The sequence below is a fragment of the Notolepis coatsorum genome (genome assembly GCF_963971535.1).
Source record: "Notolepis coatsorum genome assembly, contig: SCAFFOLD_101, whole genome shotgun sequence".
Taxonomy (NCBI): Eukaryota; Metazoa; Chordata; class Actinopteri; order Aulopiformes; family Paralepididae; genus Notolepis; species Notolepis coatsorum.
Window position 1 is genome coordinate 545442 of NW_028174323.1, and position 59643 is coordinate 605084.

The window sequence follows — 59643 nt, forward strand, 5'->3', positions numbered from 1 at the left end:
GGAGAGCCTCGGCTTCTTCTTGAGTCGAAACGCTTTGTAAACAGTTGTCCACGTAGAAACTGTTCTTCACACTGTGTTGGACCTCTTCATCTGCTGCTGGGTCCTCTGCGACGTGTGGGTTGAGGTTGCGCAATACTGGGGGGTCGCTGCTGGCAATGTATGACGCCGTGGATGGCTGATACATCGGCGAGCGTTGGGGGAGAGACCTCCTGGGCGAGTCCCCTCTTGCGCCTCGCTGTGGGCTGGTACTGACAGGGTACCATGGCCAGCTGGTCCAGGTGCTATTCCTCGGGGCTGGTCGTGCGTCGTGCTCACCCGTGAATAGAGTCGGGGGTCTGTAGCGCAGCGCCGCGGGGGTATAGCCTGGGCTGTATTGGACCTCCTGGTCCGGTGGAGTACTGTGCTGTCGTCGGGCTTGGTTCTCCTCCTCTCCCTCTTCTTCCTCTATCAGGTCTCCCAGATCCTGTAGTCGTTTATCTTGCTTCTCCGCAGTGTATGCCGCTCCTTCCTTGTAGCTGGGTCTCGCTTGGACCGGTCTGGGAAGGGGGTCTGCGGGGGGTATAGGCTTGGTCTGTTGGTCAAGTTCAGGGTCGCTTGCTCGGTTAGGAGGCGCTGCCCTTGACTGTTGTCTCGACGAGTTCCTTGAGCCCCTGGTGGAGGGAGAGGGTGTTGCCCTGGGGATCATCAGCCGCTTCCTTAGCTGCGCCATTAACTTGTCGCGCTCGGCTTGTATGCTGTCGCGCTCGGCTTGGCGCTGGATGAGATCGATGTTGCGCTCTGCTTCTCTTTGGGTATAGTCAGCGGCGCGCTGGGCTTCGGCGGCGGCGCGCTCTGCTTCTCTTTGGGCATAGTCAGCGACGCGCTGGGCTCCGGCGGCGGCGCGCTCTGCTGCGGCGGCGGCGCGGTCTGCTGCGGCCCGGTCTCTTACCATATTAATTTCCGTCTGAAGGCGTCTCATCTCCCGGCGTCTCATCTCCCGGTGTATGAGCTCTTCTTCGCTCCGTCGCTGCGCCTGGAGGCGTTCTCCCTCAATAGTAAAATGTTCGTGCTCGCTAAGCGCCTGTGCTTGGAGACGGTCGCGTTCACCCTGAAGTCGATCGCGTTCGGTAGAGGCTGTCAGGCGGACGAGGAACGCCTGTTGTAGCATCCTCGCCGCTTCTCTGGGGGAAGGCGGTTGTGGAGGTGAGCCGCTCCTGCGTGAGCCGCTCCTGGGGGTACTCGTTGGGGAGTCCTGGAGCTCTAGTTCCTCGGCGCTCTCCTCCTCTTCTTCCGTGCAGAGTTCTCTCTCTGTAGGGTTGTCTTCCTCCCGGGGCTGGTCGGGGACTACTTCTTGGGTAGTGGCGGGGGGTAAAGGCATGTCAATTCCCTCCTGGTCCCCACCGTGAGCTTGGTCAGTTACATTAGGACCTACTAGGGCCTCTGTGGTCGGGGAAACCTGGTCATTAAGGTCAGACATAATTTTACTTTCTACTTTTACCGCGTTTACCGTTTGTCGAAGGCTAGGTAGTTGACTGATAGTGTAAGCCTCTAAGTACTGAGGTGTCTGTCGTCTGCGCCGCGGGCGTTCTAGGTTAGGAGGATCGTTTCGTGGAGTGTTCATCATAGGCCATTTCGATATTAATAACACTATACTAATATTACACTAGTTACCCTCCGGCTCGAAGGACCAATTGTAACTGAGGGGTACAATTCCCTGACTGTATTGTTAGATATGATATTTAATACCACTACCTCATGTACTTTAACTTCTGGCCACCCAGTACAAGATATAAGTATGATGAACACTTTCCCACCTGATGAAACGAATCCACACAAATGTACCAAATCGAAGGTTTAATACAGCAAAAGGTGTATACAACGATCACTTAATTACATTTATGATTTGAAATATGAAATATGCACTTTTATGGCAAATGAGTATTCGTAGGCAAATCAACATTGAATGTCCAATCTCTGGTTACGCAGGGAGTAAGTATACAACCTGGAATATTTAGGAAAACGATAGCGATGGTACTTAGATGATTATAGCTGGATACACTAAGGGGGGGGGGGGTCCCGCTGGTTGTAAGACAGTAGGAGGGGGGGGTTAGAGAAGCCGCTGGCGGTATCCCATCTGGCCGACGGTGTCTTGGGAGAATCCAAAGTCTTGGACACGGTGCCCACAGAACCTCGGGCCGCAGACGAATACAGCTGGACCCTCTGTGGACGGTAGCTGCCGGTCCACAACGGAGAGACGTGAGGCGACCTCACTGGTGTCGAGCGCCGTCTCACCTGGAGTCCTCTCCGGGGGGTAGTTCCAACACTCCGCAGTGTTGGCCTTTATCCATGGAATAATCAAAGCACACAAAGCATAATCCAAGCGGTGGAAGGCTCGCCGTCGTCCGGGTAGAGTAATCCAATATACAGGTCCAGTCGCTCTTGGCCCGGAGCTCCTCGGATGCAATCACCACTAGGGGTCTGCTCAGCCTGGTTAAGCGTCCAGATAACGTCAGGAACGATGGGGGTACTGATAACTTTAGAACTCTAACCGAACGATGCACCATACATAAATAGACTATTATTAGCTTAATAGAATACGTCCAACTCGACGGTATAGTGCCAAACTATGACTATTCAACTATTAATCTACACGATATCTCAATGCCTATTCTGGGACAAGTAGGCCTTACTACACCACACGTGCGTCGTGGGGAGGCTTTGCGTCTGTCACTCTGTTGGAGGGTAAAGAACTGGACTAAAAGAAAGTTCTACTTTACTTGCGCCATATATATATGCGCTATGAACAAATAGTACCATTCGTATTTCGCCCGACATATTCCTGCGCGGAACCGGGGCTTGCCACGACATGTTAGGCGGCACGATTGAACTTGGACCTAGGGGTATGGCAACCTGGCGCCAGGTTCTCGTCCAATGGTAGAATGAAACTATTATGGGCTGTTTAGTAGACTAAAGGGATATTCAATGCATATTGTACAAGGAATATACAGGGGATATCAAACGATATACAAATACAATTAAATATATATATATAAATAAATATACATATTCGGTTTAATCTGATCCTTCACAACACTGACGCTATGTTAGCTATCCAACCAGGGAGAGAAAATAATCAGAAAACAAAATGGAAATGTTTTGACACCAGGAGCTAAAAGAAAAGCTGACGCAGCCATGACATGACACATTACTATCACTCAGGCTAAAAAAAAAGACAGTATGACAAGGCACGCCTCTCCCTTAGCTTCACATCTACTGAGGTCGGCGTGGTTTTGCCTTAAAAATAAAAGCGTTATTAAAATAAAAAAAAAAAAATTAAGTTGCTATCTTACTATGAGACCCAATAAATGCACATCAGAAGTTGGGCGGATTTAGGATTGTAGGAGATCCGGGGCTTAGCCCAGATAGATTTCTTTACTTCGACACCACAACCTTTAACTTATACCACCACCTTAAAGTGGACAAAAGGCACTAGAGAACACTTAAATTCACACCCTTTAATTAATGAAGCAAACAATAATAATAATTAATAATAATAATAATAATAATAATAATAATAATAATAATAATAATAATAATAATAATAATAATAATAATAATAATAATAATAATAATAATAATAATAATAATAATAATAATAATAATAATAATAATAATAATAATAATAATAATAATAATAATAATAATAATAATAATAATAATAATAATAATAATAATAATAATAATAATAATAATAATAATAATAAAAATAATAAAAATAATAATAATAATAATAATAATAATAATAATAATAATAATAATAATAATAATAATAATAATAATAATAATAATAATAATAATAATAATAATAATAATAATAATAATAATAATAATAATAATAATAATAATAATAATAATAATAATAATTTCATACAAGAATTGCAGCTCAAAGTGCTTCACAGCAGTACAAAAAGACAGGCATAAAATGAGCACAACATTGGCAGTCAAGAGCAATGCATAAAGTGCAGACATAAAGCATAAAATAGATAGCAGCAAAATAGACAAAGTCAAGGTAAGACATAGAACATTAAATCGCCGAACAATGAGCGCCAGGACCCCCGAAAACCAGAGTATAGTCGGGTTTTCATCGTTGTTTCTTTTATTCGATATTTCCATTCATAAAGACATGCCGGCAGCCTGTGTTATCACTGGGGATGGGTCTGAGATCTCAAAAGTCCAATACCGCCGCCTAACGCCTTGCGGCCGCTATTGCACTCCATTTGGAACGATGTGGCTTGGTGTCTGGGCCGAGCTGCGGCCTGCGGGCGGGGTCTAACTACTCGGTCAAGCCAACCGCTTATAACGCATGCATCGACGAGGGTCGGGTTCATGTTCAATGCTGGATTACGTTGGCACCTTGATCGACATCAGTACTTGGAATGGCGATCAGATAATTGGAATATTCTTTTCGGGACAGATCCTGGTCAAGGTAAAATTCCTTCATGCTGATCGGGGCGTGTGTGTGTGGCGTGTTCCGTTGGTTGCGATCAAAGCACGGAGGGGCGCCCCCAACCCCCCCTCATGCATCCATGATGAAACATAATACCGATAATCTAAATTTTATTTGAGAACAGTAGCTAGTCCAGGGAAACTACAATACACGTTGTCGGCCATTACGAAGCATTTTGGAAATGACACCAGACCACCCTGAAACTACACTCATATTCACGACGGTATAAAACGGAAATGATCTGTTTTTTGCATCTTGACCGGAAGAAACTCAATGACAATCGACTATATTATTAGATCCATAGCTATAATATATAATATAGCTTTAGGCCTGCAAACACAGCCACGTATCCCCATGTTAAAAGGCGCTGGCCTTTCAACAGTAACAGTAAACAGCGCCATCTGGCGCTGAAAGTGTTAATAGGCGTCTTTGTTTACGGTGTGATTATCACTGATACAAAGTAAAATAGTGCAGTGCAATAAAATAGTTAGTAAAATAGAATAAAATAATGCAATAGTGCATTGCAATAAAATAGTTATCATCGTATTTTTTCGGGAGGCCGGTAAGGAGTGCATTACAGTAGTCGAGTCGGCTTGAGATAAAGGCTTTATTTTAATAATAATAATAATAATAATAATAATAATAATAATAATAATAATAATAATAATAATAATAATAATAATAATAATAATAATAATAATAATAATAATAATAATAATAATAATAATAATAATAATAATAATAATAATAATAATAATAATAATAATAATAATAATAATAATAATAATAATAATAATAATAATAATAATAATAATAATAATAATAATAACAATAATGGCAAGACAATTAAATTAAGTCAAATTAAATTAAATTTATTAGTTGAAGAAAATAATGCATGTTCTTGGTATCTAGAGACATCTATGGATCTCAGGAAATGTATTTCGAGTGTCAGAAATATTGTGTCTTTTATTAGGCTTGAGTAAATTGTAATGAACCAAATGCAATTCATTAACAAGCGAATATAGACGCTAAAAGCTCCGTGGCGCCACTTTATTTGTAGTCATAATGATGAAGGACAGACAGGGCTTTCAATGAGCGTTGAAATTTCGAAAAACGACACTACCCAGGTAACCCAGCTCAAGCCAGCTTCTGTCAATCAAATGACTTGTCACTTGTGGAATAACTCTTTTTATTTCTCTTATTTTCCGGGATTATCTACCACAAAACTGAACGTTATTGGCATAAATTAGAACGGAGTTCGTTTATCTACCTTTCTGTGAACGTTTAGCAAAAATCCGCGTTGAAATCTGATTCAAAATGGCGGATCAGTTTCCATAATAAAAAAGTAACTGTATTTACAGTAGATTTCTGGTGATACTAAATCCAGATTGAACTCTGCCATTGGAATGAGTAGATTTGGCCCGATCCATAGATGTGCAACTTGGCTATAATAAGGTAATTTATAGGCAAAATATTCTATATTCTATAATAATATTTCAAATTGCATGTGTCCGGATGGCAGAATTCAGTACTGTATCAACAAAACCTTCTGTTTAATCATCTTCCCTTCATGAATTTGCTTAGATTTGTTGTACACGTGATGCAAAGAAAAATCACAATTTATATTCTCCTTTGTTTCATCACAATTTACTCAAGCCTAGTAACAGACACATGTGAATACATTCCCTGAGATCCATAGATGTCCCTAGATACAGATATTTTTATTTTTTATTTTTTTTAAACAAACACATAAACAAAAATGACAACATAAAATTAGATATACAAGCATTAATAAACAGTGCACATCCAATGAAATCACCATTTAGATAAATGTCTTATACAAGATATACACCTAATACCTGGGCCCTGTTTCATGTACGTGGTTCAACTAAGTCGATCAAGATGTCCATTATCCAGCTTCAGTTAACCCGATGTTCGAAGCCGGGATTTTCCTGTTTCACAAAGGTGGATTCAGTCTCGTTAACTCAAGCCAGACTTGCGAGTCAGGCTAAATGCGCGCGGCCGTTTTAGGTGAAAAGCCAGCACGTATCGATGGCAGAGACCCTGATTCTCAACGGCATTGATTGATTAATTGATTTAAGACTTTATTGACAGATTGCAATACGGCTCAATCGCCTCGCCGACAAGTTAAATGCGTTATCTATAGGCTAATTCTAAGTCCCTCATTACCTCAATCAATCAGATTATATTTCTTTAAACTTGCCTGCTGGATTGAATAATCAAATGAGATCTTGCTAGCGACAATAATAAGTTAACTGTTATACAGAATTACGATACGGCCCTCTTGCCCATTGATTGATGTATAGTCAATCTTTAACTTATCTCCAATGTGGTCTAACGGGTTGTTCTTTTGACTTTCACACGGACGACCGGGGTTCAAGACCCTAGTCGTCTCCTTTTTTTTGCAATATAGGAATAATTCAATTTGGTGCACGTTGAGAGCTATATAAAGAATGACATCCTCAATGCATGTAGATTTATAATATTTTAACTTAAAACCAGGCTACTTTGGCGTATAATCATTAATATTATATTCAAAAAAATCATATTGGAAACACCAGGATTTGAACCCGGGTCGCAAGGTTGGCAGGCTTGAGCACTACCGCTGGGCCACTGTGCCAGATGGGATAAATTCATTGTTTATACATTAATGAACGAGAGACCCGTGTTTAGAATATTCCTTATTTTGAATGAAGTTTTATTTCTTTATCCTCATTCATTCATGTGACGTCAACGGCTCATTCAATTTCTCAAATCCGTCAAACAGCGCATCTCATCAGACATCTTAATCCCAGTTACAATTAAAATAACCACATTTTTGTGTACATCGCACGAGCAAGCGCCACCGTCGCCACGGTATATATAACGTGCATTATTTAGGACAAAGTGAATTTAATATCAGCATTTTGGGTCTATTTTACATTTCAAAAGCCCCCTCTGGAAGAATGGAGCACAAAAACGTAATTCAGAATGGTATAATGCAGATCGTAGACTGTGGGAATAGTTTCAGGAAACGAGCTGTCACTTCTTTGCGGGGGCGTGGCTCTGCGTGATCGGGCTAACTTGAACTTGAACTCTGCTTTCGAGCAGGCTCAAACTTTTGGATCTGTTGGCATGGTGATCTGGAAAATCCACGTACATGAAACCGGAAAGTCCGGCTAACCCAGTTATCCAGCTAAAGTTATCCGGCTAACTCAGTTATCCAGGTACATGGAACGGGGCCCTGCTATCTAATACCCTACATACATATGCTCCTGCTCGCTACCCCCCCCCCCTCCCCCCCCCGGACCCCCCATTGGATAATCCATCCATTATCATTCGCTCCTAACCAGGCATTACCATTATATGCTAGCTTTTATTCTCTCCACCACTTCTAACCACATTGTCATTTTGGATTCATTGAAATCCAAAGCGTTTTTCGCTTTTTTTAAATTTATATTATTATTATTATTTTTGTTGGTGTTAAAGAGGCTGATGCTTTGATCATGGGGCACCGGACTCGGGGTCTTCGAGGGTTGGGGATCGTGGTTGATGGGGGGGGGGGCTCGGGTTGGTCACTGTGCAATCTGTCTCAATTATTGTCTTGTCATGTTGTGTTAAGTTGTTGCATTGGGATGTCTTTTATGTATTATCATTATTGTATTGTGATATGTCTTTGTTTCATGTATCATGGCATCCAATGTAATCAAAAAAGTCAACCAAGTCAACCGGATCTCCTCTCTGGTAAACAAGAATACCCTGAAGACTCTGGCAGGAGCACTCATTCAAGGCGCCCAGTTGATTTCAGGAACGCACCACTGACTGCGACTATGCTTGCACCTCATGGTACCAAAGCACCTCAAAGGCGCTAAAAACTAAATTACAAACATCTCAAAACAAACTGGTCAGACTACTGCTTGACCTTACTCCTACTGTAGAACCCACCTCACCCCTGCCCACTTTGACAACCTAGGATGGCTTAGAGTAGACGACAGAGTACAGCAACTTGCAATGGGCCTGGTCTACAAGATACACTACACAACCAAGGTACCCATGTACATGTCAAAATACTTCCCAAAGGTCAGTGAATACCATGATCACAACACCAGAGGGAGCTCCACAAATCATGTTAAACCCAGATTCGGCTCAAACAAGGGACTAAACACGTTTAGCAATTATGCCACATCAATGTGGAACGCCATACCCAAAGCTGTAAAGGAATGTGAATCACTACCCACTTTCAAAACCACTCTCAAAGAACACCTACGGGAGACTGCAATTCGAAACTGACCCCTGTAAATGTCCTAACCCAACCCCCTCCAATGTACAGTAAATGACCAAGTACAGTTTTGCTTGTACAGTTGTACAGTGTTCCCTACCCGCCCCTCCTACCCAACCCACCCAACCACGTCCAATGTACAGCCCCCCTCCCCCCACCCCACCTACCCAACCTCCTCCAATGTACAGTTTCTACGTCAAATGTATATACTCTCTTTTTTAGACCCTATTTGTATCACAAACAGTACTCAAATTTGAACATCTGGTATGTCATAAATGTATAGATGTAGCAGTACTGTCTATCTGTATGTCATGTATTGTCATATATGTCATTATGAATTGAAAATGGGGGACCCTGATGTAAACAAGACGAAAGTCTTTCTCTGGTCTGCATCCCCTTAACAATTGTGTGTATTGAGCTGTACTGTATTGTACCCATTCTGCAATCTGTTAATAAAGTTTTCAATCAATCAATCAATCAATCAATCAATCAATCAATGTTTGAAAAAATAAAATAAAAAGATTTGATCACAAAAAAAGAGGTCCCTAGATACCTAAGAACATGCAAATGGACCTTGTAGAGAAGTGGAGACATCTTCCATTTACTTAGGTCTGTATTGTTAGGCGGGTTTTCAGAAAATAGGGCTAGGGCTTAACAGGTTAAGAGGTTAAGGTCTTCTTAATTTTCAACAAAAATAAATTGTGGCTTTTCTCTGTGGTACACATTTTGTCCCAGTTCTCAAGAATCTGTGATAATAACTTAAATTGTAGCAAGCGTGTGTGACACCTGAGATGGCCACAGTAATCGTTTTATTAGCTGTAAATCAATTTTCATTGCTACCCAATTTGATTTACATGTTTGAATGCATAAAAGTCAGGTTAACCCTATGAAACCGGCTGCTTCGCTGATGATGCATCGGTCGACATTGCCGTCTTTTGGAGCTTGAGTGAAGATAGAGGTATCACCTGAAACCAGAGAACGTGTGGAATCCATAGATACAGCCTATTCATGCTACCGGGAAAGCAGTGCTACAGTATATGGTTGCCATTTTGGAAGATAGCTGTCCGTGGACGGTGGCCCTCTGGGGCCAAATCTGTATTGCCTCCATATTTCAATCTTCTTGTTTAATGCAAAGCCACCTCTGTGCCAAATTCAACGTGCACAATTCTTCACTATATGACAGCTAAACAGACCCAGTAGTATTACTGTAAGAACATGTTGTACCACAGGACTAACCCCCCCCCCCCATAAAGGTAGATGCTGTAATGTCATCAAACAGCGACCTTTAGGCAAAAGACGCGTTTTGTTTAAATCTTTTGTTTTCATCTGTATAGGGGGGGTTGTTACTGCTGGCCACATCTCAGGCTTTACCAAGAAGAGGGCTCTGGAGAAATTCACAGTATAGCAAGTTACTAAACTCTAACAACCCATACTTCAGACCAAAACAAAAAAGTAAACAATGTACAATACTAAACGGGGCTCTTTTGTCTAGACTCTAGAGGTCGCTGTTTGACAGCATTACAGATTCCAATCAACCAAAATGGGGCCTTTAGGGGCCTTTAGGGTGGGCCCTCGGCCGTCACACGTCACAACACACGTCACAACACACGTCACAACACACTTCACAACACACTTCACAACACACTTCACAACACACTTCACAACACACTTCACAACACACTTCACAACACACTTCACAACACACGTCACAACACACTTCACAACACACGTCACAACACACTTCACAACACACTTCACAACACACTTCACAACACACTTCACAACACACTTCACACAACACACGTCACAACACACTTCACAACACACTTCACAACACACTTCACAACACACTTCACAACACACTTCACAACACACTTCACAACACACTTCACAACACACTTCACAACACACGTCACAACACACTTCACAACACACTTCACAACACACTTCACAACACACTTCACAACACACTTCACAACACACTTCACAACACACTTCACAACACACTTCACAACACACTTCACAACACACGTCACAACACACTTCACAACACACTTCACAACACACGTCACAACACACTTCACAACACACTTCACAACACACGTCACAACATACGTCACAACACACTTCACAACACACTTCACAACACACTTCACAACACACGTCACAACACACTTCACAACACACTTCACAACACACTTCACAACACACTTCACAACACAACACACTTCACAACACACTTCACAACACACTTCACAACACACTTCACAACACACTTCACAACACACTTCACAACACACGTCACAACACACTTCACAACACAACACACTTCACAACACACGTCACAACACACTTCACAACACACTTCACAACACACTTCACAACACACTTCACAACACACTTCACAACACACGTCACAACACACTTCACAACACAACACACTTCACAACACACGTCACAACACACGTCACAACACACGTCACAACACACGTCACAACACACTTCACAACACACTTCACAACACACTTCACAACACACTTCACAACACACTTCAAAACACACTTCACAACACACTTCACAACACACGTCACAACACACTTCACAACACACTTCACAACACACTTCACAACACACGTCACAACACACGTCACAACACACGTCACAACATACGTCACAACACACTTCACAACACACGTCACAACACACTTCACAACACACGTCACAACACACTTCACAACACACTTCACAACACACGTCACAACACACTTCACAACACACTTCACAACACACTTCACAACACACGTCACAACACACTTCACAACACACTTCACAACACACTTCACAACACACTTCACAACACACGTCACAACACACGTCACAACACACTTCACAACACACTTCACAACACACGTCACAACACACTTCACAACACACTTCACAACACACTTCACAACACACGTCACAACACACGTCACAACACACTTCACAACACACTTCACAACACACGTCACAACACACGTCACAACACACGTCACAACACACTTCACAACACACTTCACAACACACTTCACAGCCGTCTGTCGGCGTCATGCTGTGTCATCGCCAATCAACCAACACATCAGTTAAAAGCCAAAATGGCCACCGTTTGATTGACACACCGCTTGACCTGTCACGTGCTTCCAATCTCGGGTCATAAGACCAAACAGCCAACGAGCGTCAGTTTCGAAAAAGTTACCACTTCCGGTTTCGCCTCTCATCAATGACCAGACAAATCACCACTCATGGCGCTGAAAACCATTGACCATTTGTGTAGCCAATGAAGTTCTGAAAAGAATTACATCTTAATTTAGTTGTGTTTTCTGAGACCGAGACGCATGCAGTGAAAGCAGTAAAGAGTACAGTATGTCAGAGCATGAACGTGCACCTCCGTCCCCTGTTGTAGCGCTGATCTGTTGTTGTGTGAGAAGGGGGTGAGAAGGGGTGGGGGGGGGGGGGGTGATGTATGTGACAAGAGATTAGTGGGGGAGGGGGAAAGGGGACTGAGGTAGTGTGACTCATCTCACTCATTTTTGGGAAGAAAAACTCCTAAACATACCATTGATTACATAAAGATATGTAAAACACGAATTTATTTTTATATATTGTTATCAAATTTGGACATGTTCTATAGGTATAGGACTTCGGGCTATATGGCCCCAGCAGTGTTTTCAACTAATAGAGTAGATAGATCTGCAGGCATCTGTTGTTATTATTATATTAATTTAAATTTATAATAATAATAATAATAATAATAATAATAATAATAATAATAATAATAATAATAATAATAATAATAATAATAATAATAATAATAATAATAATAATAATAATAATAATAATAATAATAATAATAATAATAATAATAATAATAATAATAATAATAATAATAATAATAATTCAGACGAAAATGTTTAAAACCTTTATTTCAGTGTGTTCAAACCTCTGTAAACTCTATGATAATAGCACTCTTGTGGAAGAAAATCCAGAGTGGTTCCTTTCCAAAGAGGCCAGACTATAGTGCATCTGCTACAAATGGTTCCAGAATATAATAGTGTCCAATTTACTTGCAGTGTGCAATCGACAGGCGTTTTATGCTAAATGTGCAGGATGAAGGGGGGGGGGGGGGGGGGGGGCCTTAAGCCCCAAATGTGGTCACTTTCTTTTATTACAAAGCTGTTGTGATTTTATTTTCTGACTAAGTGGATTGTTGTTCCTCCTATATAGGCCTTTATTCATAATCATTTCAGAGCTACAACGTTATCACATTACTGCTGCAATCTTTTTTTAAATGACAAACTATTAGATTGATTTAGGGGGAAAATCTTCATATATAGTTTGAGATGTGTCAGCAAAATAATCTTGGTGATATATATTGTCAGTCATACTGGGCAATGGGGGACCCTGATGTAAACAAGACAAACGCCTTTCTCTGGTCTGCATCCCCTTAACAATTGTGTGTATTGAGCCGTACTGTATTGTACCCATTCTGCAATCTGTTAAATAAAGTTTTCATTCATTCATTCATTCATTGCAATTACATTTGGTGGTGCCATATGGTGTTTTGGGATATAAATAACAGTCAGGGGGGCTTTTAGCCCTCCTATGCATAATGACTCATTAATACTGTACACTTTGCACCCTGTGTATAGCAATGAGGACACGATATCACTGTATAGCCTACAATGCAAACCATGTGAACCACCTCTGTTTGTTGTTGTTGTTGTCGTATTTCTTGTATTTGCATTATACCATGGGATTAGGTTAATTCAAAGTAAAAACATTGACCAAAACTAGGACTGAAAACTAATTTTCGTAAAAACTGTAATGGAATAAAAACCTGAAGCGTGAAACGGAACCTATAATAATAGCCCATATCTCTGACATTATCTGTCAGATACCGCCCCCCCCCCCCCCCCCCCCCACCCCACCACCTCCAATGTACAGTTTCTCCCCCCCCCCCTCCACCCCTCCCACCAACCTCCTATACCAACCTCCTCCAATGTACAGTTTCTTTGTCAAATGTATATGAAAAGTGCTATACAAATAAAGTTATTATTATATACTCTCTTTTTTAGACTCTTCTTGTATCACACACAGTACTGTATTTGTAAATCTGGTATGTCATAAATGTATAGATGTAACAGTACTATCTGTATGTCATGTATGTCATATATGTTATGATGAATTGAAAATGGGGGACCCTGATGTAAACAAGACGAAAGTCTTTCTCTGGTCTGCATCCCCTTAAGTTAACAATTGTGTGTATTGAGCTGTACTGTATTGTACTCATTCTGCAATCTGTTAATAACATTTTCAATCAATCAATCAATCATCTTTTATAGTTAGTCCTGTATTTACTATATGAGCACCGTCAATTCGTCCAATGTGTAGAAAACATTGATTACACATTTAAAATAGCTGGGCTACTACTTCGGACTTAAATCTGTGTGTGTGTCCACTTTGGACACAATCTTGGCCGACCCATCAAAATAAGCCCATCACAGAAACATCAAAAGCGAAATATAACCTATATAGACTACGACATTCTGCACATAATCAAAGTGTTGAACCAATCTCCCGCATTGTATCCTATAGCAGGCAGAGAGCAATAATAACTTTGTCAAACAAATCCGTGGGCATATCGGGCAATTATGATGGTACAATACTGTACACGCATATCGTTTCACATCTGATCTCCATCATGCAAAAGCGTGTGTGACTGTGCGTGCAGTGCGTGAGCAGACACCACGTGCATTTAGTTATAAATCACATTACTGTCTCTTACCTTATGGGAGGAAAAATCCATTATCCTGTCGAATATGGCTTTAGCATCCTTTCATCTGGAGGAGAGAACTCTAACACTCCACACACGCACACGCACACACTGTCTGACTGTCACACACACTCGCACCGTCACACACACTCGCGCACACACTCGCTCAACACTCCTGATGTGCGATGGGAAATGGTACACGCGCAACGGCGTGCGTGTACAGAGAAGAGGTGTGGGGGGGGGGGGGGGGTCCCTTCTGTATACAAAATGAATTGTGCGCCTATTGTCATATATTATGTTATATTATAGACCAGCCAGAGGCGTTATTATGGCTCGGTAACTCTATATCCTGCACAAAACGAATGCTATGTGAGTATATGTGTTAATCAATTTAATTAATACATGATATAGTGTACATTAAAAAGGAAAGAAAGAATGAAAAAAAGAAAAGCAACGTTTAGAAGAAGCGGTGTCGGTCGGTTATTATTGCCGAACAGTGTGTCTAAAGTCTATGCAAGACTGAAACGTAACTATTATGGTCCCTTGGAGTGAGTGGACACACAGGACCAAAAGGGATGTGATGTCTGTACAGTAACTTCCAGTTAGATCGGAGCCGGAGTCGGACTGTCGGAGCCAGAAAAGTATAGTCTTTTCCCCTCATGGTCGCGGTCTCTATATCCTCCAAACTCCGCATCCTTAAAATAGTGAACTATTGGTCTGCCGCAGGGCAGCCAGGCATGCGTTGCTCATGGGACGACTGGTTGCACAGTGTTTTAATGACGCGCTCCCGCGCATGCGCATAACTGTTCCCTCGCGTAAGCACAGACTAAAGACAGTGCCTAATTGCCTATACGAATGGAATGTAACACATTTCATTCACAAAGTTTTGTGTGAATGTATCTGAGAACGTATTTGAACACACCTGACGACCGGCGTATTGTTATGCAAAGTAGTACTTAGCGAGTTGGCTCATCAGTCGAGTGCAGCACATTCCTCGCGTGCACATCCGTGCATGTGCGCAGTGGTGCAGTCGTAATATGGGAACTGGTAACACGCCACGGCACGTGCATGCGCACAGAACAGATTTTTTTTTTTTTTTTTTTTCTTTTTAAATAGAGAAGCTGAAAAAGGTAGCAGGATGTAGCCTTCAATATATAAAGAAATTATATTGTCAACAGATATGGTTGAAAAAAAGTAGTTACAATTTCTTTAATTGAATCAACTTAAACTAGAAAAGTAAATACAAACTAAATTAACAATGTAACTTACATTGTTAATTTAGTTTGTATTTACTTTTAGTTTAAGTTAATTCAATTAAAGAAATAGTTTTACACACAAACACAAGAGCAAACTTAAAATAATCAGACAACTTGTGTTTACTTGAAGTTTGTGTGTGCATGACTCCTAGTGCACAGCAAGGGAGGTTTGGTGATGAACCTGTGGTGCGCTCACACCCACTCGCGCGCGCAGTTATACACACACACACGCACGCACACACGCACACACACACACACACAAGCGCATATACGCAAGTGCAATCTTTCTATCATACACGCTGTTCTTGCTCTCTATTTGTGTGAATGTGCGCGCGCGAGAGCAATTGGAAAGCTGGCGCGCAGCACAGCAGACGCTTGATTCAATCATAAGCAGGTAGACCCCCATCACGAATTCCGAGCCACATTAGTATTCACCTCATGGGCGGAGTTTATGGGGGTGCAGTGGCCGGGGGTGAAATTGCTTTAAAAAAAAAAAAGAAAAAAAAAATCAAGATTATTTTTATTTTAATAAAATTATAATAATTGTGAGAAACAAATCTGAATTCTATTATGTTTTGTTTTACAATACATTCATTTTATAGTAGTAATCATGTCACATTATAAGGCGAACCTTCTGTAGTGTGGCAGTGAAAGGGTTAACGCGCGGCCAAGCACCACCATTCGCAGCAGCAGCAGCAGAATGCCCAGCGCAATAGTACATTGTAACACTTGTACAAAGCCACTTATTCTGAGATGATAATTAATGTATCTGGATAACCAATGCACGGATTTTGTCGAGGCAGGTAGCGTTATTTCGGGAAAATTGATATCTATAGTCTGGTATATTTTTCGTCCACGAAAAATGGAGGCTGTAATAATTATTATTGCTCGAGAGTCTCTATGAATAATAATAATTAGAGCCTCCATTTTTCATGGACGAAAAATATACCAGACTATAGATATCAATTTCCCCGAAATAACGCTACCTGCCCCGACAGAATCCGTTCATTGGTTATCCAGATACAGATGAATTAGCATCTTAGAATAACAAATAACACGTAAAAGACAAACGCAACATCTTTTTCTTTTCTTTTCTCCAGCGCGACCAGCACATCTTTCGTTGGATTGGCATGTCTAATAATGCTGTTATTAGAAAATGTGAACTTTTGTTTGTACAGCCTTTGACAACCTACTGTATGCATACGTGTGCGCGGCTGTGCGCTTGGCAGAGTGTTGCACAGTATTTTGTTATTTTTGTATGTCATGTTTGGTACAGTAAAGTGGTCTAGTGGAGCAGCAATATACTTGTTGTGGTCTTTTTATTTGAGTATTTCCTTCTTTATCTTTGTCACTTTGTCAATGATTAAGAGTAAGTCAGTTAAAAATGATCCCTGTAGTGCTGTGTGTGTGAGTGTGTGTGTGTGCTGCTGTACTACCTAAATAAAATAAAAAATTAGGGGTTAGGGCATTGTAAAAATGCTAAAATAATAAAATAAAGGTCAAAAAAATTGCGCCAAGCAGTCGCACCCCCTGGCGACAAGTTCAAACTCCGCCTATGATTCACCTCCACTGCCGTCACACAGAATGAAGGGGGAGATGCATTCAGATAGCCAACACCCAGACACCTTCTACCTGCGCTTTTTGTTATGTAAAACGGTGGCCGCCGGGTACTTAGTCACAACGAATGGATACAGCGCATTTTTGTGTGCGCGTACACGCGAGTACACATCCGTGCGCGATCGCGCGTACTTAGTTCTGCCTCAGTAATCTAATAACACGGCGTGTAACCGCGTGTGTGCACGACTGCACCCCTAAATGTGCGTGCGCGTGCTTCTGCTCACAGACTGGTTGTGCGGCGTGCAACCCTGTCCCATGAGCGACGCATACCTGCTTAAAATAGTGAACTATTGGTGTGCCGCAGCCCGCAGGGTGTATGGCTGCAGCTCGAGTTGTTCCGATATTTTCCAAGTGTACTGCTGTGTTGATACCAGTGATGCCAGTAACTAGTTACTAAGTAACTAGTTACTCTAATCTGATTACTTTTTTCAGTAAATAGTCATCTAACTTGTTACTTTTTCCAAGTGGCTGTGCGTTACTATTTAGTTACTATCTCATAATGCTGATGATAACAGAGCCAGGGGTACAGTCAGCTAGACCGGAGATGGGACGTGCGCTCGCACACGCACGCACACACGCATGCACACACACATGAGAATAACAAACTATAATACTGTAGTGACTACAGTATTGGTTTGTGTTCTCATCTGACTGTGTTGTGTAGTGGGAGGGAACGAATGATCCCCCGGCGACAAACAAATATGAGCACCTCAAGACCCTACTGCTAGATACTTTTGAACTGTCCGCTGCAGAGAGGGTGCGCCGCCTATTTGCTATGTCGGAATTGGGAGACGAGAGACCTTCTGCGCGCATGGAGAGGATGCTAAATTTGCTGGGGAGCGAAGACCCCATGATCCTCTTTACGGAGCTGTTCATGCGCACGCTGCCGGCACAAGTGAGGATGGCACTGGCCAACACCGACATCGTGGCCCCCCGCGCCCTGGCCAGGGAGGCGGACCGTTTTGTTTTGGCCATGCCTCAGCGGTCCACTGACCTGTTCGCTCCCGCGATCGCCCCGCCACCGGACCGTCGCAGGAGAGCGAGGGAGGACGCCAGACCTTCTGGCCAGCACAGTAACGCAGCGGGCCATTGCTTCTTCCATGCCACGTTTGGCGCCAAGGCCAGACGGTGCCGCTCGCCCTGCACCTTTGGACCTACGGGAAACGGCGGGGCCGGCGCTCAGTAGTGGCCCTGAGCGCTGGCGTCACCAACAGGCTGCTCTTCATCCCCCTCATCGAAGGTGGAAGCGGTCGCCGCATTTCCGCGCCCCCGCACAGTCAGCGAGCTCAAGGGGTTCATCGGGATGGTGACCTTTTATTATCGCTTCCTCCGCCACATCGCTCACATCCTGCGGCCTCTGTACGACGCCCAGAAGGGCAAGACGCTGAAGCAGCCGGTGGACTGGACGGCGGAGCGGGTCAAGGCTTTCCATGTTGGCCCACCCCTCGCCCTCTGCGCCCACCGCTCTCACCACGGACGCTTCTGACTTTGCTGTGGGAGCGGTGTACGAGCAGTGAGTTGGGGACGCCTGGCAGCCGCTTGCCTTCTTCAGCCGCCAGCTGTCGCCCAGGGAACAGAGGTACAGCACGTTCGACAGGGAGCTCCTCGGGCTGTGGCTTGCTGTCAGGCACTTCCGTTTCTTGCTGGAGAGACGCGAGTTTACGGCCTACGTGGACCATAAGCCGCTCACGCACACCATGTCCAAGGCGGCAGAGCCGTGGTCCGACCGCCAGCAGTGCCAGCTCGCCTACGTGTCCGAGTTCACCACGGACATCCAGCACGTTGCTGGGAAGTCCAACCAGGTGGCAGATTGTCTCTCCAGGGCAGTGGTCGGTGCGGTGCAGCTGGGTTTGGACTACGTCAGCATGGCTGCGGACCAGGCCGCCGATCCTGCCGTCCAAGCGCTCAAGTTGTCGGACACTGGACTGCGCCTGGAGGAGGTAGTGTTTGGTGACGCGGGGGTTACGCTCTTGTGCGACGTCTCCATGGGTCAGCCGCGGCCGGTAGTCCCCGCCAACTGGAGACGCCCTGCCTTCGAGGCCATAAATGGCATGTCTCACCCTGGCAGGAAGCCGTCCTCGCGACTGGTGTCGGAGAAGTTTGTGTGGCAAGGGCTCAAGAGGGATGTGAGAGCCTGGGTCAACACGTGCACCGCCTGCCAGCGCGCCAAGGTGCATTGGCACATCAAGGCCCCCCTGGAACAGTTCTCCGTGCCCGAGCGGAGGTTCGACCATGTCAACGTGGACCTGGTAGGACCGCTGCCCCCCTCGCACGGATACAACTACCTTTTCACCATGGTGGACAGGACGACTCGCTGGCCGGAGGCGGTCCCGCTCTCCTCAACGACGGCCCCCGACCTGGCCCGGGCGTTCATCGCGGTGTGGGTCTCCCGCTACGGCACCCCGGCTGATCTCTCCTCTGACCGTGGCTCACAGTTCACTTCGGAACTGTGGGCGGCGGTGGCGGAGAGTCTGGGGGTCAAGCTCCACCATACGACCGCCTACCATCCGCAGGCAAATGGGCTCTGCGAGCGTTTTCATCGCTCCATGAAGGCCGCCCTTCGAGCCAGCCTCACGGACGGCGACTGGCTGGACAAGCTCCCGTGGGTCATGCTGGGGCTCAGGACGGCGCCAAAGGAGGACCTCCAGTCGTCATCGGCCGAGCTGGTTTTTGGACAGCCGCTACGGGTCCCCGGTGACTTTATTCCCAGGTCGACAGAGCCCTGGTCTGCCGCTGCTCAGCGCGCCTCGCTGCTGGACAGCGCCAGGACTTTCGTCCCGGTCCCGACTATGCAGCATGGGGTCCCTACGTCGAGGATGCCCCCGGAGCTGCACTCGGCGAGGTTCGTGTTCATCCGTCACGATGGCCACAGGACTCCGCTACGCCCTCCTTACGACGGACCCTTCCGCGTTATCGAGGCCAGGGCCAAGAACTTTGTGGTCGACGTGGGGGGTAGGCCTGAGTGTGTGTCCGTGGATCGCCTCAAGCCGGCACACTTGGACCTTGAACTGCCCCTGGACTTGGCCCTGCCGCCGCGCAGGGGCCGGCCCCCGGTCCTACCTCCCCTGCCACGCCGGGGCCATTCCCCCCTGCGACCCCTCAGACCCCCCGCCGCTCGTGAGCGTCTGGTCACTGACCCCCATCCTGCTCGGCAGGAGGATGTGACGGACGCTGTCACACCCCCTCCCGCACCTCCTGACTTTACCTACCGTCGTAGGGGCCGGGCCATACGCCCTCCTCACCGTGAGGATTTCGTATATTGAGGTGAACACTGGGGGGGCTGGTGTAGTGACTACAGTATTGGTTCGTGTTCTCCTCTGACTGTGTTGTGTAGTGGGAGGGAACGAATGATCTGGCGCCGCGGCCAGAGGGGACATCTATTGCGGTTGCACTCGCTGTTATTCATTCATTACTGTGCTAGCGATTCATGTGCTCTTGTGTTCTTGTTTACTGACGTGGCTTTGTACCATAAACAAGCATTACGTTACCTCCGTTTATTCCTCTTTCCTCCAGCACTACAATGCCATGTTTTATATTACACAACGGTTTTACAATTAAATTTTTTATTAAAATTATATTATATACATTTTCTATTTTAAATAGAAAATAAATGTATTATTATTATTATTATTATAATACAGTACAGCTCAATACAAACAACTTCTAAGAGGATGAAGACCAGAAAAAAAAATTCGTCTTGTTTACATATAAGGGTCCTCCATTTTCAATTCATCAAGACATATATAAAGACATAGATTTTGAGATATAAACGTATCTATAATACAGATGATATTTTTGATATACAAGCCAAGGAGCTTTGTCAGAACTTTAGATCTAGAGGATATAGTGAGGCCCTTATTGAGAATTCTCTTAATAAAACTAAACAGATAAACAGACAATCCCTTTTTACACATAAAGACAAAGTAAAAAGCAACTCAGTAGCATTGGTGTCCACCTTCAGCCCTATTTCTAGAGATATGCGTGATATTGTGAACAAATACTGGTACATTTTAAAGTCAGATCCTAAGATCGGAGGTGTGTTCCAGGAACCACCCAAATACTTCTACAAACGGCAACCTAACTTAAGGGACCAGTTAGTTAAAACAGATTTTCCCAAAAAATTTACCCATTTTATGGCTAATATTCCAAATGGCAATTTTCCATGTTTGTCTTGTACCCAATGTCATGGCATGATTAAAGAGAAATGTTATTTACAACCAAGTACAGGTAGGAGTATCGCTGTTAGAGGCCGGATTACCTGTAATTCTGATTTTGTTGTTTACTTGCTTAAATGTCCTTGCAACCTTTACTATGTTGGAAAAACAAGAAGACGTTTTAAAAATCGAATTTCAGAGCACAAATGTTCTATAAGAAGAAATGACGAGAAGTCTTCAGTTGCAAGGCACTTTAATAAGTTAGGACATGATATTTCTGGCTTAAAATACATTGGTATAGAGCAGGTCTTGAGACCACCAAGAGGCGGTGACAGAGACAGGCTCTTGCTACAAAGGGAATGCTTTTATATTCATTTTCTGGATTGTCTAGGCTAGACTCTAGAGCCTAGAGGCCTCAATGAGGAAAATGTTTTGACCTGTTTCATTTGATCAATTCATTTGATTATTTCATTTCATTCAATTGTTTACTATTTTCATTTATCATTCTTTATATTTATAATTGAAAGATGGCTTATATGGGTCATGAGTGTTTATGTTTAGAGTTTAAGATGTAGGCCAAAAAAAATATATATATATATATATATATATATATATATATATATATATATATATATATAGAGATATAGAGATATAGAGAGAGATATAGAGAGAGATATATATATTATATTATAATTATAATTATAATTATTATTATATTATAGAGATATATAGAGATATATCTCTTTGTGATTTACTGTTTCTTTTTTATTTACACGCTTCTTTTTTATTTACATAATTCTGAAAAGGTTGTGCTTGTAAGTGGTATTTTGTACTTTTTTGCAGATCTCTTGTGGGAATGTGTTGTCACTTCCTATGTTGTCACTTCCTGTTTAACTTGCTGGGTCAAGTTTTTTGTTAAATATTTGAATAATAGTAATTTATTACCAATATACAATATATAACTATTGTTACTAATGATTTTATTAGTTTATAAAGAGTTAGTTTATTAGAGAATATAACTTAAGAGGGAGAGTGAATCTTAAACAACCAATGGTACACACTACGCTGAAAAGCATGTGCATATCTGTTTGTGGAGTGAAGTTGTCGAATATTCTACCTGAATGCATCAAACTGAGTAAACATGTGGCACAATTTAAAAAGCAGCTTAAAAAATACACATTAGAGAAATACAGAAATGAGTAATGAGGATAAACAAAGTAAGAGAGCTCACAGCCCCTCAGTCCACCTTGAAAGAGAGCTCACAGCCCCTCAGTCCACCTTGAAAGAGAGCTCACAGCCCCTCAGTCCACCTTGAAAGAGAGCTCACAGCCCCTCAGTCCACCTTGAAAGAGACAGTGATGAGGATGAACATCACATGATGAGTCTGATCAAAAGAAGGCGCCAGTTCGAATGTGCTTTCAACAAGTGATTTTCCAGAGATGATGATTTTCACAATCAGTGCAACAATAAAACATGTATTGCCACACTGCATTTTATAAACAAAGTAATGCTATATTGTGTTATGTAGTTCTGTACTGTATGCACTGCTGTCATGTGAATCAAGTTTTTCTTTTCATACTATAAGTAAAAGTATATTCTATATTGTATTATACTAAATTATGTTATAACTAGTGAAATTAATGGAAGAACAAATGTAAATGTAAGGGGGTAGGGATCTATCAGCTTAGCTTCCCTCTACTCCTTTTTTTCTTTTTTTTTATGATTGTTCTGTTTGACAGAGCTAGATACCGTGATTTGTTTGAAGAAATATGAAGAATACATGTTCAAAAATAAATAGCCTGATATAATAACAGTTTATTCCTAAAAATATGACAACAATTGCTTTTTTGTATGGCTGTCGGCAGTATTTTCTGATTTATGGAGTGATAAAACGAGATATACGCAATTTACTTCGTAAAAACATTTGTCAACAAAATGAAAAAAAGAATTTAATCTGACTTTATACAATGTTCAGATTTAGCTCATTTAAACATACAATTTCAGAAAACTTGTAATACAATAAACAATTTTCTTAATGTAAGTAATCAACTAGGGAAGTTTAATGATGATATCTATTCAGTTTTTTTTTATTACCCTATAAAACACATATATGTGCACATAATAGGGGGAAATAACAAAATAGAATAGAATAGAAATCCTTTGTCCAATACATACGAAAAGCTGCTCCTGTGGAAAGGTTATCATATATTAATTTACTTATATTGACCCCATAAACAATGTAGAATAGGTAAGGTTTTGGCCACTCTGATATCTGGTCTGGCTCATGGACGATCTGAGGATGAGGCACCAAAAATAACATATTTTTCAGTAAGAGTGAAACCAACTCCAAACATTACGCTTAATGAATAAACAAAAGTAATTCCAAAATATTGTACAGTAGTTACACTCCCAAAAAATATGTATGTGTACAGTGTTTGTGTCTGGGTGTAGCTATAGGGTTGTAGTTTGCACAAAGCCAATGTCGCCACCTACTGGATATTTATTTCAGTTGAACTAGTGTTCAAGTCAAACCCCAGTTTTGTGCTTTCTTTTTTAGATGCATTGTCTAATTCCACAATGATGGTAATAACAATTCAGCTAAATACATTGATTCATCAATAGCCTATATAATATAGTATGTCATTATTGAATCACCATACTGAACCAGAAACTTTGCTCATTGTCAGCGTCTTTTGGTTCCTGAAAAGTGCTTTATAAATAAAATGTATTATTATTATTATTGTTATTAAACACTTCACTCACATTAAAAAAAAAATCTAAATGTCAACAGTTCAATTTCAAATTCTGTGAGTGAGTTGACACAATAACTGGTATTTAAAATGTGTCGTTATTTAAATAATTGGTACAAATTATAATTGAACAAAAACCAACATTTGATGTGAGCAACATTCTAATAATGGAGTAGCTTGGACAAAGAACCATATAACTCTGCTTTAGGTTTTCAAAGGAACAATGTTTGTGTACAACAATGTAGTCTATATTAACAATGTTTGTCAATAGCCCAGCAAAGGAAGCCTGGTATACAGTGAGTACTGTATATTAACAATGGTTGTCAACAGTGAAGGAGAAGGAAGCAACACAGGAGCGTCCAGGAGGCTGAAGTGTAGTCGAGCAACTGGTTACAAACATCAACATAAACAAAGCTTTTACAGCAACGAATACAAACAAATTAACATGTTCTACATTTGACTCTTGATACAAGGATTAATCAATGACCTAGAGCAGTGATTCACTATAGTTTAATACGTTTATCATAAATGGTATAATTTAACAATGTAAGTATGATTTGTGACATTGTGGTAATGTTACATAATTCTATTTTCTGGATGAATGATAACAAGCATTATGCATTATATGACTTATTTTAGACTTGTGCAGAATCGTCTTTTATTTTGGAAAAAGTGTGACCGGAAATCGTATAGTGGTTGTTGCCAGAGCCCTTTAATTATACGGCTCTGGTTGTCGCTAGTAACGGTAGCATCCTCCCTGTCGCGTGACAAGGAAACTATAAAAAAAAGAAACAAAAGGAAGGGTCGTTGCGTCACTGTGTAGCGCGTGAACCCACGTTGGTGCCAAAAGTGTTTGATTGATTGATTGATTGCTTGATTGAAAACTTTATTTAACAGATTGCAGAATGGGTACAATACAGTACGGCTCAAATGCAGACCAGAGAAAGACTTTCGTCTTGTTTAGATCAGGTCCCCCATTTTCAATTCATCATAACATATATGACATACATGACATACAGATACAGTACTGTTCCATCTATACATATATGACATACCAGATTTACTGTTTGTGATACAAAAAGAGTCTAAAAAAGATAGTATAATATATTTGACGTAGAAACTGTACATTGGAGGAGGTGGGGTGGGGGGACTCTACTTCGGCCAACATTGAATTAAATGGTACTATGAATTGAAAATGGGGGACCCTGATGTAAACAAGACAAAAGTATTTCTCTGGTCTGCATCCCCTTAACAATTGTATGTATTGAGCTGTACTGTATTGTACCCATTCTGCAATCTGTTAAATAAAGTTTTCATTCATTCATTCATTCATTCATTCATTCATTCATTCATTCATTCATTCATTCATTCCAGGAAACATTCAACAACTGTTCTTTGATAGGGAGGGGATTTATAATCTGAGGGGAGAACTCAATTTAAAAGTTCTTAGTGTACGCACTACCAGGAGAAGACACTGCATTTCAATATGTGGAGTGAAACTGTGGAACAGTCTGAATGTGGTGCTAAAGCAATGTCCAAATATGAGATAATTCAAACTGATTTATAAGGAAATGATGTTCACAAGGTACAGGGACGAGGAAGGGATTTGATATTCACGGGTGTTTACATATTTCTTTTTAAATGTCTTTCATGTTTTACACATATAGTATTTTTTTTTTTTTTTGCATAGGCCCTATATATATATATTTGTTTTGAAATGTTTTAAATTAGTACTGTAGTGCTGAGAGACGGGAGTCTGAGGCGATGTCCTCAAGTCGAAGGTAACTCCTTTAATATTCATCAGCACAACTACAAGATACAATACATTATTAGAAAGCTAAACAGAATGCATCTTAAGAATGTTAGAGGTTCTAGAAGGTGCTACTATGACATCATCACCAACGTTCCAGCATGTTCAACTATATCATCATCATGAATGTTCCAGAAGGTTCGGGCAGGACTAAGGTTCTAGAATGTACTGCCATGACATCATCACAAACGTTCCAGAATGTTCGGGCAGAACTTAGGTTCTAGAATGTTCTGCCATGACATCATCACAAACGTTCCAGAATGTTCGGGCAGACTAAGGTTCTAGAATGTACTGCCATGACATCATCACAAACGTTCCAGAATGTTCGGGCAGAACTAAGGTTCTAGAATGTTCTGCCATGACATCATCACAAACGTTCCAGAATGTTCGGGCAGGACTAAGGTTCTAGAATGTACTGCCATGACATCATCACAAACGTTCCAGAATGTTCGGGCAGAACTAAGGTTCTAGAATGTACTGCCATGACATCATCACAAACGTTCCAGAATGTTCGGGCGGAACTAATGTTCTAGAATGTTCCTAACAATAGTTCCGTGGGTGAATTATGTACCATTACAATCACTACACAAGCCCCCCCCCAGAATTCACCCATAGTCAGTACTTCTTCCTACTCCTTTTCGAACATGTCAATTGAGTTGTGTTTCGCTTTTGTTTAGTTATTTATTCATCATTTACATGTTCGAAATAAAGATTTCAAAAAAGAAAAAAGAAAAAGAAAAAAAGATGGCGGCGGTCTCGTGACGTCAGAGTAGTGTCTTCGAGACTGGTATTCCGACGCGTTGACCCTTCCTTCATTTATAGTTCCCGTGGTCGTGTACCAACCAGGAAGTAGCTGAACGCAGCAGTTGAGGATGTTACATGTTATTATAATCACATAACCGACGAGCTCAATAATATCTATTATAATATCTAATATCGAACAACAGCACCATGTCCGTGTTGTGTTACAATAAAGGATGCGGACAACGCTTCGAGCCAGAGCAAAACCCCGCCGGTGAGTGCGTTAATATTAATATAATAATATATAATAGTGAGCTGACTAACGTTACTAAACGCGAGGTGGTGGTTTTGATCTGGACGGTTCTAAAGGACTGTAGCACTGTGATGATGATGGGGCTGTAGCTAGCTAACATCTGCACCCAGTCTCGTTTCTATCTTCAGTATGGCTTCTTCTCTAACGTTAATAACAACAACAACAGTTGAAATGCTACTGTAAGTTAACGTTGAGGGGTTTGATTGATTGATTGAACATTTGAGACCCTCTTCTTGGGACCAAGTAAGGTTTCGTCGATAATCCAATGTACAGTTACCCACCCCCACCCACCCAACCTCCTCCAATGTACAGTTTATTCGGCAAATGTATGAATGAATGAATGAATGAAAACTTTATTTAACAGATTGCAGAATGGGTACAGTACAGTACAGCTCAATACACACAATTGTTAAGGGGATGCAGACCAGAGAAAGACTTTCGTCTTGTTTACATCAGGGTCCCCCATTTTCAATTAATCATAACATATATGACACACACGACATACAGATAGACAGTACTGCTACATCTATACATTTATGAGATACCAGATCTACAAATACAGTACTGTTTGTGATACTAAAAGAGTCTAGAAAAGAGAGCATATGCATTTGACTAAGAAACTGTACATAGGAGGAGGTTGGGTGGGTTAGGGTGGGGGGGAGGGGGTAACTGTACATTGGATTATCGACGAAACCTTACTTCCCAAGAAGAGGGTCTCGTGTATTACTGGGTTAGGACATTTACTGTACTGTACTGTACTGCAGGGGGTTGGGTTAACGTTAAGCGTTTCCTCTCCCTTGCATTCATTCAGCAGCAGGTGGCGCCACACAGCTAGACCCACGGGAAATCACCAACAGATTATTATCATCGAGCTCAATTTCTATCAGAAAAGACACAAACAAGCATAACGTTTAGGGCCCAGCCCAAAAGTAAAAACAACAGGGATGGCCTGCCATGAACAGCCACCAGATATGACCTCCTGCCACAGTGCCTCCACTAAAGCTAACTACTAAACAATCACAGAGGAAATACTGTTACCATTATTTTGTGCGAGTGTGTGTGTGTGCCATGAACTAGCAGTGTCATCTCATGGAGAGATACACTATGGTGTGTAATGATATCAATAAATAATAACATTGGGTGCGGCCGGGTGGCGCAGCGGTCTAAGCGCTCGTCACCAACGCAAGAGACACCGGTATCGAATCCGGCTGTCAGCGTTGCCTCCGGCTTGGGCCGGCCGTCATACTGGCTCAATTGGCAGAGTCAGCGGGAGGGAAGCCGGTGGGGTGGTAATCTGGTCGTTGTAAACAGCGACTCCTACAGGTCGGTCGGGGCGCCTGCACAGCAAAGACAGGAAAATGGCGGGGGCAGTGTGAGCCTCCCACACGTTACACCTCGCCAATGAGAGTCCGTGCCGGCAGGTGAAAAGAAGTGACTGGCTGCCTCCACATGTATCGGAGGTGACATGTGATGGGTTTCTATCCTCCCTACGACCGGCCAGTGGGGGGCACATGCGAGCAACGATCAGGACAGGGGCAGGGAGAATTGGCACGAGAGGAAATTGGGATGGGAGAAAAATCACAGAAAAAGGGGAGAAAAAGTAGATAAAAGAAAAAGCTGCTCTATAAATGCAGTCCATTCTTGTTTGCAGTTGAACTAATCTGTGTCGTTGTGTTTTCACAGACGCGTGCACCCACCACCCAGGAGTCCCAGTGTTCCACGATGCTCTGCAGGTAAAGAATCTGCACACGGTGAACATCAGCGTCATACGGGGGGGGGGGGGGGAAGAGAGAGAGAGGGGGGGGGGGAGGGAGAGAGAGAGAGAGGGGGGGGAGGGAGAGAGAGGGGGGGGAGGGAGAGAGAGAGGGAGAGGGGGGGAGGGAGAGAGAGGGGGGGAGGGAGAGAGGGGGAGAGAGGGGGGAGGGAGAGAGAGGGGGGGGGAGAGAGAGAGAGGAAGAGGGGGGGGAGAGATAGAGAAAGAGAGGGAGAGAGAGAGGGGGGGATGGGGGGAGAGAGAGAGAGAGGGAGGGGGGAGAGAGAGAGAGAGAGAGGGGGGGGGGGAGAGAGAGAGATCAACAGAGACTTAAGTTCATCATGTTGTTGTTGTTGTTGTTGTTGTTGTTGTTCTTCTTCTTCCACCCCACGCAGGGTTGGTCCTGCTGTAAGAAACGAACGACGGTCTTCTCAGACTTTCTCAACATCGCCGTAAGTCTTGTGCGCTCCTCTGGGAACACGTTCGTTTCTCTCTGTGTGGTGATGTGTGATTATTACTTTCTTTGACAAACCTTTTCGTTGCCCCCAGAAGGTTTTTTTTCATGGGGAGAATTATGACAACAGCGATAATCGAGTAATCACCAAGTCATTCTCCTAATGTGAGATGGTTGCAATTATTTAGCGTAATAATCATGATTCTTGTTTTAGGTTTAAGATATTACTTGGATGCAGACCAATCCACATAGTGTTCAAAGGAACACGCCAACATTATGGGAAATGCGTTTACCGTCTTACTCCGCCCTCTTTTCTTAATCCTCCAATCACAACTGTTGCTAAATGAAAGTGGATACGGACCAGGTAGCCTAGCTGTTAATAATAATAATAATAATAATAATAATAATAATAATAATAATAATAATAATAATAATAATAATAATAATAATAATAATAATAATAATAATAATAATAAACGTAATTTTATATAACGCCTTTCAAGGGACCCAAGGTCGCTTTACATAGGGGGGGGGGAATAATAAAGTAACAGACAGTGGACAGACACAACATATACATATAAAGTGAGAGATTAGGGGTTAAAGGCCAAGTTGAAGAGGTGGGTTTTGAGCAGTTTTTTGAATGAGTCCAGAGTTGGGGCGGTGCAGAGTTCTGCAGGGAGGGAGTTCCAGAGGGTGGGAGCTGCCACACTGAAAGCTCTGTCCCCGAAGGTCCGCAGTCTGGTTCGGGGAATGAGAGCTGACCAGTGTCCGTGGATCGCAGGGACCGTGACTGAGTGTAGGGGTGGAGGAGGTCAGTGAGGTACTGAGGTGCCAGAGCGTGAAGGGATTTGTAGGTGAGCAGGAGGGTTTTGTAGGTGATGCAGGATTTGATGGGGAGCCAGTGGAGGTGGATGAGGGTGGGGGTGATGTGCTGCCAGGGTTTGGTGCGGGTTAGAACCCTGGCAGCTGAATTTTGAACATACTGGAGCCTGTCCAGGGTTTTGCTTGGGACCCCGGACAGGACCCCGTTGCAGTAGTCCAGGCGGGAGGTTACAAAGGCATGGATGAGGGTTTTTGTTGGTCAAAACGCCTCTCCTGGAGTTTTAAGCTAGGCTTGTGGTTTGTATCCACTTTCATTAATTTGTGCTAAGCTAGGCTAGCTTGCAGCCAGATAGCTTTCAACTGAACACACAGAGGAAATTGGTATCCATCATCTTCTTCTTCTTCTTCGTCAGACACAGGGCTCGAAATTGTATCTGTGCGACCTCAAAATATAATTGGGAGCATTCGTGCGAGTGAAAATAATTGTTCTGGTGCGACCGCCTGGCTGCCTGGCTGTTGTGGATTCGGGTAGCCAGCCAGCAGCTAACATCAACTCAACGTCAACACTCTGAGCTAGTTTGCAGACAGCAATGTAACAAACAATATGGTCTGTGCGGAACCCTTATCCCCAACACATAGTTCTGTGTGTGAATTATGTTGAGCCACCACAAAAAAAATATATATATTATTAAATATATTGTTGGCGCTCCTTACATTTTGGTGGGTGCTCCTACATTTTTGCTGGTGCTCCCAAGTAAAAATGTAAATTTTTAAGATCTCTGTGCAGGAGAGGTTAGGTGCTGATTCAGTATGTATGTGTACACACAAACCCTTTGAAGTTTGTCAATTCTCATCTCTCTTGCTCTGATGTTATCTACCGGTATCTCAAAGTCCGCCCTCGCCTCTGTTGCGTTTGGAAAGCAACCGTTGCGATTTGGAGGATCAAGAAAAGCAGTTTGGGATAGGCCAATTACAGTGCTGCACAGTGAACCGCATGGTTGACCCGGGCACAATTAAATCAGTGATCACAATATTTTGTGTTGTCATTACAACGTTTCATGATCGCAGCAGCCCTGCGGAGAAATAAGAATAGGATTTTTCAATCTTAGTTGGTTGTGTTTCCAAGGCGAATTTCATTGTCATAGATACTGACGACCGGCCACCACTGTTGCAAGAAGGACCCACATCCTTTACTTTAGTAGAAGTGCCGTGACATGAACAGTACGCGTGGATGTGCATTTGCCCCATTTTTCACGCTGGATTATTCGCCAGCCTTTCTGAACGAGTACAACCACCTCACCATTTTTTTTTATTGGTAAACTACATCATTATTGGAATTCTATTATAGAATAGAAATCCTTTAATAATCCCGAGGGAAATTCGGCACTACAGATCGCTCACATTGAACAACAATAAACATTTAGGTAGTCAATAGGACTAAAATAAGAATAAGAATATAATAATATTAAAAATAAGAATAAAATAAAGAATAAAATACGGTCCGGGATATACATTCTGGTATGTATATACATTCTAAAATCTTAAAATATACAACTATCCAGCCAAAAATATACAGTAAAATGTACAGTAATAAGTGTAACATTTTTAAAGTGTCCAGGAAGATTTCACCAGGCTGTACCGTCACCCTGTGCTCAGTGATGCAGTGAGGCACAGTGATGCATTATAGAGTCTGATGGCTGTCGGAATGAAGGACTTCCTGTGCCGTTCAGTGTTGCATCTATCTAGGGAGTCTTAGTCTAACACAACATGCTCCTTATTGAACCTGTTCTAGTGACTGGCTGGTTCTTAAGGTCCCTCGAGGGGGGGGGGGGGGCGAATATTTTATCTTAAGTACCAGCAAGGCGCTCGCCACTAACGCAGGAGATGCTGGGTTCGAGCCCAGCTCGCGTCGTTGCTTCCGGCTTGGCTGGTCGTTCATACTAATACAATTGGCAGTGTTAGGGGGGTGGGAAAGCCGGTGGGCGGGGATCGGACGTTGTGGACAGCGACTCCTACAGGTCGGTTGGTGCGCATGTACAGCAGATTCAGGAAGCAACGGGGGCAGCCTGAGCCTCGCACGCGTTACTCCTCGCCACTGAGAGATTGCGCTGTTCAGGTGAAAAGATGCGACGGCTGCCTCCTCGAGTACCGGAGGGGACACGTGATGCAAGGCTTCGTCCACATTGCAGCCGACCAGTGGGAGGCATGGTCTAGCAACGTTCGAGACAGGGGAGGGAAGAATTGGATAATACGAAATTGGGATGGGAGAAAAATAGAAAATGGGGAGAAAAAGTAGATAAAAAAAAAAAGTACCAGCAATTTTTGAATAGCACTTTTGCTAGAAAGTCCCATCCTTAGTAGTGACGTGTCTGTGCGCTTGGCGTCCTCTCAGGGTTGTACGAAAGGTCCGCACGACAAAGATAAGCCGCCAGAGCCAGAGAAACCTGACGTGAAGGAAGGAGACGAGCAGAAACCAAAGTCCAAAGAGTTCATCTCTGCACCCAGACCCTTGGAGTCTATAAAGAGACCAAGGTACAGTGAGTTCATCATCTCTGCACCCAAACCCCTGGAGTCTATAAAGAGACCAAGGTACAGTGAGTTCATCATCTCTGCACCCAAACCCCTGGAGTCTATAAAGAGACCAAGGTACAGTGAGTTCATCATCTCTGCACCCAGACCCCTGGAGTCTATAAAGAGACCAAGGTACAGTGAGTTCATCATCTCTGCACCCAAACCCCTGGAGTCTATAAAGAGACCAAGGTACAGTGAGTTCATCATCTCTGCACCCAAACCCCTGGAGTCTATAAAGAGACCAAGGTACAGTGAGTTCATCATCTCTGCACCCAAACCCCTGGAGTCTATAAAGAGACCAAGGTACAGTGAGTTCATCATCTCTGCACCCAAACCCCTGGAGTCTATAAAGAGACCAAGGTACAGTGAGTTCATCATCTCTGCACCCAAACCCCTGGAGTCTATAAAGAGACCAAGGTACAGTGAGTTCATCATCTCTGCACCCAAACCCCTGGAGTCTATAAAGAGACCAAGGTACAGTGAGTTCATCATCTCTGCACCCAAACCCCTGGAGTCTATAAAGAGACCAAGGTACAGTGAGTTCATCATCTCTGCACCCAAACCCCTGGAGTCTATAAAGAGACCAAGGTACAGTGAGTTCCAAAAGGAATTGGACAGCCACTAGGGCTGACCTTTGAATTTTCTTTTGGAATTCGAAGCTTCGGGGGCGAGATTCGATTTTAATTCGAAGATTCGAGATTCGAGATTTTTTTTATTATTATTATTTTTTTTATGTTGTGGGACTTGTACAGCACTTTGTTTAACTTTGTCAGTGCTGTAAAGTTTAAACCTTTTTCAATCTTAGACAAACTAAACACTTTGCTTTCATGAAATATTGTAAGCCGTCATTTGAGGCTTTATAAAAGCAGCACAATGAACACAAATCTGTCAGTGCCGAGTCCAACCTCATCTTAAATAACAAACAGCATTGCTTGTTGTAATTAACAAAGAGAGGCAGATTTTTTTTTATATATATTTGAATTTTTTTTCATATTCGAATCCCATGCCCATCGAACGAAGCTTCGAAGTATTTAAGACGGCCCTAACAGCCACACATAAATAAAAATGTTGTTCACCATATAATTATTGTGGAAGTTCCTTTTGTTCGGCACCTTGCGTGGTCGCCTCTGCCCGTCGGTGGGTGAACGTTTGAGTGAATGGGGGGGAATGTGAGGCATAAGTTGCGACGCGCTTTGGATAAAAGCCGCTCTCTGGATGTAGTCCCTTTACTTTATTAGGTGGGCGTTGTTCTGAAGCCCCGTCCCCTTGTGGTTGTTTCAGTGCAGACGAGCCCACGGTGAGGATGCAGCACAGCGTGTCCGCCTCCCTGAAGCAGGCTCTGGAGAAACTGAAGCTGTGCGACAGCCCCGCAGAGAAGACGGGTGAGGACGGGCTCTTTCTTCCCCAGCGCTAGGGCTGGGCGATTCATCGATTTTGAATCGATTAATTCCAATGAATGATTTAGGACGATTTTCAAAAACAAAAAAAATCATTTTTTAAGTCACCTTTTTATTTAACAAAAAGTGATGTTTGGTGAAAGTTAGATTTGCACTTTATTAATCCCAATAGGGAAATTCATTCTTGTTTGATGATCAAGAGGCACATTTTATTTTTTTAAGTCAGGGGTCTCAGACTTCTGGGGGCCGCTGGAGGTAGAGTCTGGGTGAGGCTGGGCCGCATCAAATATTCCACAGAAAAGGGGTTTCAAGTATTCTAAAAAAAAAAGTACAACTGATCCAATCTTCTCAATCTTTAGCAATAACATTTCAGAACATGAACAGTTCTTCAGAACATGAACGGTTCTTCAGAACATAGGCTTCTCAGTGGTGTCAGTGGACTCATCCACATGCAGCTATGGAAATGCACTGCATTTTTTTTATTCTATCACAACGCTGTTTAATCAAATCACCAGCCAGTATTTCAGTTATTCTGGTTGCTGTGCTATCTGAGGGGGATTTGCTTTTGTTTGCCTTCAAACATGGTCTCCATCACTTCAGTCATACATTATTTTATTATGTATGCATCAGAGAATGGCTTCTTGTGTTTAGCCAACACCCATGCCACTGAGTGAGGACTTTGTTGCTTTTTCTCGTTGTGACATAGATTTAACAATAATTCTGCTTGCAGCTTGATATGATTTCATTCCATTTAATTTTGTGGTTTTTAGCACTGAATTTTGAGGGAAGGTTGTATCAAAAGAACTGTTTTGTTTCGTAGTGGCGTTTCAAATTGCCACCCTTCACAAGAGCTACCGTTTCTTGGCACATTAGTCACATTGGTTTGGTGCTGGGACTCAGGATGAATGCATATTTTTCAGTCCATTCACCTTTGAATTGCAGTCGACTTTTCTTTTACTGACCATCTTTGAACATGCCATATTTTTCTGCTGGCTGCCTGCTGGCGAAACTAGGCTACTAGCTATCTCACAGAGATAAAACTGGGACTCTGCTCTGACTCGGACTGAAAGAGACGACACGCATTCCGTGAAGACCCGCCCTACTCAGCTCTGATTAGCAGACTGTGGGTGGGGGGGGGGAAACGCTGACGGGACGCTGAATGTGATTGTACCAGAGCAGAGTACTCGAGTACACAGACAGTGTGGAGCAGTGCAGCCGGACATGCAGAGCACTGCTTGCAGAGGAGATAGCAAGGATGCATTTGCCTTCCACTTTACTTGGTATCACTCCGGAATCACGTTTCAACCAAGTCACTAACGTAACGTTGCTGTTATGAGCCTGCGCTATTGGTAGCCTACAAGTGATAAAATAAATAAAACTTGCGCAACGACTCGGCAAAAGTTGAGCGCGGGCCGCATTAACACTAAACTTTGATGTCAAGTAGGGGGCCGCAAAATATCATCCAGCGGGCCGTGAGTTTGAGACTCCTGTTTTAAGTGAAGTTTGGTGAAAAAGCAAGTTATTGCACTATTAATCCCAATAGGGACATTCATCTTTGTTTGATACATTTCTTTTTTAAGTGAAGATTGGTGAAAGTTAGGTTTGCACTTCAATCCCAATAGGGAAATTCATCTTGGTTTGATAATATTTGTGTCAAATAAAAACAAAGCTTATTTGAATGATTTTCTTGGCGTTTCTAGTTTTTACGAGAGAAAAAAATTGATTAAAATTGTAGATGTGGTGTGAAAAAATTGGAGATAAAATGTTAGGCCATATCGCCCAGCGCCCTTCTTAGGTCCTTGTCCCTGTCTCACTCCGCTTCCCACCGCTCACCGACTTAACCTCGTTTGACGAAACGGACCGCTCGAGTTGTTGTTATGCTTCCTGTCTTGTTTATATTCCATTTCACCCCGTCTTTTGAGAGATTCCCCGTCTTTTGAGATTCCACGTTAGGGATGGGCGATTAATCGAGTTTCAATTTCAATCACGGTTTTGTCTTCCGACGATCACGGAAGTAAGATAATCGAGATAAACCCATTAATGCTGTGTTGCTGTTTTTTCTTCTAATCTTTTAATATAAGTAAATGTATATTCTATATTGTAATATACTAAATTATGTTATATCTAGTCAAATTAATGGAAGAACAAATATAAATGTAAGGGGGTAGGGGTCAATAAGTTTAGCTTCCCTCTACTCCTTTTTTGGACATGTCTGCTAACCAAACACATTGCTATTGACCTTTAGTTTATAATTCCTTTTTTTCTCTTTTTTTATGTTTTTTTTTTAATGTTTTTTAATTTGTTGTTATGATTGTTTGGTTTGACGGAACAAGATACCGTGAGTTGTTTGGAGAAATATGGAGAATAACGTGTTCAAAAATTTACTTTTTATTCATTCATTCATCCCTCCAAAGCGTTGCGCTCCGCCCCAGTGAGTGATCGTGTTTAATATCGTGTTTAATAATCGTGATTTCAATATCAAATCAGAATAATCGTCATTGTGATTTTTGCCATAATCGAGCAGCCCTACCTCACATATTAACGGTTTATTAATTTACACAAGATCAGTTACAATAATGTACATCATTGATCTAGACCGGCGCTGTTACTCACTCACTCGCTCGTTCACTCGCTCACCCACTCACTCGCTTGTTCCCTAGCTCACTCACTTGCTCACTCACTCGCTCGTTCCTTCGCTCGCTTGCTCACTCGCTCTGTGCCGCGTGGCGGCTCACTGGCACGGTACTAACTTATTTCACCGGTTCAGCGTAGGCCGGTTCAATCGATACCCAGAATGCTTTGCGTCGTTGACACTGTGTGTGTGCCCGTTTCTTTCTCAGAGGAGGACGGCGACGAGATCAAGATCGGAACGAGCTGTAAAAATGGAGGCTGTACTAAAGTAAGTGAAGAAGTCTCCCTTCGGCTGGGAAAACCCTGAACTCTTGTTCCAAAAGCCAGAAGAAAGCTACCATTGAAGTTATTGTTGGAACATTAATTTATTACTAAATTATTGACTATTCATAGAAGTGTCTTTCCCCGGCAGCCCTACATCTGTTTCACAGTGCGCCTCGAGATGATTGTCTTTTGATTTTCAGATGAGATGAGAATAATTCTTAAGAAGTTCATGCATAGCAAATGTGTTTTTTATCAGCTAATTGCGGGCTCTGCAAATGTCACAACACCGTCTATCTCTCTTCACAAGCTGCATAGTGCACCCTGTCATAAAGGGCCACTTCGCAACATTTTCAACCTGTATCCTATGGTCCCGTTGTGCTACTCCGGACAACGTGTTCTGTGTCACACACACACACACACACTCATTTCTAATCTGCTATGATAGTGTTCCGCATTAAAAAATATGTGTGACCAAGTGTAACGGAGGTACCGCGAGTATATCCACAGTCATGATGGACTTCAAGTGTTGTGAAGTGACTGTGGCACGTAGCGGTACTGCAAGTAAACTCACTCCCCCTTATTAACACATTGGTTGCCAGCCGGATATGGCAATTTGTATCGCTTGGATGCCACCACGTTAATGAACGGGAGGACGAGCACATTTGCGAACGCATAGACTATATCTTAAATTATGGCTGTGTGTCTAATACACCCGTCGCTTATCAATGACTTGCTTGCAGTCAACATGTATGAAACGGATTGTTTTTTCATCGGTACATTTCCGTTTTATACCGTTTTGAATACGAGTATAGTTTCGGAAAGTTCTAGTAATTTCAGAGAAATTCCAGCGTAAATAGCCATTTACTGGAATACACAAAACACGTTGTCATTTTCCGGCTGATTTATGAATAGTTTTCAAATAAACGCTAGATTATCGAGAGTATTTGTGTTCTTATGCACGATACAAAAGCGGGCTGAAAAATCATTTATTCGTGCCGCGCCCAACGCCACACACACACACACGTTGTGCAATCTGTGAAAAACAACTCTGATTAACCTAAAACTGGTAACATAGATTCCTTACCTCAGATCAGATGTTCTGCAAAAAGATGAATCCAATTCCTGATCGCCATTCCAAATATTGATTGCGTTTATTGATCCAACGTTATAGTCCGAAACGCATGATCCAAGCTGCTCCGAGACTCGCCAGTGACTCTGGTAACACGACACTGCTTGCCAGAGATGGGGAAACCCTGGGGCGGAGTTTTTCTCTGATGCACTTTTTCACTCAATCCAATCCAATGATGTGCATTACCATCCGGGAAACGATAGGGGGCGGTATTTGCCCTTTTCGAGCTCAGAGCCATTCCCAATGATAATGTCAGGCTGGACGGATGAAAAATTAATGGATATCGCTAATAAAAGAAATAACGATTGAATAACGAGAAATCTCGTGATTGGCAACCAACACATGGCGGCCAACAACGAAGGCACCCAATGTGCTAAAAGGCATCCAGACACATTACCAAGAAGTGAATTCACCTCTTGGTATAGTGGTCTGCGATGTCGCCCGGGGCACGGGAGACCGGGGTTCAACTCCCACCCAGGGCATGTCAAATAAGACCGGTTTCACAAAGATCAGGGACTAATATCCCACTAACCTGTTATTATTTTGATAGTGGTAACCAGTGATGGTCAGATCTCCCGCCCGGGGGGGGGGGCAGCGCGGTCACTAGCCGGGCTCTTAGACCCTTCAGTGTTGTTATTCAGCGCACAACTCTTACTTATTATGACTTTCAATAGATCTGACCTTATATCACAGGCTACTTGTTATTCAGAAGATATGTCTTGACATTTATACGGAAGACAAGTTACGACCGTTGTCGTGCCAGTATGTACGCTAATGACCCCTTTTATTCTCTTTCCCCACAGAGTTTTGACGGCCCTGCTAGCAACGACGACGTCTGCACGTACCATTCAGGGTTTGCCGTCTTCCACGAAGGGTCAGTCAGTCTGCATGTACCATTTCCTATCTTCCATGAAGGGTCAGTCAGTCTGCATGTACCATTTCCTATCTTCCATGAAGGGTCAGTCAGTCTGCATGTACCATTTCCTATCTTCCATGAAGGGTCAGTCAGTCTGCATGTACCATTTCCTATCTTGCGCTGCACTCGACTGATGCGCCAACTTGCTAAGTACCCACCTGGCGACTTTGCATATCAATAGCGCAGGTCGTCAGGTGTGTTCAAATTAGGGCTGACCCCTATTAGTCGAATAGTCGACTAATCGATCGAAAGGAGCCGTAGTCGACTGCCAACCTCTTAGTCCAAAAAAAAGTATTATAATCTTTATTTTAAAAAAAAAGAAAAAAATTAATCATTCTTTCCAAAAGAAAAGAGGTCTAGAAGCGTGGCTAACGCTAATGGCACGCATACCAGAGGCGAATTGCCTAAGAAAACAGGCACAGAGGCACTGAAAGAGGATTTCACCTTAATGAACACACTAGACTAGACAAATATCAAGATGTATCCATCAGTGGACCAATTGCATGCTTTTGCAGAGGACAAGAAGCCTTCAGTCGACTCCTTCAGACATTAAGCTTCACCCCCCACAGCCCAAATGGAATTATGAAAAATAATTCAACATGAGAGTCAACAAATGCTTTCTTTATGCAGCCATTTAACACAAAAGGATGACACTCATGCATTGCAAATTTGCATCAAATTCAAAATGTTTAAGAAATTTCCAAAAATGTAGTCAGAAACAAACATAGTATCAATGAGAGTATCAATAATACACCTGAGTGAAGTCTAGTAAACCCTTTTTTTTTAATAAATGTCGCGATAAAAATAGTGGTGTTAAAAGAATTGTGCGATAACGCGTTAACTTTGACAGCCTTAGTTCTAAATATACATTTCTCTCTCTTGATGAGTCTGGGTTTTTTAAATGTCAAAGCGAGCAAGTTAAAACCGCTAGCCAAAACGAACATGGCTAGCTAAAGCTAACTTGCAAATCGGGTCACCCGAAGTCATCAGCGTTGTTGCCTTCTCTGCAAAATCCAGTAATTTAGGGTTTAGTCAATTTGGCTGTTAAAAATTGGATGGTGTGGAGGAACCGGACTCATCGATTATGGTCGTAGACGGATCTTCATCATCGATATGAGTTTAATAGTAACACACATAGTACAAAGTACATGTAGATTCAGTTGAGCTTGGGCTAAGAGGAGCGCTCTCATCCTGGCCAGCTGGGCGAACACTGAGGGAGGAAATGGGGACACTGAGCTTAAGAATAGAGGTGGTGGGGGCTTTAGCCCCCTTGGCTCTTGTCAATATGTGAGATTTAATTTTATTGTTAGGACAAAACAAAAGGGATTCCTCCACAATCGTTAACGAAACATAAAATCCTTTGGTGAAAGGCAATTCCCCCATGAACCCCACATGCAGCATCAAGGACGACATTACTGGCAAAAACGGTAAAGGAAAACACTGTTCATTTTTGCCACAGACGGGAAGGAAAGGCACCGGGCCTTGTCAAAACAACGACAACGCGCAAGAGGTCTCAAACGCCGCCCTCTTTTTTTTCCGATCCTCCAATCGCAACCGCCGTGCGAGGAAAGCAATAGTTGTGATCGGGGGGATCTAGAAAAGAGGGCAGGGTTTGAAATCGATCAATAATATGGCAGAAAGACTTTCTTACTCGTGAAACTAAATTGAGACTTAATGTGAGGACAAAGTGTACGACGCCTGCTGTATGAACCTGACGCACGCGTCTCCTTGTGACCTCAGTATGAAGTACCGGACCTGCTGCAAGAGGAAAACGTCTGACTTCGACACCTTCCTGTCCCTAGAAGGCTGCACTAAGGGAACCCATGCATGGAGGAAAGAAGATACGGTACGTTTGATTGTGTGTCTTGTGTCACGGGGTCGCCGGGGAATCTGAAGGTTCCCGGTTAAATGGTAAATGGCTGCTTTTTTATATAACACTTTTATCCAAAGCGCTTTACAATTTGTTCCTCGCATTTTGACCCATTCACTCACACATTCTCACACCGACGGCGGAGGCGACCATGCGAGGTGCCACAACCTGCTCATCGGGAGCAGTTAGGGGTTAAGTGTCTCGCTCAAGGACACATCGACACGCTGCCCGCGGGAGGAGCGGGAATCGAACCGGGAACCTCCAGGATTGCCAGACGACTGCTCTACCTCCTGAGCCACTGTCGCCCCCTAGGTTCCGCCTCTTCTCGACTCCTCATGTCGTAGTGTCCTTTTGAGCAAAGACCCTTGACTCCCTGACTGCTTCTGACGAGCTGGTCGGTGCCTTGCATGGCCGCCTTAACCCTTTCACTGCCACACGACAGAAGGTTACCGTCGTCGGTAGTGTGATAGTAAAGGGTTAACCTTCTGTTGGTGTGGCAGTGTAAGGGTCAACCTGCTGTTGTGTGGCAGTGAAAGGTGTGTGTGTGTGTGTGTGTGTGTGTGTGTGTGTGTGTGTGTGTGTGTGTGTGTGTGTGTGTGTGTGTGTGTGTGTGTGTGTGTGTGTGTGTGTGTGTGTGTGTGTGTGTGTGTGTGTGTGTGTGTGTGTGTGTGTGTGTGTGTGTGTGTGTGTGTGTGTGTGTGTGTGTGTGTGTGTGTGTGTGTGTGGGCAATGTTGTAAAGAGGTTTGGGGAGTCTGAAGACTCATTAAAATGCACTATATGAATGCAGTCCATTTGCCATACCGGTGTTCCGTTAGTTATTTGTACTACATGGACCGTAGTGGTGCGAGCAGACACTCTATATAATGAGGACATGCAGCACTCTGGGAGCTAAAGACGGCAGCGACAAAACTGGTGGCTACAAAACCAACCTATGAAATAATAGGCTGTGATGCTATTTCATGTTGAGTAAAACTGCAATCCATTGCATCTGGAGGTGAAATGTGAGGCTTTTTTTTTTTAAGTCGATAACGATCTCTGCAGCGAGCGGTTGCCGTGGTAACCAAGAGCCGTGGCAGAAACCACTGTAGACGGGGGTCGGGGTCTTGTTAGTTGCCGTTAGAGAGAGACTTCGGTACAACTGGGATCATTTCTCACTTGGACCTGAGATCAAAGTTTAGCTTATTGTCATTTTTCCATCGACATGGAAGCACGAGATTTATAGTACTCGGGTCTCAGTTATAGCCATTTGATTCTAGATGTATACTAAAATAAATAAATACTGATCCTCATGACAGACATACAAACTGATTCGATAAAAATCCAGTCAAACTAATCATTCAATAAAAACAGTGAATTGATTCAACGATAGCAAACTAATCCATTTCGGTAACCTAGTCTAATTTAGTAAAAACTGATTTAATTCAATAAGACTAATATGATTAAAAGATTAAAAGAGATGGGTGCCAGGGCGGTCAGGTGGCGTAACGGAGATTGCGTTCGTCACCAACCCCGGAGCTGTGAGCTGGATTCGCCTGTTCGAATCCAGCTCACAGCTCCGGGGTTGTCACCAGCTTGGCTGGCCGTTCACACTAATACAATTGGCAGTATTAGAGGGTGGGAGAAGCTGGCGGGGTGGGTCCGGGTCGTTGTAAACGGCGACTCCTACAGTTCGGTCAGGGCGCATAGGAACTAAGTGGGATAGTGTGATCCTTCCACACGCTACGCCCTCTCAGTGAGAATCCGCGCAGCCAGGTGAAAAGAAGCGGTTGATTGGCTGGACGTGTGTCGGAGGAAGACCGACTGTGGGGGGTAAGTGCGCAGCGACCAGGAAGGGGATTGGGAATTGGCATAACGACTAACATTGGGATGGGAGAAAATCAGAGGAAAAAGGAGGGGGGAAAAGATAAAAAAAAAAAAAAAAAAAGGAGAGATAGGTGCCATACAGTGCAGTGTGCTGAGGCATGGCTGCTTTGCTTACAGTAGGTGAAGGGAGTTTGGTGTCTCAGAGACAGGGGGCTTGACTCTCATTTTCATATTCAAACCTTTTCACGCCAAGGACCCCCAAATTGGACACACAATAGGTCAGGGTCACATTGGTAAGATTGTGTCTTGGGGGACCCCCGTCTGAGAAGATATTTGTTGTTAGATTAGATGTGATTCAGTCCAGAATTCCATAACTGTCTCTATTGTACACTGGTGGGGATATAGCAGTGGAGAGAGTGGAACCTATGATCAGAATAGTCATTCTTGTATATTTTTACTGTATATTTTATTCTATTCTTAGGCAATTTGTTTTGTTCTTCTTATTCGTGACTTTGTTCAGTCTAAAAATGTTTAATGTGAGCGATTTGTAGTGTCAAATTTCCCTCGGGATAATTAAAGTATTTCTACTCTATTCTATTGTACATTGTCTCACTACAAACCACTAGTGAATAAAATATTAGTGAAAATAATCGTATTACTCATTTGGCTGGGGACCCCCTTGGAAACCCCACAAGGACCCCTGGGGTCCCTGGACCCCACTTTGAGAATCACGGATGTATATAGCATTACTGTAGTAGAGAGAATGTATTAGTACAGGGTAGGGATGGCACGATACCAGTTTTTCATGTCCGATACCGATACCACAGGCCTTGAGTATCTGCCGATACCGATACCCCTCCTATTCAGCTCAGGACCCACACTGTGTATCCGGGGCGCGTCATTACTTTTACCAACCGATTTCCAGTTCTGCGATCTGATTGGCCACTGATGTTTCTGGTCATGTGACATCTGCGCCAATCGTGTGACGCCTGTTTCTATCACCGGTTAAGCTTAGGCACCCTTTCGAAGTTGGTTAAGGTTAGAGTTTGTCTTAGAGCAGGGCGATAGAACACCAGCCCTGATTCCAAACTCTAACCATAACCAACTTCGAAAGAGTCGCCTAAGCTTAACCAGTGATAAACTAGGCGTTAGGTAGTTTGCAGGCTGTTCGAGGCGGAAATAGGCGCAGAAACAGGCATCACGCGATTGGCGCACATGTCACATGACCAGAAACGTCAGTGGCCAATCGGATCGCAGAACGCGAACGCGGAACTGGAAATCGGTTGGTAAAAGTATAGACGCATCCGGGGCTCGCTAAGATATAATTAATACATTTTGTGTCATTTAGAGACGATAAGAAATAGGCCCATCATGACCTGTTTTGGGTGCCACTGCCAACCCATAGTTTGAGAAATATTGTATTGCGGTTTTCTGCATCACATGGTTGTTGTTTATTTGTTTTCTAATGTTTTCTACAAAGTCTACACGGTTGCATGTGATTCTCCTCGCAGGGCAGGAAGCTGATTCCCTGTCGGTTTGACTGGCATCAGACAGGAAGCCAGGTCATCGTCTCTATTTACTCCAAGCACTCTGTCCCAGAGCTGAGCTACGTGGAGGCCAACAGCACCTCGGTGATACACCCGTCCGTCTGTCTGTCTGTCTGTCTGTCTGTCTGTCTGTCTGTCTGTCTGTCTGTCTGTCTGTCTGTCTGTCTGTCTGTCTGTCTGTCTGTCTGTCTGTCTGTCTGTCTGTCACTCTGTCTGTCTGTCTGTCTGTCACTCTGTCTGTCACTCTGTCTGTCACTCTGTCTGTCTGTCACTCTGTCTGTCTGTCACTCTGTCTGTCTGTCTGTCACTCTGTATGTCTGTCACTCTGTCTGTATGTCTGTCACTCTGTCTGTATGTCTGTCTGTCATGTTTATATGATGTCTTTTTTTGGATGATTGTAATAAGTTGGGTTGTAGTATTGTGTATATACTGAATAGGTGTGTGTGTGTGTATATGTATGTATGTATATTGTGTGTGTGTGTGTATGTATGTATACCTGTATATATGTGCATGTGTATGTATGTGTATATATTGATATGTGGGACTTTAAAGTTCGGACCCCAGGAAGTCTAGCTGGTGCCATTGACATCAGCTAATGGGGATTATTTTAATAAACAATAAAGTCTGTATTGGGGCTGGGCGGTATGCCGAATAATATGAAGGCTTTACATTTCAAACCTTTATTTATACTCGAAAGGCAACTGGTTTCCCTCATTTACAGTCACGTCGAGTTTACATACAGACACGATCGATAATAAATAATGAATACAGCATAGAAATCACACAAAATATATATACATATAAAAAGGTAAGAACTAATGTAAAAGCTAGATGTGTTTCAATTTTGGGAGTTAAATTGTGGAATAGCCTTAGTGACGGGTTGAAGTTGTGTACCTCTCAGGGGGGATTTAAAAAGGCCCTGAAGGATAAAATAATTCAGGAGTACAGTTTTGAGTAAAACATCAAACATTTATTTTCTCTTTTCTTTTTTCTCTTAAAGAAAAAGAAAAAAATATCTTGCAGCATATTTTAAAATGTTCTTTCTTATATTAAAGTATATTTAGTTTTTAAGAATTGTAAAGGATAGGCAAAAATAAGCATGTGCTTCAGCCTATTCCTTTTTTTCGGTCATTGAGTTTGGATTTTGTGTGTGAGCTTACTTTGAATATGTACATTTGTGATTTTTATTTCTTTTTTTCTTTTCCTTTTGAAAGTCCACACATGTGTGTTTTTGATTTATCTGTAAACAAAGACAGAGAAAATAAAACTATTCATCATCATCATCACACGATCGATAATAATAAATACAGCATAGAAATCACACAAAATCAATAAGACGACAAGACGAGGGGAGACCAAAGCAAGGATAACAAATCAATTAGAATGCGTACAACTTGATTGACAGTGATTAGTATGTACATTTTGCAACAGAGGGGAGAATCTCAATTTATATAGCGTCCTGGAGGCATGGCTTTTTACAATACCACCGTCCACTATACAGTATATTGCAAAAAAAAAGATAAATCTATGTAAAAGAAAAGATTTTTCTTTGCAGCAGTATTTAAAGATGGACAATTTTTAATTAAATGGCACCATGACAATTGTATTACAAGATGAGGATGATGATAAAAGACATTTAAAAATGAATAAATAAATAAAATCATATTTGTACGGAGAAACTAAATACGGTAAAATATCCTCATACCATCAAAACTGAGAAATATATTGTGATATGATATCTTGGCCATATCGCCCCCAGCCCCGCTCTATATACAGTACGTACAGTATGTTATTTGTCTCTCCGTTTGCCTTTTTAACATACGTTTCATTCTTCTTGCTCCTACAGCTCAACATCCACATCATATTCGAGGGGGAGAAGGCATTTGAGCAGAAGATTGAGTTGTGGGGAGTAAGTAACTAGTGTCTCCCAACAACATGGAGAAGCAACGCTTTGTAGTTACATAAGCAATTGACGTGTCTCAAACCACTGCATCTTTTCTTGATTCTCCGATCACAACTGTCGCTGCCCCGGGCACCCAAGTGGCGACCCATGTAGTAACGCGCTGCGTCGCGAAGCGGCCGACCCGGGTTCGATTCCCGGACCCGGCGTCCTTTGCCGAATGTGTTCCCCCCGCTCTGTCTCCCGTTCTTCCTCTCTCTCTCTCTCTACCGGACTGCCCGGTAGTACAAACAAACAAAAACATAATACAAATTTTTAAAAAAAAACTGTCGCTGCCCGAGGGAAGCGGCAGTTGTGATTGGATGATCAAGAAAAGACGCAGTGGTTTGAGATAGCTGCACTTTATTCTTTTTTCCCCCCCGCAATGACTCATTGTTTAATCTGACTCATCAAAGTATTGTGGAAAACTCACATTTGGGTCTCTGATGGGAAAATCTTTGTGATGAAAAAAGTGCATTGCGATGTCATGCATCCATGACTCCTGCACACATGTGGGAAAACGGGTGTGTACAAAATGGTGGCTGGCTCGTAAACCTTTCTCTTTTCTACATAAAGTTGAACCCAAAGTAAGCGGTAAGTTTGATGTGATATCGCTGGATCTCGACGCCTAGTTTGACAGCTTGATCTGAATTTCCCAGGACTACAATATGGGACCTTTTAACCAGATGACTTACATTTAGTTATTTAGCTGACTCTTTTATCCAAAGCGACTTACAAGTTCTGTACGACAAGTCAGCAGGAAGAGGGTAAAACTCTATCAGCTGAGTAACGAGTGTTGAGTGCATAGTAGTGAAGACATATTGTTATAGTAAGTAGTAAAATGGGCTTATTTTATTTATTTTAAGATTATTTAGTAGCAAAGTGCATTCCTTGATTCATTGTCAGAATATTAAGTGGCGCAGTGGGCAAGGTGCTCGCCACTAACGCAGGAGATGCTGGGTTCGAGCCCAGCTCTCGGCGTTGCTACCGGCTTGGCTGGTCGTTCATACTAATACATTTGGCAGTGTTAGGGGTGGGAAAGCCGGTGGGTGGGGATCGGACGTTGTGGACAGCGACTCCTACAGGTGGGTTGGTGCGCCTGTACAGCAGAATCAGGAAGCAACGGGGAGCCTCTCACGCGTTACTCCTCGCCGCTGAGAGATCGTGCTGTACAGGTGAAAAGATGCGACGGCTGCCCCCTCGTGTACCGGAGGGGACACGTGATGCAAGGCTTGGTCCACATTGCAGCCGACCAGTGGGAGGCATGGTCTAGCAACGTTCGAGACGGGGGAGGGTAGAATTGGATAATACGAAATTGGGATGGGAGAAAAGTTGGAAAAATGGGGGAGAAAAATTTGATAAAAAAAAGAATATTAAGAGTATTCCATTCACCATACTTGCGGTACTGAAGGGGGATTACTTGCCATAATATTTGCATTCGTAGATAATCTGCGCCGCGTGGATTATGTTTGAAGAGCATAATGTAGACGGCTCAGTCCTTCCAGTCTCCTTGATCCAGCTGCTCAGGCATCGCCTCTTTGTTCCGTCCAGGTGATCGACGTGAGCAAGAGCGTCATCAACATGATGCCGGCCAAGATCGAAATAGCCATGAAGAAATCTGAGCCCATGTCCTGGGCGCGCCTCGACCTGCCGCCCCCCGTCAGCCCAGCTCCGGTCAACGACGAGGAGGAAGATAGTGATAGTGACTGATGAAGATGAATGATGATGATGATGATGACGACGGGGCGGTGAAACAGTCGGTGTTATCTGGTGACATTTTGTGCGAGAGAACTTTTATTTTGAATTGTTGTTACTTTTTAAAATGTCCACACTCAAATTGAACGATTGTGTTTTTCGGAGATTAATTTGTATTGCACATATTGACATTTTAGGTAATGGTTTGAAATGTGTTTTTTTTTTTAAAGGTATTCGCTTGAAAATGTTTTTTTTTTTTTTTTTTTTTTTTTAATACTCGCCAATTTGAAATTCAGTGTTTCAATATTTTGTTTCAATTCACAAATTCTGTTTTAAATCAAATACATGTTTAAATTAATTCAAATAAAATGTCACGTTCATTTCAAATACTTTTCAAAATACAATGGTTCCATTTGAGCATATAACATTTTTAAATTGACATTATTCAACGTGTTGATGTCAAGTAAAAATTGTACTGGTTGTTAAAATTGTGCCGGATTACATCATACTGTAAACAGTAGAACATAGATAGATACACACTCGCATCCACCTGAGTACTTGCTGTATACAGGTCATTTGCAAGCTCTGTTATGAAGACGAGCTCTGTCTCCAGTCTATCTGTTATGAAGACCGGCTCTGTCTCCAGTCTATCTGTTATGAAGACTAGCTCTGTCTCCAGTCTATCTGTTATGAAGACCGGCTCTGTCTCCAGTCTATCTGTTATGAAGACTAGCTCTGTCTCCAGTCTATCTGTTATGAAGACCGGCTCTGTCTCCAGTCTATCTGTTATGAAGACTAGCTCTGTCTCCAGTCTATCTGTTATGAAGACCGGCTCTGTCTCCAGTCTATCTGTCATGAAGACGAGCTCTGTCACCAGTCTGCCTGTTATGAAGACTAGCTCTGTCTCCAGTCTATCTGTTATGAAGACTAGCTCTGTCTCCAGTCTATCTGTTATGAAGACCGGCTCTGTCTCCAGTCTATCTGTTATGAAGACCGGCTCTGTCACCAGTCTGTCTGTTATGAAGACCGGCTCTGTCTCCAGTCTATCTGTTATGAAGACCGGCTCTGTCTCCAGTCTATCTGTTATGAAGACCGGCTCTGTCACCAGTCTGTCTGTTATGAAGACTAGCTCTGTCTCCAGTCTATCTGTTATGAAGACCGGCTCTGTCACCAGTCTATCTGTTATGAAGACCGGCTCTGTCTCCAGTCTATCTGTTATGATGAAGACGGCCAAGTTATATAAAAGTTGACATGGCTAACAAAATAAAGATTTAGTTTTATATTGCAGATGATCTAAAACATGAATCCAGGGGGGATACTTCAGAGCTTTAGTCCAAAGTACAACTCTGGAGAACATGGATTAAAGGCAATAAAACTTTATTTGCCACTTAAGTTAACGTTTTCCGACACACCGGACAGGCCTACATTTCCTTTTTGGTGTGGTTTTGTTGAAGCGTGTATAACCTCTCCTTCAATCTAAAACCTGGTTTCCGTGGGACATTTTTTAGCAGAGGACAATTCCGTTCCCCACTAGCATTCCGTTCCCCCCTTATAGCCCCCCCTCCTGTCTGTTCTAAACAGCTGACTGGCCATTCACGGCTGTTTTTAACGAAATCCCATCTTAAAAGGAGGTAGAGGCGCTGCCCTGCCTTCTTCACTACACTATGTGTGTGTTCCATATCAAGTCCTTGGATATGTGGAGTCCGAGGTACTTGAAATTCATTCAGAGCTTCACGGACCGATTTGTCTACCCAAGGCTTTTGGTTTGGGAAGACTCAAATCAAGGTGGAGGGGACTATTTCTTCTACCAGAGTACCGACAAAGTCTAGCACTGTTTCTGTATCATTTTAGTAACAACAATTTTATAAGAACATGTAACCGGTACAGTTTTCCTGTTTAGTTGCTGTTAGAACTTTGTAGGCTGACCTTCGAATTTTTTTTTGGAATTCGAAGCTTCGGGGCCGAGATTCGATTTTAATTCGAAGCTTCGAGATTTAAAAAAATTATAATAATAATAATAAATAAATTAAAAAGAAAATGTATGTTGTGGGACTTGTACAGCACTTTGTTCAACTCTGTCAGTGCTGTAAAGTTTAAACCTTTTTAAATCTTAGACAAACTAAACACTTTGCTTTCATGAAATAAGCCGTCATTTGAGGCTTTATAAAAGCAGCACAATGAACACAAATCTGTCAGCGCCGAGTCCGACCTCATCTTAGATAACAAACAGCATTGCTTGTTGTAGTTAACAAAGAGAGGCAGAGGTGATTTTGCTAAAAAAAAATATATAAATAATTATATATTCAAATTTTATTTTCATATTCGAATCCCATGCCCATCGAACGAAGCTTCGAAGTATTTAAGACAGCCCTAGAACTTTGACTTGACACAGTGGCACAAAAGCCCCCTGCATAGTGTCGGACTGATAAAAACCTTTACCCCCGCCGCCTACTCCTCTGACATCACGACACACATTCCATCAAGTCTGATGGCGATGACCTGCAATCACAACCATTGTACTGTAATTCCAGATGTACAGATATGTATCGGAGGATGTAATGACATGACACGTGAAACACGCCAACTCATTGTAATGGATTGTTGATCAGCTTCCATTTGAATCCAATTGTAATCGTTCAACCTGTTGTAAAACATGTACCCAACTAATGTACATACATTTGTTTGACACAAGTTGTACACTTCAGACAATTGTCTTTTACATTCCACCTATTGGTTCCATTTTAAAGGTGCTATAGATAACATTTATGTAGACAAATCATTAAAAGAAAAAAGAAAAGGAATAAAAGTATTGCCCCCCCCCCCAAAAGAATATTGATTATAATCATTCAAAAAATGTAGCCGAAATGGTAAGAAATTAATGTTATATGCATGTTATGTGCATGTTGCGTGCGTGTGTCCTCCCTAATTCCTACAGTATTTCCCCACATGGAATGCACCTGATTGGATATTGAGAGGTCCCCATTTCTCTGCTCTCTCGTTTTCAAAAAGAAAATCGCGACTCGCTCGCTCGTCAACAGGGGTGCGTTGCTCGTGGGACGGGGTTGCACGCCGCGCAACCGGCTCTGTGAGCACGCACATGCATGCGCGTGCACACAGGAATGCGCTGCACTCGACTGATGCGCCAACTCGCTAAGTACCCACCTGGCTGCTTTGCATAACAATAGCACAGGTCGTCAGGTGTGTTCAAATACGTTCTCAGATACATTCACACAAAACTTGTGAATTAAATGTGTTACATTCCATTCGTAGAGGCAATTAGGCATTGTCTTTAGTCTGTGCATACGCGAGGGAACATTTATGCACATGTGCGGGAGCGTCATTAAAACATAGTGCAACCAGCTTTGAAATCACCAACGCAACCCTGCTCGTCAACTTTCTGTTGTGTTTTCAACCCAAAGTTGAACCTAAAAATATGTTTCTGACAACATTTTACGCGACAAATAGGGCCATACATTGAGCAGGATCTCGATTCCTATTTGATCTGCAACGCCTAGTTTGACAGTTTGATCTGAACTTAGTTCGATGGCACAGCGTACAGTAAATACGATAATTATCATACCCTGTGTAAGCGCACCATTGTTTTGGTCTGACATGCTGGTGCTCTAGTGCGACATCTAGTGGCCGAATGTTATCTATAGCACCTTTTGATATTTGCTTTTGGCATTGAATCTAATAGTTCTAATCTAGTAGAAATCTAAAGACTTCTTTCCACCTCAGTTTCCACTCCCAGACATCTTTATACTGTGTTCAGTCGTCCAAGTGAAATGATAATGTGTTGTCTATGAATGGCCGTTGAATACAAAATAGCCTGAACAAATACAACTTTCCTACAGTGAGTGGTATGTTGCACGCGTCTACTTGTTTTAGCATGGCTTCATTGTGAGCTATATTCTATTCCAAGTGTATGTACTGCAGGGGCTTGGAATGTCTGCATAGATAGTAGAACCAATTGAATGATGCCTTCAATGAGGGTGTGTTTATTCAGGAATATATTCAATTTATTGCACCAAATATAATAAACCTTTTGCATTGAAACGATGGAACTGTCGTGGTGTCATGTGTCACCCCAAACATATTTGTCAAATATTCAGTTAGATCCTTTTAGTAGACCGGTTCTCAAAGTGGGGTCCGGGGCTTGGGGCAGTTCTATGAGGTCCCCAGCAAAATGAGAAGTAGTTTAATTTCACCTACATGTTATTCACTAGAAGGGACTTGTTTTTGTTGTACTGTACTTGTGCTGTATAATGACAAGACATTTGAATTTAATCTAATCTAGCCCAAAAAAAAACCGAACACCTCTCCCGAAGTCTAATGGTGTGGTTATCATTTTCATTAGGAAGTAACTCCATCCGCATGGGGGGAAACAAAGATGAATAGCCTATAGCATAGGTGTCAAACTCACGGCCCGCGGGCCAAATCCGGCCCGCCACGTCATTTGATGTGGCCCCCCAAGAGCTCAGGTAAAAAAAAAAATTTTCTTTTTTTTTTTTTACATTAATATTGGGTTAAAAAATACCAGTGTTAAAATAATTGTGGGTTAATGCGTTAATAAAGCTTTAACTTTGACAGCCTTAGTTATTACACATTCTTACACATACATGTATGTTGAACATCTGAGGTAACAAAGGAAAAAAGCCAAAAGCACTTACTCCTCAGACATTCTTTGACAATTTTACAGCTCAAAATACAAAAAAGATCCAGGCGGAATAGGTAACAAAGGGTTGAAGAAATATTGTCTGAACTGTCAGATGCAAACTGGCTGTGTGACATAACCGAGCATCTCGCTCAATTGAATAAGAAGCTGTAGGGACGCAAACAAGTCCCACCCAAAACTTGACCAATATAGTTGTGAACTGAGACAACCCTTATTTTGTTATTTTTGAGTACAGTTACAGTTGTGTGTTCATGCAGACACATAATAGCAATTCCATTACGAATTGAAAATGGGGGACCCTGATGTAAACAAGTCGAAAGTCTTTCTCTGGTCTGCATCCCCTTAACAATTGTGTGTATTGAGCTGTACTGTACTGTACCCATTCTGCAATCTGTTAATTAAACTATCTTCCATTAGTTGGATGTATGGTCTCTGCAAGGTTGTGTGCAGCCATTTGTTTTTGTAACATCTGCTACATCTGTCCCACGTGTTCTTTGCAGCTCACAGTTGTTAGTTCTGCCCCTCTTGACTGTGACAAAAAGGTTTTGAACAAACTTAATGTCATAGCTTGTATTTGATGATATTCTTCTTTGTTTTTTTACTTGAATGGTTTGATCATTGATTGGTGGAGTAATATGGGGTTCTGATAAACTAAAATTATTTGTTAAAATAACATAAGCTAACATATATTTTTACATTTATGCAAATTAATATGCAATATGTATAACTTGAATAAGTAATAAATACAGAAACACCATGTTTAACAATATGTAAATGTGTAGCTACATTTATTTTACATTACATTAACATTTATACGGTCTTTGGCCCTTTGAGGGCAACCATAATGCTGATGTGGCCCTCTGTGAAAATGAGTTTGACACCCCTGGCCTATAGTCTTGGTCGACTTTGACCAAAGACCAAACCGACCGATTAATGGACTAAAAGGAGGCAGCCATAGATCCTTATTAGTGCTGTCAGGCGATTAAACAAATGTATCTAATTAATTACAGGATTTGTAATGAATGAATCTAATTAATCGCATAAGCATCTTAGGCCTGCTATTTTATATTCTATAATCATATTTCAAATGGCATGTGTCCAGATGGCAGAATTCAGTACTGTATCTACAAAACCTTCTGTTTAATCATCTTGCATTTATTCATTTGCTTAGATTTTTCAGGTCTGGTCAATTTGAGCACGGTGTTATATAGTCAAAGATAAAAAAAATAATTTATTGATATTCTCATTCAGTTCATTACAATTTACTCGAGCCTAGTAACAGACACAGTATTTCTGACACTGGGAATACATTCCCTGAGATCCATAGATGTCCCTAGAATCAGATACCAAGAACATGCAAATGGTCCATATAAAAAAACAAGTCTGTATATGTGTATTCTACGTTCTTATGGAATGAATGAGATAAAAAAATAAAAACAATTTATTAATTTTGAGTTAATTTTCATAACGCGATAATTTGCTGTGTAATTAATTAATCTAATTAACGCGATAAACTGACAGCCCTATAGATCCTTGTCAATACTTTTAGGACTGAGCTATGTCCACACAATGGACCCCTTGATTTGAGACCTATAGGTCAGGCTGGTCTTGAAGAAGCTGAGATCCAATGATGCAGGAAGCCCCTCCTGACTCAGACTGTATGCCGTGTTACAAGGTCTGAACCACAGTAGTCTGGAGAGAAAAAAAGTCATGTTTAAGTCAAAATCTTGCTTGTTCTTTATTGGGCAAGTTGAAGTCACAGTGCTGTAAACTTATTCAAGTGAATGTATAATATTTTTCACAGGCAATATGAAAGAGTTATGCTGCTCTGATTACATTCAACAACTCTGACGTTGACAGGCTTCAAATGTGAAAGTACTTATTAATCGTGGAAAAGTTTAAAAGTACAATATTTCCCGCGGAGTGAAAGTACAAAGTTCCCTAAAATGAAAATACTCACGTAAAGTATACAAGTACCTCAAAAATGATACTTAGGTACAGTACTTGAGTAAAAGTACTTCACATAGTGGTCGTGGTGTTCAGATAGTGGTTTGGTGGGTGGTCTTGGTGTTCAGATAGTGGTTTGGTGGGTGGTCTTGGTGTTCAGATAGAGGTTTGGTGGGTGGTCTTGGTGTTCAGATAGTGGTTTGGTGGGTGGTCTTGGTGTTCAGATAGAGGTTTGGTGGGTGGTCTTGGTGTTCAGATAGTGGTTTGGTGGGTGGTCTTGGTGTTCAGATAGAGGTTTGGTGGGTGGTCTTGGTGTTCACATAGAGGTTTGGTGGGTGGTCTTGGTGTTCAGATAGTGGTTTGGTGGGTGGTCTTGGTGTTCAGATAGTGGTTTGGTGGGTGGTCTTGGTGTTCAGATAGAGGTTTGGTGGGTGGTCTTGGTGTTCAGATAGAGGTTTGGTGGGTGGTCTTGGTGTGTTCAGATAGAGGTTTGGTGGGTGGTCTTGGTGTGTTCAGATAGTGGTTTGGTGGGTGGTCTTGGTGTTCAGATAGTGGTTTGGTGGGTGGTCTTGGTGTTCACATAGAGGTCTGGTGGGTGGTCTTGGTGTTCAGATAGAGGTTTGGTGGGTGGTCTTGGTGTTCAGATAGTGGTTTGGTGGGTGGTCTTGGTGTTCAGATAGTGGTTTGGTGGGTGGTCTTGGTGTGTTCAGATAGTGGTTTGGTGGGTGGTCTTGGTGTTCAGATAGTGGTTTGGTGGGTGGTCTTGGTGTTCAGATAGTGGTTTGGTGGGTGGTCTTGGTGTTCAGATAGAGGTTTGGTGGGTGGTCTTGGTGTTCAGATAGTGGTTTGGTGGGTGGTCTTGGTGTTCAGATAGTGGTTTGGTGGGTGGTCTTGGTGTTCAGATAGAGGTTTGGTGGGTGGTCTTGGTGTTCAGATAGTGGTTTGGTGGGTGGTCTTGGTGTGTTCAGATAGTGGTTTGGTGGGTGGTCTTGGTGTGTTCAGATAGTGGTTTGGTGGGTGGTCTTGGTGTTCAGATAGTGGTTGGGTGGGTGGTCTTGGTGTTCAGATAGTGGTTTGGTGGGTGGTCTTGGTGTTCAGATAGTGGTTTGGTGGGTGGTCTTGGTGTTCACATAGAGGTTTGGTGGGTGGTCTTGGTGTTCACATAGAGGTTTGGTGGGTGGTCTTGGTGTTCAGATAGTGGTTTGGTGGGTGGTCTTGGTGTGTTCAGATAGAGGTTTGGTGGGTGGTCTTGGTGTTCAGATAGTGGTTTGGTGGGTGGTCTTGGTGTTCAGATAGTGGTTTGGTGGGTGGTCTTGGTGTTCAGATAGAGGTTTGGTGGGTGGTCTTGGTGTTCAGATAGTGGTTTGGTGGGTGGTCTTGGTGTTCAGATAGTGGTTTGGTGGGTGGTCTTGGTGTGTTCAGATAGAGGTTTGGTGGGTGGTCTTGGTGTTCAGATAGAGGTTTGGTGGGTGGTCTTGGTGTGTTCAGATAGAGGTTTGGTGGGTGGTCTTGGTGTGTTCAGATAGTGGTTTGGTGGGTGGTCTTGGTGTTCAGATAGTGGTTTGGTGGGTGGTCTTGGTGTGTTCAGATAGAGGTTTGGTGGGTGGTCTTGGTGTTCAGATAGTGGTTTGGTGGGTGGTCTTGGTGTTCAGATAGTGGTTTGGTGGGTGGTCTTGGTGTTCAGATAGTGGTTGGGTGGGTGGTCTTGGTGTTCAGATAGTGGTTTGGTGGGTGGTCTTGGTGTTCAGATAGTGGTTTGGTGGGTGGTCTTGGTGTTCAGATAGAGGTTTGGTGGGTGGTCTTGGTGTGTTCACATAGAGGTCTGGTGGGTGGTCTTGGTGTGTTCAGATAGTGGTTTGGTGGGTGGTCTTGGTGTTCAGATAGTGGTTTGGTGGGTGGTCTTGGTGTTCAGATAGTGGTTTGGTGGGTGGTCTTGGTGTTCAGATAGAGGTTTGGTGGGTGGTCTTGGTGTTCAGATAGAGGTTTGGTGGGTGGTCTTGGTGTTCAGATAGAGGTTTGGTGGGTGGTCTTGGTGTTCAGATAGAGGTTTGGTGGGTGGTCTTGGTGTTCAGATAGTGGTTTGGTGGGTGGTCTTGGTGTGTTCACATAGAGGTTTGGTGGGTGGTCTTGGTGTTCAGATAGTGGTTTGGTGGGTGGTCTTGGTGTTCAGATAGTGGTTTGGTGGGTGGTCTTGGTGTGTTCACATAGAGGTTTGGTGGGTGGTCTTGGTGTTCAGATAGTGGTTTGGTGGGTGGTCTTGGTGTTCAGATAGAGGTTTGGTGGGTGGTCTTGGTGTTCAGATAGAGGTTTGGTGGGTGGTCTTGGTGTTCAGATAGAGGTTTGGTGGGTGGTCTTGGTGTTCAGATAGAGGTTTGGTGGGTGGTCTTGGTGTGTTCACATAGAGGTTTGGTGGGTGGTCTTGGTGTTCAGATAGAGGTTTGGTGGGTGGTCTTGGTGTGTTCAGATAGTGGTTTGGTGGGTGGTCTTGGTGTGTTCAGATAGAGGTTTGGTGGGTGGTCTTGGTGTTCAGATAGTGGTTTGGTGGGTGGTCTTGGTGTTCAGATAGAGGTTTGGTGGGTGGTCTTGGTGTTCAGATAGTGGTTTGGTGGGTGGTCTTGGTGTTCAGATAGTGGTTTGGTGGGTGGTCTTGGTGTGTTCAGATAGAGGTTTGGTGGGTGGTCTTGGTGTGTTCAGATAGAGGTTTGGTGGGTGGTCTTGGTGTTCAGATAGTGGTTTGGTGGGTGGTCTTGGTGTTCAGATAGAGGTTTGGTGGGTGGTCTTGGTGTTCACATAGAGGTTTGGTGGGTGGTCTTGGTGTTCAGATAGTGGTTTGGTGGGTGGTCTTGGTGTGTTCACATAGAGGTTTGGTGGGTGGTCTTGGTGTTCAGATAGTGGTTTGGTGGGTGGTCTTGGTGTTCAGATAGAGGTTTGGTGGGTGGTCTTGGTGTTCAGATAGTGGTTTGGTGGGTGGTCTTGGTGTTCAGATAGTGGTTTGGTGGGTGGTCTTGGTGTGTTCAGATAGAGGTTTGGTGGGTGGTCTTGGTGTTCAGATAGTGGTTTGGTGGGTGGTCTTGGTGTTCACATAGAGGTTTGGTGGGTGGTCTTGGTGTTCAGATAGTGGTTTGGTGGGTGGTCTTGGTGTTCAGATAGTGGTGTGGTGGGTGGTCTTGGTGTTCAGATAGTGGTTTGGTGGGTGGTCTTGGTGTTCAGATAGAGGTTTGGTGGGTGGTCTTGGTGTTCAGATAGAGGTTTGGTGGGTGGTCTTGGTGTTCAGATAGTGGTTTGGTGGGTGGTCTTGGTGTTCAGATAGTGGTTTGGTGGGTGGTCTTGGTGTTCAGATAGAGGTTTGGTGGGTGGTCTTGGTGTTCAGATAGAAGTTTGGTGGGTGGTCTTGGTGTTCAGATAGAGGTTTGGTGGGTGGTCTTGGTGTTCAGATAGTGGTTTGGTGGGTGGTCTTGGTGTTCAGATAGTGGTTTGGTGGGTGGTCTTGGTGTGTTCAGATAGTGGTTTGGTGGGTGGTCTTGGTGTTCAGATAGAGGTTTGGTGGGTGGTCTTGGTGTTCACATAGAGGTTTGGTGGGTGGTCTTGGTGTGTTCAGATAGTGGTTTGGTGGGTGGTCTTGGTGTGTTCAGATAGTGGTTTGGTGGGTGGTCTTGGTGTGTTCAGATAGAGGTTTGGTGGGTGGTCTTGGTGTTCAGATAGTGGTTTGGTGGGTGGTCTTGGTGTTCAGATAGAGGTTTGGTGGGTGGTCTTGGTGTTCAGATAGTGGTTTGGTGGGTGGTCTTGGTGTTCAGATAGTGGTTTGGTGGGTGGTCTTGGTGTGTTCAGATAGAGGTTTGGTGGGTGGTCTTGGTGTGTTCAGATAGAGGTTTGGTGGGTGGTCTTGGTGTTCAGATAGTGGTTTGGTGGGTGGTCTTGGTGTTCAGATAGAGGTTTGGTGGGTGGTCTTGGTGTTCACATAGAGGTTTGGTGGGTGGTCTTGGTGTTCAGATAGTGGTTTGGTGGGTGGTCTTGGTGTGTTCACATAGAGGTTTGGTGGGTGGTCTTGGTGTTCAGATAGTGGTTTGGTGGGTGGTCTTGGTGTTCAGATAGAGGTTTGGTGGGTGGTCTTGGTGTTCAGATAGTGGTTTGGTGGGTGGTCTTGGTGTTCAGATAGTGGTTTGGTGGGTGGTCTTGGTGTGTTCAGATAGAGGTTTGGTGGGTGGTCTTGGTGTTCAGATAGTGGTTTGGTGGGTGGTCTTGGTGTTCACATAGAGGTTTGGTGGGTGGTCTTGGTGTTCAGATAGTGGTTTGGTGGGTGGTCTTGGTGTTCAGATAGTGGTGTGGTGGGTGGTCTTGGTGTTCAGATAGTGGTTTGGTGGGTGGTCTTGGTGTTCAGATAGAGGTTTGGTGGGTGGTCTTGGTGTTCAGATAGAGGTTTGGTGGGTGGTCTTGGTGTTCAGATAGTGGTTTGGTGGGTGGTCTTGGTGTTCAGATAGTGGTTTGGTGGGTGGTCTTGGTGTTCAGATAGAGGTTTGGTGGGTGGTCTTGGTGTTCAGATAGAGGTTTGGTGGGTGGTCTTGGTGTTCAGATAGAGGTTTGGTGGGTGGTCTTGGTGTTCAGATAGTGGTTTGGTGGGTGGTCTTGGTGTTCAGATAGTGGTTTGGTGGGTGGTCTTGGTGTGTTCAGATAGTGGTTTGGTGGGTGGTCTTGGTGTTCAGATAGAGGTTTGGTGGGTGGTCTTGGTGTTCACATAGAGGTTTGGTGGGTGGTCTTGGTGTGTTCAGATAGTGGTTTGGTGGGTGGTCTTGGTGTTCAGATAGTGGTTTGGTGGGTGGTCTTGGTGTGTTCAGATAGTGGTTTGGTGGGTGGTCTTGGTGTTCAGATAGTGGTTTGGTGGGTGGTCTTGGTGTTCAGATAGAGGTTTGGTGGGTGGTCTTGGTGTGTTCAGATAGTGGTTTGGTGGGTGGTCTTGGTGTTCAGATAGAGGTTTGGTGGGTGGTCTTGGTGTGTTCAGATAGTGGTTTGGTGG

At 43.0% G+C, this 59643-nt stretch overlaps 1 protein-coding gene across 1 annotated transcript; it reads left to right on the forward strand.

The window, feature by feature from the left end:
- The first annotated feature begins 27030 nt into the window (after window positions 1–27030).
- LOC311247578 (cysteine and histidine-rich domain-containing protein 1-like) lies at window positions 27031–52060 on the forward strand. Its single transcript, XM_084338610.1, has 11 exons — window positions 27031–27179; window positions 28902–28951; window positions 29367–29423; window positions 32640–32779; window positions 34100–34200; window positions 37056–37114; window positions 39043–39113; window positions 40896–41001; window positions 44341–44460; window positions 46223–46285; window positions 47867–52060. Exons 1-11 carry the CDS (start codon window positions 27116–27118, stop codon window positions 48023–48025), a joined length of 990 nt encoding a protein of 329 aa, XP_084194736.1. The 5' UTR covers window positions 27031–27115; the 3' UTR covers window positions 48026–52060.
- Window positions 52061–59643: the final 7583 nt, after the last annotated feature.

What these genes read in the sequence shown, in the direction of transcription:
- LOC311247578 (XM_084338610.1), top strand. Translation starts at nt 27,116, where the DNA reads ATGTCCGTGTTGTGTTACAATAAAGGATGCGGACAACGCTTCGAGCCA. An exon ending in GCCAGAGCAAAACCCCGCCG is followed by an intron (nt 27,180 to 28,901) that starts GTGAGTGCGTTA and finishes GTGTTTTCACAG; the next exon opens with ACGCGTGCACCCACCACCCA. An exon ending in CATGGAGGAAAGAAGATACG is followed by an intron (nt 41,002 to 44,340) that starts GTACGTTTGATT and finishes TTCTCCTCGCAG; the next exon opens with GGCAGGAAGCTGATTCCCTG.